General features: G+C 33.6%; 7 protein-coding genes across 7 annotated transcripts in view; 1 reads left to right on the forward strand and 6 right to left on the reverse strand.

Moving 5' to 3' along the window:
* LOC132548478 (RING finger and transmembrane domain-containing protein 2-like) overlaps nt 1-3289 on the reverse strand; it is a 6136-nt gene extending 2847 nt beyond the window's left edge. Inside the window, exons 1-4 of the mRNA XM_060212345.1 lie at nt 2595-3289; nt 2078-2163; nt 1348-1457; nt 440-584 (exon numbers count right to left, since the gene is read on the reverse strand). Coding sequence (XP_060068328.1) covers nt 440-584; nt 1348-1457; nt 2078-2163; nt 2595-3171 — 918 coding nt within the window. The 5' untranslated portion in view covers nt 3172-3289. The remainder of the gene's footprint in view (nt 1-439; nt 585-1347; nt 1458-2077; nt 2164-2594) is intronic.
* A 6700-nt stretch (nt 3290-9989) lies between these two features.
* On the reverse strand, nt 9990-12588 carry LOC132548479 (acanthoscurrin-2-like). Its single transcript, XM_060212346.1, has 5 exons — nt 12528-12588; nt 12050-12142; nt 11347-11358; nt 10384-10941; nt 9990-10003 (listed from the first exon to the last, which is right to left on the reverse strand). The coding sequence occupies exons 1-5, from the start codon at nt 12586-12588 to the stop codon at nt 9990-9992; spliced, it is 738 nt and encodes a 245-aa protein (XP_060068329.1).
* Nucleotides 12589-21230: 8642 nt separating this feature from the next.
* Nucleotides 21231-28241, reverse strand: LOC132548481 (uncharacterized). The gene is made up of 3 exons (XM_060212347.1): nt 28140-28241; nt 22643-22706; nt 21231-21604 (listed from the first exon to the last, which is right to left on the reverse strand). The coding sequence occupies exons 1-3, from the start codon at nt 28239-28241 to the stop codon at nt 21231-21233; spliced, it is 540 nt and encodes a 179-aa protein (XP_060068330.1).
* Nucleotides 28242-29554: 1313 nt separating this feature from the next.
* Nucleotides 29555-31311, forward strand: LOC132548482 (uncharacterized). Its single transcript, XM_060212348.1, has 4 exons — nt 29555-29615; nt 30100-30213; nt 30571-31155; nt 31304-31311. Exons 1-4 carry the CDS (start codon nt 29555-29557, stop codon nt 31309-31311), a joined length of 768 nt encoding a protein of 255 aa, XP_060068331.1.
* Nucleotides 31312-33943: 2632 nt separating this feature from the next.
* Nucleotides 33944-38446, reverse strand: LOC132548483 (uncharacterized). The gene is made up of 3 exons (XM_060212349.1): nt 38392-38446; nt 37088-37894; nt 33944-34278 (listed from the first exon to the last, which is right to left on the reverse strand). The coding sequence occupies exons 1-3, from the start codon at nt 38444-38446 to the stop codon at nt 33944-33946; spliced, it is 1197 nt and encodes a 398-aa protein (XP_060068332.1).
* Nucleotides 38447-45213: 6767 nt separating this feature from the next.
* On the reverse strand, nt 45214-52282 carry LOC132548484 (uncharacterized). The gene is made up of 5 exons (XM_060212351.1): nt 52277-52282; nt 47227-47276; nt 46755-46819; nt 45423-46079; nt 45214-45227 (listed from the first exon to the last, which is right to left on the reverse strand). The coding sequence occupies exons 1-5, from the start codon at nt 52280-52282 to the stop codon at nt 45214-45216; spliced, it is 792 nt and encodes a 263-aa protein (XP_060068334.1).
* A 439-nt stretch (nt 52283-52721) lies between these two features.
* LOC132548485 (uncharacterized) lies at nt 52722-56183 on the reverse strand. The gene is made up of 4 exons (XM_060212352.1): nt 56127-56183; nt 55286-55349; nt 53025-53840; nt 52722-52735 (listed from the first exon to the last, which is right to left on the reverse strand). The coding sequence occupies exons 1-4, from the start codon at nt 56181-56183 to the stop codon at nt 52722-52724; spliced, it is 951 nt and encodes a 316-aa protein (XP_060068335.1).
* Nucleotides 56184-72089: the final 15906 nt, after the last annotated feature.

Consider the following 72089-nt stretch of genomic DNA (forward strand, 5'->3'; position numbering starts at 1 on the left):
CGAGCACCAATGATTTTTAAACAAATCGTATACAAATCAAGTGGCTTGTATACAAGTACACACAAAAAAAAATTGCATTATGTATACAATTGTAGATTTATCTGCATATTTATACATTTTCCATGATCTGTAACTGAATCTGCCCTTTGGTTCATACATTTGATCTATAACTCAACTTCTTTGGTTTAGTGGCTTTCAATATTTGTTGTATTGTAACATAACTTGTTCTTCGGTTTGATTGGTTCTATAATTAACTCAGTCATGTTCATGTTAGGTTTATCTAATAGTTCTTCTTAGGTTTGGTTGATTTGTTCAATAATTCATCATTTTCTTCAGTTCTTCAGTGTGATAAGATTTTTCAACAATTTACCTTGTCCTTTCGTTTGGTAATTTAACATTTAAACACTTGAGGGTAATTTATCCTATTAACAAAACTTACCCTGTTCTTTGGTTTGATAGGTGCCATGGAGAAAAAGGCTTTGATTATCACAGTCACATATTTCAGCACAAAGTCATTAACACACACTGCCCAGAAAAACATCCAGATATCGCCTTCCCATTTCACAGGCAATTGAAATATCAGTCTGGAGTGCAAAAATAGACATCAAAATATTATACACTGAAAGTCTGGTTGGGTTAAATATCAGAAAAAAATCATTTTTGGTTGGTTAACACCATTTGATATCACATTTCAACAAATTATGTAAAGTCTGTTACATGAATCGCATCAAACAGAGAATAACCTCATTAGTTTAGATAAGAACATACGTTTCTCAACAGAAAACAGCACTGTAGTTTCAGAATTGAAAAGGTATAAACCCCGGTATAAAAAGATGTAAGGAAATTATTGGTTTATCCCTTTATTTAAGAAAACAGTTATAATCAAAACTGGTTTTGTTCCGTCAACTGACCCTTTCTTATTGAAACTCAACTGAGGACTCAATAAAAAAGACGCCATAATTTCACATCTATTTCAGTGGCAATTTTTCATTTATTTAAGCCTTAACCTTGAAGGATTCACGCTGCTTAAATTCAATGTTAAATATCACTTTAATACAATTTTCTCATATCCTAATTGATATTATCAAGAGAACTCCAATACTAGACCTCCCATCTTCAGGAACCGCCTACTTTCTCAAAACAAATACCCATAAATATTTTACAATACCTATGCTAGACTAACTAACTTGATTTAAGATACCACCATGCTAAATCTTTTCATGCCCTGATACAGATTAGACAGTGTGTACAGTACACATAGTTATATTTCACGATAGAGCCCGAGAAAACCTATTATCATGATAATAAAGAATGTTTCTTTCCATATAAGGGCCAGAAATGACTTACACATTCCATAGCTGTTGTTCCTGGAACACGTAGTACACACAACCAATGTTGGCAGTCAGGAACATAACAATCCAAAAATAGGACAGCAATACATTATGTAGCATGGCATCCTATTAAACAAAATTAAAAATTCATTGCAAATATTTATTCCTTTCTTAGTCAATATCTTGACAGCAGCCAGACATTCCAGTTATTGACAAAATTGAATAGAAACTCTGATGTGTGTTAAACATGTGCCTGATAAAAAAAACAGTTTTAAAACATTTCTCAGCCACAAAAACTGTCATACATTGTAAAATAAAAATACATATCTTTCAAACTCAGGAAATACATGTAGCGTCTATCATTTTCTGAAGACTGTGATGTTTCCAGATAAAGGAATTTATTGCTTGTTGCAATTACCTGAACCTCACTTCTTTTATTTTCATCACTTCAGCCATTGATGGAACACATGAAAATTGTGTGAAGCATGAAAGGTAAGTCTTCATTCTAATAAAAACTTATGTTTACTTATATCGAGATATCAAAAGGTGCTGAGCCATCTCCCATTTTCATGTCTTTACTCTCACCTCAATCAAACTCGAGTAGAAAAATTAAGTTGAAATGTGACAGCACTCAACACATTTTCACCCTAGAATGGTTTCATTCTTTAACCATTTGCATGGATCTGGTTTAATCACTGAATAGAGCTTTGTTTTCAACTTTCCTCTTTTCATGTATATCAACTTACCCGTAATGATGACTCGTGCACAATCTTCTTGAAAAACATGTTTGCGTAGAAAAAAGTTCCTCCGAGTCCAATAAAAACCAACATCCCTAGAATTATTTACAAAAGTTTATCACTTATAACGAATAAAATGGCTGTAATTTCCTTCTTCAATTAATTTCAAAATAATTTTAAAACATATTTTTGTTTTCCATAAATGCAATTGATTTTTTAAATTACCTGTATAGGAATCCAAAACATACACAATGCAACATAACAGATATTGTATCTGATAAATACAATTCATAATATGTAAATTGCACATTTTACTATGCTTACAGGGCTCTCATACCCCATTTTGGGACTGGGGCCTGGGGCCCTTAGAATCGGGAAAAATAATGGTGTTTTCCTTAGAATTGGGAAAACTTCGGGTCTAAATTGGGAAAAAAGATACTTTTTTGCATTGGGAATTCGGCCCCAAATCTAGCAGATTGAGAGCCCTGGCTTTATTTCCATTTAATCATCTTAATTCAAGTATTACCTAATAAATGATCAGTGACAACTCTGATGACCAGTATGACGATGAAGAGTAAAGAGTTGAGAAGAAATATGCTCCAATCCATACTATCCATACCCTGCACAACATGTGGGTGGCCGTTCTGTCCATTATTCTGAGGGCCTGTGTTTTGATTTTCGTCATGACTACCTAGTGTTGGCAACTGAAAATGTTCTGGAGCCATGTGTTGTAAACTCTGAAGGTTTATGCTTCCAACATTAGCTGAGGTAGGATCAAACACAGAACCAAAGTCAATCACAAATGATTGGTCTGTGGGCCTCTGACCATTGTTGTCATTTCCATTCCCTTGCACCACATTTGGTGCAGTGGCTGGTGTAAGGGGAGCGTGATGTCGTAGTGGGGTCTCCCTTGGTTGCACTACTCCATGAGGTAAAGCTCGCGTAAAAGGACTAGCATGCCGTAAATGCTGGGCCAGTGTGGGGCCATTTTGTTGTGTGTTGCCTCCGATTCTAGTCTCTCGGTTCTGAGAAGGAATCTGCCAAACGACTGTTTGGTTACCATTGTTTCCTCCTTGTGGAATCTGTGGCATTTCTTCAGACATTTTGATATCTATATGCTGGCAATCTCAGGTTTAGTCTTTACATAATATCATTTTTGGTGTGGATAGTACTAAGAAATACACACATTCCACATCAACTCCAGTTCACATATCGGCTGTAGTCATATCTGAAAAATGGAGGAAAACAAGTAAATATAAATGTTCCAACAAATGAAAACACCAGGTCAACAATACTGGAACAAAGTAAACAGGATTTGATCATTTATAAAATGTACAGGAACTTCAAAACCTTTGTTAGTTACTGTACAGTGTAGGCATTCATCAAAACCATCTTTCATATCCGAAATTGTTGTGAAAGTGTTTTCACTAGCTCACTGGGAGAGATAATATCCAAATACAGGAACATGTGAAATAAGCATGGTAATAATCTTCTACTTCTTCATGACCTCCTTCAGCAAGATGAAGATCATGTCATTTTGATGGTACAAGTACATACAAATAGCCATGGGATATGATAGTCTTGAAAAAAAGACGAATGAGTTTGATTAAGGTTATTTCATTGTTGTTATCTTGAACATTTCTTGCTTCTAAATATTACAAATTTCTTATGGTAGGTGGTTCCAATCTGTTATTGTTCATGGAACAAATTATTGTTTTGCATGTAAGGACCTGGAAAGAGTGGATGTCAGCAAGCCCAGTGAGACGCAAGGGAGATATCAATGGATATGGCAACACAATTATGCACCATCTTTAAGAAAGCGCAAAGGCCTATATCCCTGTGTCACTTTTGTAAAGTAGAAAACCCAGACTACCCAGCATTTAACTGATACTGAATATGTTCCAGTGTCTATTAGTAACAAAGCAGACTGCTCTTTGTTAAACCATTTCTATACAATGTATGTTAGTCTTTGAATAGGGGTCCCATTCACTGCATATATATTCCAGGGAGTGGTCTAACTTCAGAGTCTTGTTGGCATTTTCTTTTGTGGGTGTTTAGATCTTAAATCAAATTTCAATCAAATCTGAAATTTAAGATCTAAATATTTAGCTTCGTCGACACATCAAAGTGACAGTCCATGTAGTATGTTTACTTAATGGGGGATTTATTTTAGTTGTATTGAAATGACATTGCACGTGTCTGGTTGAAATGACATTTTCCACTTAGCTTCCCGCTGAGCTAGGAGGTTAAGCCTCTTCTGTAACTTTGAGGTATCACCATTAGCTGAGTAGCTGTTACTGTCAAATAACTACATAGGCGGTAGTGTCATCCGCCAAAAAGGTGAGCATCAGACCTACTGGCATATCATTGATATTGGGATTGCGTAAGTTATGACACATGTACGCCTATTTGTTGTTCACGTAACTACTGAAAACATGAGAGAATGATGGACACCAGCAGGAGTTAATGAGACACTTCATCAATCATTCGTGATTTGCTTCAGCCCGTTTTTAAGGTATATGATATCAGGATATGACAATATGACAAATGTACTGATGCACGTAGTAATCACCTGGGAGGTGTTATATACTGCGTGTAACATGTTCAATACAATAAGTTAACACCTTATCATTTAGAAAGTAAAGATACAACAGAAAACATACCTGCAAATGCTAAAGAAACAAAATGGATTTAACATATTTGGCATTTTCTCACCTTCACAACATTTTGTGACGGGTCCAAAACAAATCTCAACACCGGAAACAGACGACGCATTTCATTCGCGATCCTAATGTAACAGGAACCAATCAACAGCGCTATTACATATATTCTTATGTACGCGTCCATGTTTTCGTATTAGCTGTTTTTGTGTACATATATGTTTAGTTATCAACATATTTTACATTCTGTCGCTTAATTGATATGACGTTGAAATAGATTTCCATGGAATAGCATGTATTTTCCAATAATACAAAGATTCGAAACTAACAGATCTGTCGTTACACTCTTGTTCGATGCTGTCCAAACGGTTTGGTTGGCGATTGAGTTCTTTTTTTTTTTTAAATTAAAATGAAAAAGACACAACGTAAAAACATTGACTTAGAATATTCTAAGTCCGAGATAAAAGAAAACGTTCCTGTTTGCTTAATCAGCTATAACTTTTGTTAGCTTTTTCATTGAATTTTAACAGAGACGTATATATCACATTTTCGTCTCTGATTTTAATTAGCTTTTCCGGAGACATATATTACACATACGTCTCTGACTTTCCTATCAATTAAAACACCAATATTTCTTTAACATTTTATCTGAGTAATAGAATGTTTAACACCTAGACATCTGGAGTGTCATTTTGAACTATGTCGAAGCTATGTCGAAATGAATTATTTGCAGATTAGAAAATATAGCAACTTATAAATGAGAGAGAGAGAGAGAGAGTAGGGGTGGAGCCATCTAGCGGCAACTGGTTCTCCCAGACTAGAACCTATTGTCGAAGGAAAATGGCTATATGAAGAATAAAAAATCTTCTCTGAAATTCTATTTTTAGACTAGTGGGTTGTTTTATGGATGGCTTTCATCAAATGAAGTTGTGTAATGCTTTTCTGTGAAATTATGAAAAAATTCCTTGAAATAAGGAAGAGTAATGAAACCGGACCCTGGTAAAAAATGGATTTTGTGACTTTGGACTTTCAAATGTCTGCTATATTGTACATGTATACAGTCACGTAATGTGTTACTAAACATTACCCATTCATCAAAACATAATGTATCTATACTACGTCATTATGCTTGTAGTCTAGATAGAACTCAAAGCTGATTTTACAGTCTCATTATAATAAAATAAAATAAATTGTTAATGAGACTATTACGAACTAACGTGCTCTATAATCTGATACTTTGTATGTACACACGTGTATACAACGTATAAATATACTGTCTATTATGTAATCGTGTATATATGTTGTGAATATTTTGTATTGCATGTTCCATTTCTTTCGAACTCTTCATTTTGGAGGTAATAAAGAGAATAATATTAATCAAAATGTCTGTTATATTGGACAAGTATACAGCCACTTATTATGTTAACATTAGCCGTGTTTGACAGTTGTCAGCTGGTTTTCGACAGGTGAAAACACGGGGATTTGGCACTAACTTCCAATTCACGGTTCATATATATGTATAATAGTGACTGTAATATGTATATATGGACCGTGGATCTGGAATTCGTGACAAATCCCTATGTGTGATAAGCGATAACAAATAAAAATATCTTTACGACGAACGAGTCTGAACATTTTCGTTTACACAGGAAAAGTTGCGTCAGCAAAATAGGCCGGGTATAAATAGAAATATTGATCTGTCCCAACAGGTATTTCACAACGGCCCTGTAATCGACCGCATGACGTCAGCTATGTGTATTAAAGCACAAGTTCGGCCATAGTTACTCAGTTCACCACTACCACTCGGACGACACACAAGCTCTCTATTTCGTTGAGCTTGTTGTAAGATGAGGGCGTGTTCTCAGCCGCTTACTTCGTCAAACCATGCTGACTGAAGTAAGAAAATGACCCAGGCGGGTCCGCCCTGTGTTTCTACATGGCCGCGGGCCCGGGACTCATCTCGCATACACCACCCGACTGGGTGGAGCAGACACGATACAAGTAAACAGTCCGGATCCTGGAACACATTTGGGTTGAAAGGGGGCGGTGGCTGTTTCGAAAGCGGCAACGCAATCACACATACAGTGTGCTAGTATTCGAGACACCACCCTCCCGGACGACCCCCCAGGGGTGCTATATCTGGGGCGTGGTCATGTTTAGTTCACGTTCCATAATGGTATACCTGGGGTAGATTTCACTACAAAGACTGGATGTGTTGATATAACATGAGGTCAATCAGGTACGTAAATATCGGTGAATGCGTATATGTGGAGGCAGGCTTGTTTCTTATCCAAAACACGTAGCGTTATTTGTCATTAATCGGGGAAAAAAAATCGCCCGTTTAATATATTTGTCTTTTTTAACACCTAATGTATTGCTCAGGACGTCATTCGATAGTGTCGTTACAGTTTGTCATGGACAACGATTTTACACGTAGCGACACCCTCATATTCCTAGGAGATATCACTCCGAAGGCCCTACTGCCTGAATGCCCAGTAGTCCGAAATTTAATAACCATTTTCGGACTATTGAACTTTCGGTCTATAGGGCCTTCGGCGTAATGGGCCTGCGGACTATTAGGCATTCGGAATATAAGTGTGTCACCATACATTAGTGTCTGGAGTTATAGACGGTGAACGTACTAAAATACTACGTAGATTAAGGGGAGATCACCTCTATTTCACTTGTTGATACATGTTGATACACAGCTGATTTTTAACAACTCGTATACTTTTCAATATTTTATGTGTTTATTTGAAGACAATCTCTTGTTCAAACATAACAACACTAGGATATAAAGATTTGCTATCACTAGGTGTGAATATGGCCAAAGGATATTTGGTACGAGAATGAATCAATGTGTAAATAGTTATATTGAAGATGAATTCCTTCTATAGAAGATCATGATGACAGAACCACGAACTTTTGACGGATATGAAGTACGTAATTAAACTAAAATTCTTTATTTTCAGGTGAAGTTTGTGTTCAAATGCAAGGTCGAACACAAAGATAAATAAAAAGTTTACATTATTTCAATCATCCCAACCTCGATGTAAAAGACGATGAAATATACAGTACGTAACTAATTAATTCTTAAATGTCCATCCGCAAATAAAATTTACACAATAAGTATAAGTAAGTCTTTTACGTCGAGGATAGGACGGAAGTGAATTGAAATGGTTATGACTTCAACAGATTTATTCGATATAAATCATATACATTTTGAACAATGAAAAAACTATGTAGCTTTATTTTGTCAATTGCTAAAAGAAAAAAAAATATTATCCTCCTAATAGCAAATAATGTTTATTTCCTGGTGATAACATACATATAATATCGTCAAAAAATATTTCTTAACATTACAACATCTACTATCATAATACTAGTGAGAAATTCCGTCCTCTTTCTTGGCACTCAACCCTGTACATGAAATACTTTTTTACTTTCTGCAATTTATCTCCGGAATTGTTTGCAAAAAACAAAAAACAAAAAAAAACAGTGATCCATGAATAACTAAAATTTAAAAAATCCACCTTATCATTATTGCGGAAGTAGAATCGGTCAGATTCACTATACAAGATTAAGGATGGGGTACAGTTCATAAAGATTTCATCTATTTCACAGAAGTCTTATAAATAGTCCACCATACTCGTGTAATCAAGATGAGACCAACAAAACACTATTTATTACGTTGTCGATTTTTCTCCGAACCTCGTATGTGGCATTGTTTTATTACTCTGAATAATCCTATCTCGACCAATATACTGCTGTTCGGCGACAATGAGCACAATTTCTTTTCTATTCATTTTTTTCAAAAACTTCATTGTCAGCTCTAAGAGATTTGAGTGATCTGTGTTTTCTGTGCCCAATGCGCTGCCGTCACAGCTTGCTACATTCGCCTTTTTTCAAAATGGCTAAGTCAGCCTCCCTCTTATATTCACTCTGTCACCTTTCTTTTCTCATTTTCTGTTTCATATTTTCTTAGATATACACGAATTAATATCTTCTTACAAATGGTATTTCTGGAGGTTTACACTATCCGTATCGTCAATTTTATTTTCCGGTCAATTTTGATGTCATAACATATAAACTTGATTTAACTCTTCCCGCCAAAATGTAAAAATAATGGTGAGAATAAACAAAAAGAATATTACAAAGAGATACTTATTTGTGATATCAGATGTTTTGTATTCCGGGTCTGTGCCATTCACCGTTTTTCGTTCCTTTGTTTGAAGACGTAGTTATCAAGAATACTGTTGTGAAAGTTATTACATAAACCCCTTACATGGAACAGTGTTAGACATTGATTATGAATTAGAATGAAACATTGCAAGTGTCATGACATCTTTCAGCAAGTTGACATTCCAAAGATAAAGTTTGTTATGATTGTGTCTGTGGTACTTTGGTGACTATTAATATCACAGTGCCTACTAATATTGCCGGAGTTTCCCTCCGTACATGCTTTTAATACCATTCTACATGTTTTAAAATAACTTTTGCAGTATCCTACTGCAGGAAACTGGAAATAAAAAGCAGGACATGTGTTGAACACTCAGTTTCAGGATTTTATCAATGTAGAAAGTGCAGGTTTTGTATACTGTCAATGTCGTGTATGTTTTCGTTAGTTCTGTTAGGTAGATACATTGGAAACGCGAGCTGCTAGGTAGATACATTGGAAACGCGAGCTGCTATGTAGATACATTGGAAACGCGAGCTGCTAGATAGATACATTGGAAACGCGAGCTGCTAGATAGATAAATTGGAAATGCGAGCTGCTATGTAGACACATTGGAAATGCGAGCTGCTAGGTAGACACATTGGAAATGCGGGCTGATAGATAGATAAATTGGAAATGCGAGCGGTCAATTTCAATTTAGAAGATACAACATATCCATGAATTGACACTACATCGTACAGGTGTTTGGTCCTTACAGTACTTGTCACTGATGTCATGGGCATAAATTTTGAAACCAAAAAGACGACTGGGTAAATTCAAACTTGGAACAAAAATGTCAAAATCTAAATGTGGAGGTGCATTAACTCTATAATTCAATATTTTTTTTCATATTTTTTCGTATATCTGATTATTTCTATAGAAACACATGTGTCACTATTCGAAGGCATACCAAATGAAGGAAAAACACCAGGAATCACTAAAATAATGAGCCAGACAATGTTTTAAATGCAGCACTATCTATTTTATTTCTCCATTTGATTGTATTCTATTCCTGTAATCAATCTTGTGGGTTCGACGAAATCGGCTAGTAACGGCCACCTGTAAAAATGGTTATATATCAACTTTAACTTTTACTCAAATAACATATTCATATGTAAACAGGTCATGATATTAAGCAAGCTTGATTTCTTTTTCATATAATACTTCCGTTTACATATTTTTTATCCGATGTATTTATAATAGATATTATAGAGGTTTAAATATCCAAAGTATATTGATCTCAGTAATAAGCTGCATATAGTGAAAAGTACATTTTGTGAAATTGGCAAATTAAGTCAATATTCGAAATATGCAATACATATGGTACAACTAATTTTGAAAATTCTTATCACGCTGCCTTTAATTACAAACAAGATATACCACTGTTATCGATCATCTATGATAAGTATGTAATACAGCCAAAAAGATAAATTGCTTACCCATTCCGCCCATTCCTCCGCCCATTCCTCCGCCCATGCCTCCTTTGCCGCCCATCATACCTGGCATACCGCCCATTCCCATACCGCCCATTCCCATACCTGGCATACCGCCCATTCCTCCCATTCCGTGACCCATTCCTCCGCCCATGCCTCCTTTGCCGCCCATCATACCGCCCATACCGCCCATTCCCATACCTGGCATACCGCCCATACCTCCGCCCATTCCTCCTTTTCCGCCCATCATACCGCCCATTCCGCCCATTCCATGGCCCATACCTCCGCCCATTCCTCCTTTTCCGCCCATCATACCGCCCATACCGCCCATTCCCATACCTGGCATACCGCCCATCATACCGCCCATTCCTCCTTTACCGCCCATCATACCGCCCATTCCTCCTTTACCGCCCATCATACCGCCCATGCCGCCCATTCCCATACCTGGCATACCGCCCATCATACCACCCATTCCTCCTTTTCCGCCCATCATACCGCCCATTCCCATACCTGGCATACCGCCCATTCCCATACCACTCATTCCTCCGCCCATACCATAGGCAGCTGGAAATAAAGGAGAAAGATTTAATTCGTTTTCTTCTCAAATGAGTAAAAAGTGTCTTTAACTCGCGCAACTTTCCAAGGATTCATCATGAACATTTGGACATTGTAAATCTATTTACATATCAATATACACATATAGATAATTTTATGATTTTCAATGCTTTCAGGAAAGTATGAGGAAGATGCACAACGTAACACACATTATAGATGTAGTTAATTAATCGCATTATACGCTCATACTTATATAAATTTACGTTTCCTTTTTGCAATTGCTTCGCCTACAATCATTAACTAATATTTAATTACAACAGAATTTATCAACAAGTTGAATTATGTCTGTATCATTTTCTATTTTTGATAGGGAGTAATGTTTCAATTTTTTTTTTATTATTTGTGTCTACTTACCACGCTTGTAACCTACAACATCAAAAGCAAAGTACAAATCAACACATCATAACGCAGGTAAAATGGACTCAAAAATATGCACACAACATTTGACTCAGGCCGACCGCTTTTGTGGTTGTCAACATCGATTTTACGTGAAACCTCTGAAAAAATCGTTTGCTCAGATGTATATGGGCCGTCATACCTAACATTGAAATCTGTCTTCATTTGCCACTCTAAGTCACACTGGACTTCATAGAATGAATTTCAGGTGTTCATCAACATCACTTTACTGTGTATTTTGGCCTATTCTTATATTCCGTACACTCCATATTAATTTCCGTACTTGTGACCCCTAGCATTACCAAAAGATCTCGGGACGAAAAAATATTGTAATGTTGTATTACGTCATTACACAATTTTCACAGTGTGATATAGTTGAATAAGAAAATTAACAATGTCATGTAAGACTGGAGTGCTTATTTGTACCTTTGCCTTATTTGTGCCCAATAAGGTATCAATAATGAAATATTTCTATCATGAAACGGCCCTTTCGTAATGTTGGATATTATCTTGAAGTAGAATTATTACATTTTACAGGTGTAAGTACGCATTATTTTTTATATTACGAATTTACTATATTTGTATAAATATTAACATTTTGATGATGTCGACACGTGCTTTCATTAACCAAAGAGAAAAATAATGTATATATTGTACTTACGTCCAGCATTGCTCATTCCGTAACCGTTATTCATTCCATAACCGTTATTCATTCCGTTCATACCATTCATGCCACTGTACATATTGTTGTATCCTGATACAAATTGACAAGACATTTCACAATTTCATAATTTTTCAAACAACATGCAATAATAATAATAAACAGCAATGATATTTATATACGTCTGTCATTATTTGAAATTTATACCTTACCAAATCTTGGCTATTATCCAGGTTGTTCACGTTTTGATATAACTCTTGCCAAATTTTTTTTTTCCAGTTTCAATATATTATGCAACAGATTGTAAGACTTTAAAAATGATTTAAGTGTTAGTAGGTATAAACAGAATCTGAACTCGATCGATATTATATCGTTAAAAACATGGTCTGAAGAAATGCCTAAACCTAAAGGCAGACAATTTTTAAACGAACAAGGGACAAATTTTCCTGCATTAAGCTGATATATCCATCCCACTTACCAGCAGCGTTGGCAGAGATAACTACGGCGGATGCCATACAGACGAATAGGAAAGTGTTCATCTTGAAGATCTGTTATATATATAAAAGTTTAATATCAGAAATTTATAATATATATATATATGAAGAATTTCATTCTTAGGAATAAGGATTGATAGTTAATATTTTTGCCTCCTTGCATGACCGTGGAGTGAAATAATCATGTACAAGATTATGGCACTGAAGTGAAGGTAAACACACTTCAATATCTGATGTAAAACTAATTTTCAAACGGTTTTATTTTTCATTATATTCGACGATAGAGTGAAATGACAGAAAACAGATATCATGAAAAGTAGGACGTTTAAAGAAAGTGGAAGGCTGTTTAAGGATTTCCAAGGGGGAAAAAACATCATTTTTGTTGCAAAGGTCTTGTTACATTGAGAGAATTTTTAACCTTCTATAGAAAAATACACTTATACCTAGATTTCATTCATATCAATTTTAAAAGTGAATTTAAGCCCCGATAGACAAACTGAGCCTATACAGATATAATCACAAATTAATAATAATGCTTTGGGGACATTTGAAGAGTTCCCTATTTTTACGTGATATTTAGCTTGAGGTGTGATATGTATAACAAAGGATTAAGATTTTACGTTATTAGCCCTAACGTAGAGTGTCTACCAGCCTTTAGTTTTTTTGTAAATAATTGTCTTTCTAAATTCTGATAGAAGCTTATCTCTCCCTAATTTGAAACATAGGAATATATATCCGAGAGACTAAATTTATATAGCTTAATATTATTTATTTTTTTATTTGATATTCCAGATAAAGGGGCGTCACAGATTTGAGATGAAACCGTTAATGCCCAGGGAATGGTCTTTATCATGAATATTAAAAGTTATCTGTCATATACATCACGAAATATTATAGTATTTAAACGCTTAATGAAGTTCTGATATCACAACTAGTTTAACATGTAAGAATCTGTCAATTTAAACGAAACCTATCACCTAAGATATCAATTATAACAAGGAAAAAAATACATTTTGACGTTTTCGTTTTTCTTCGCATTTTACAGAAATCTTACTGCAGTAATCGAGAATCAGTCGTTCTACATATTTAATTTCAATTAATTATAACATGAATGCCGATTGATTTCTCTCTTCCAACAAAATTGGAAATAATAACATATATGATGTTCATTGTTATTAATTTTTATCTTGTTAACTGAGATGCTATTATAGATCATAATTTTACCCTGGACAAAGGTTTCGAAAATACCCAAACCACAACATTTTAATGTTGCGAATAGGCTATGTATATCATGAAGCTAAATAAAAAAAACTTACCTTTTTGTGATGAGCTCAAGGGCTGCTGGTGGGCTGTTGGTCGGCTGTGGGGGGCAGTGTGGTACACTTTGGAGAGGAACACCCGGGTCTTATATACATATCGTACGGAAATCTCGGCACCATCCAAACAGACCGCAACCATGTAAGGACGAAACAGATACACAGGTCACTGACGTGATCCCTTTGAAGAAAAGGTAATAATATTTTAATTAGTCGCAACAAACATTTTTTATGCCATGCTTTAACTATTAAGGAAATGTCAAGTCAAGGTGTTGACCATGGTGAGGGGCGAGAGTTACTGCTGAGGTGTTTACGTGATGAGGTCACGGGCGGTTATTACGATGTTAACGATCGACCGGTCATTTAAAAATTCACATGACATGATCTTTAGTGGTGTAATAATTATATTTTTCAAGTTTATAATTTTACCCCGTTTTGATTTTAAACTTTAATCCAAACGTGTTAATTTAATTCAGATTGAATATGTCATTTCATATATAAAATCTACAACTAATGACTTTTCAAGAATTTTTTATAGCTTTTGATATAGTTACCACTGTCTATTAAAAGCATTAGTGAGGCTTCCTAACAAAAATATACACAATGCATTGACGAATAATTTTTATTTTGTAATGTAGATAGTAATGTGTTCAAACAAGTATATATTTGAAAAAGAATTCGGACCAATCGATTAATTTGTTTCCCGCCATATATGTCCATCTTTGTTTAACTCATTAATGATAGCACGTGTCAAAAGAAAGAAAATATATACTATTATATATACTATATATACTATATATACACTATATATATATACTAATAGAATTTTATTGTAAGCGTCAAGTTCATAGACACTTTTGTCGAAAGATACATATATATGTATTATGGAAAAATCGTCAAAGGAATTTTACTTTCTTGTATAAAACGCCAAGGACAACAATAATTGAAAACAAGCAATGCAACTTAAAATAACAATAGAATGTTTCCTAACGTACATTGGAATCCTTTGATTTTATCTATTTAAATATCTGTACTTTATTTTTTTCAGTGTCGTGAACTTGGACCTGACCGTATTGATGCAGCTTTCTGACATTATTTCCAAAATTAATGTTAATGTTGTTGTGACCCGAAATTTATACATGTCAAATGAAAGATTTTCTTCACAATGCTTGACGTATGCTTGTACAGAGTTGAGGAAAGATACACCTGTCTTAATATCAAGGAAAGACTTTTGATTACCGCGGCTAATAATACAGTCTTCGTCCTTCCGAACCGTATGGTATCCTCAACGTCAGAGAACTATCATTCCTAATGATAATGTGCTATTTTATTTCACTCACAACTGGTTGATCTATACAATTTTTTCTTATTTGAAGAGAACTATCATTCATAATGATAATGTGCTATCTTATTTCACTCACAACTGGTTGATCTATACAATTTTTTCTTATTTGAAGAGAACTATCATTCCTAATGATAATGTGCTATTTTATTTCACTCACATCTGGTTAAAATGTACAATTTTTTCTTATTTGAAGAGAACTTTCATTTATAATGCTAATGTGCTATTTTATTTCACTCACAACTGGTTAATCTGTACAATTTTCCTTATTTGAAGAGAACTTTCATTTATAATGATAATGTGCTATTTTATTTCAATCACATCTGGTTGAACTATACAATTTTTTCTTATTTGAAGAGAACTTTCATTTATAATGCTAATGTGCTATTTTATTTCACTCACAACTGGTTAATCTGTATAATTTTCCTTATTTGAAGAGAACTTTCATTTATAATGATAATGTGCTATTTTATTTCACTCACAACTGGTTGATCTGTACATTTTTTCTTATTTGAAGAGAACTTTCATTTATAATGCTAATGTGCTATTTTATTTCACTCACAACTGGTTAATCTGTACAATTTTCCTTATTTGAAGAGAACTTTCATTTATAATGATAATGTGCTATTTTATTTCACTCACAACTGGTTGATCTGTACATTTTTTCTTATTTGAAGAGAACTTTCATTTATAATGCTAATGTGCTATTTTATTTCACTCACAACTGGTTAATCTGTACAATTTTCCTTATTTGAAGAGAACTTTCATTTATAATGATAATGTGCTATTTTATTTCACTCACAACTGGTTAATCTGTACAATTTTCCTTATTTGAAGAGAACTTTCATTTATAATGATAATGTGCTATTTTATTTCACTCACAACTGGTTGATCTGTACATTTTTTCTTATTTGAAGAGAACTTTCATTTATAATGCTAATGTGCTATTTTATTTCACTCACAACTGGTTAATCTGTACAATTTTCCTTATTTGAAGAGAACTATCATTCATAATGATAATGTGCTATCTTATTTCACTCACAACTGGTTGATCTATACAATTTTTTCTTATTTGAAGAGAACTATCATTCATAATGATAATGTGCTATTTTATTTCACTCACAACTGGTTGAACTATACATGTTTTTCTTATTTGAAGATAACTATCATTTATAATGATAATGTGCTATTTTATTTCACTCACAACTGGTTAATCTGTACAATTTTCCTTATTTGAAGAGAACTTTCATTTATAATGATAATGTGCTATTTTATTTCACTCACAACTGGTTGATCTGTACACTTTTTCTTATTTGAAGAGAACTATCATTTATAACACAATTTCATTTCACTTCATTTGTATTATTTCTTTTTTATTGTCAGGTAATAAGAAAATAAAAGAATTAAGTTCGCAACATATTCCGGTGCTTCCCAATAGGAAATTGCAGGAAATGTTCATTATTACACAAAGCAACAAGCTATGAAAATAGTTTTTTGTTACTGGTTCTAAAAGAAAAAAACTAATTGTACATATTTATCATAGTAACAGCCATACATGGAGGTGATGTCCGTTAAGCTTGAATGAAGCATGGTTGTAATTCACACACTATCTTTGCACAGCAATGAAACGTGTTTTCACTATAAAGATATATAGAGTTAACAGTCATCTTAAGATGAGAAGATTATGAAACGCAATCATTGTTTTTCTAATTCGAAGTATAAAGATTAAAACATATATATATAATTTTGTTTCAGGTTAAAATGTTGTGTTTGTTTTTGTAAATCTATATGTAAGATGAATAGACTTTCATGACATCGTCACTCAGCTGTATTACTATTTTGACACAGTATGTGACATGTTCTGATTATGTCTGGGGATGTTCTTCATGACAAGTAACATTGTACGAGATGAAAGCAGAAACTCATCTCGTCGTCACTTAAAAATGCAAAATCAGCAGAAAATATTCTACTATACTTATATTGTATTCGGCAGAACTGATATTCAAACATGTAATCTTTTAAGATTGTTTTTTAATTCACAAATTCCCTTCAAAAGTTTTGTAATACACTGGATGCACACCCACGTGTGTATGTTACAAATATATATATATATATATATATATATATATATATGTATGTATGTGTGTAAGTGTGTGTGTGTGTGTGTGTATTGTAAAAGGATATTGAAATAAAGATTGCATCTATGTCACAAGAGAATAACACGTTTCAAATCCTAAGGGCCTAAACCTAGGATGGGTTTGTTACAAGAAGAATAAGAAAAAGAAATGTTGGGGAGGTGCACTAACCCAGAATTTAAAAAACACATAATTTCCAATATTGAATAATTTTAATAGTCGTTTACTGAAGTGTGGCCTAACCAACTTCTTCATGTGTTTGTTATATCGGACTTTTGCGCATAACCTCTTCTGGTAAGTTGTTTGATAAAAGTAACAAGCAAACATTGTATGAACTTTTAGCCAGTAAAATACAAGAACTTATCAATTTGTTAAACATTTATATCATCACCACAGTGATGATGAAAGAGGTCTTATCACTAGTGGTATATAACTTTTAATGTGATGTTATAGCATTCGTAGTTTTGACCAATCAGGCCGGCGCTTTCTAATCATTGCATTGAAATTCGCCGATCTAGTTGTTTTTCTATCAAATAATTCCCGTATACATTTCTGGTTTACTCTGTCTCTAATTGTGGATTTAAAACTGCTTTATAATCGCTCTTTATCGGAAATCAGCATAAAATGGTAGTATACCGCACCATGGAGTCCATTAAAAATGGCGTCGTGTTTACATATCGCATTTGATTCGATATCTAAGGGCCCCTTCCGATTATTACGATTTTCGTAAAAGAAGTCGTTAACTGATTGGCAAATTCGTGTTGATTAAAATTATGGGGACGTATTACGGTTGTCAAAGTGATATCATTGAAAAATATTCTGTTTCTGTGTGCAATATGAACAAAAGAAAGATCTACACAGAGACTTCCAAACACGTATAAGGAGAACAAAACCGGGTGTTTCAGAAGAGTAAACGCCTTCTGCTTCATCAACAATACCCGCCATGTAATTCTTGGTCTTTCCAAGTAAGTAATGTCACGTTCGTAAATGAGAACAAGATATACAACAACGAAACCAATAGGCAAATTAACGAGCCTCAAACACGTCCAGAAACAGATCACTAAACAAAAAGTACCTGTTACATGATGTAACAATGGACGATGAATACCTCTTGCTGGTCTGTCCCAATATTTTGTCATAACTGACCTCGTTTTAACGTTCATCAAAAACCTTGTTATATTATTACCTAACATAAATTCAAATTCGCTAAGTAATTTCTCTATAATATTACATCCAAATCATGCGAATCCCTTTGTAATACATATTTTTTATATTCAATTGGTGGGCCATAATTGTCTCCATTTATTGTGGGGTTTATTTCTGCTTAACCCCTCAATTATCGCGTCCATTGGTATTTTGGTTTATTTTATCCGTATTTCCGTAAGAAGTGCAATTTAGAAATTCGATCATTATGAGACTGGAATTATATAACAACAGTAACCTTTAAATGAATAATTTAGTGTCTTTTTACCATATTACAAACTCTTCATGAAATTATTGTTCGGCACATATTATTGGCAATTAGAATTAAATTTAAGTTCTAATCATCCAATATGTAAACTTTCATTAGGAGTGATGAATTACTATACTTGGCCGATTTTCAATTAGTGAGCTGAGTAAGTTAAATCTCCATTAGTTGATTAAGTGTATGTTGAAAGCTCAGCTACAGTTATACCGGAAATTTGTCGATAAGATAATTTCGAATGAACTGAAATAAAGAGACTATACTATTGCTTATTTCATGTCCTCAAAACACTAAGAAACCTGTAGGTAAAGTTAAAACTGAATCGGTGTCAAAATATGAAATGTCTGCACAAGACAATATTATATGTAAATGGATCAGTTTTTGAGAAATAAGGATGCTATAAAAGTATAAAATCCATATTTAGTCATATTTATACGGTACAATTTTTGCTAAAACATTTGTTTTGCAATTTTGCTTTCAATGGCTTTATATGCTTTGTCCAAATCCTAACTGTTTTCCAGAATAGCTTGTGAATAGTGAAATTGCGACTCTATCGTAATTTCAAACCATTATGTCGATTGTTTATCGATATTTGGCAATCAGTCGTGTACTGATCACGTGCATGTCACATCATTGAATATTTTTAAAGTGATACCACAATATGTAATAATGCGAAACGACACATCCGATTACGTGTTGCCGATTTGCATCTTTTGAAGAATGCATGTCATTACTCTTTAAGTAAAATCTGTCTGAGTTGTCATTTATTCAAATATTTCTTTTCTGTCAGCACTTAATTATTAAACCAGCACGGCTCACGTTTACAGGATTACATTATGGCTGACTTATTATTCCTTTTAATCGGATCAGAACCCTGTACACACACTAAAAACTGACCCCCCGGGCCCAAGCAGTAAATATTGAATTGAATTTAAACTGTATGGGGTTTGGGTTTTTTTTTGTTTTGTTTTGTTTTTTGTTTTGTTTTGTTTTTTGTTTTTTTTTGTTTTGTTTTTGTTTTTTGTTTTTGTTTCAGGTTTTTATTTTTATTTTTTTAATCGTTGAATCTTCACATACCTAGAATTAAAGTTATAAATGATATCCATATAACATTAGTTAAGCGTTATAAAGGAATAAAACGTATCTTATAACAACTTAGCAACTTCCGTCATAATACAAATTTTTCGAAGCAATTTTTATATGGTGATAGTGTTCCTATTGATCCGAAAGCTGATTTATTTTAGATTTATATTTTCTAAACCTTCCAATCCTTATCCATCCAGCTGAATGTCATTTAAAGGTGTAAATAAGAAGACGTTAAGCTAGAGAAAGGGATGGACGGAAAGAACGAAACAAAAAAAGTGTGAAACGATCCGTTGATAAAAATTAGTACTAAACTTAAGGATTAAAGTTGTATAGTGTGTAAGGATTTCCTGGCAGAGAAGCAAATGGATTGTGTCTGGTAGGACAAGTAGGATGTACACGGATATATTTAATCTATTGATTTTGTTATAGGTTATCATATCGTATTTATATAATATAGTTTGTCATACGCGTTTCTTTCAGCTTGTCACAAAGTCAATATATTATCTTTAGAATGACCATGCATGTACCAACAAATCAACAGGGAAGACGATCGAAATAGATTTACTGGGATTATGGCTTTTGTGTTGGCTACTACGATAGACAATGTCTGTTTCAAACAGTAGTATGTTTAAAGTCATTCTTTCGAAACACATCACAGAAAAATCAACTTATTTTCAAAATAAATTTGTTACTTTTACAGGAAACACGATCAACTGACGAAATGTATAACTATAATTTACTGTTGCAATTTATCAACTGGTAAATACCTATTATACGATATGAATAGTTCTTACTTAAACCCCAGAAAAGACAATAATGATTCGGCGCGTTACCTTTTTCAAAGATTTATAGGTTTCTTTGAAAATTATCATAATTTTTGGTTATGTGTCAGATTTAACATATATTCTTACAAACTAATCATCGATTTACTAGGAGTTACTTCCCTTACATCAGAGATCAACGTGTAATCTTTTTGTGTTAGGAGAAATCTTTTCCATGATTTTGGATGGAAACGACCACAACAATATCTTATCCTGTCACTTGAATTTATAACAAACAACAATTACAACAGATTGCAATATTCACTTTTTAATCATTTGGAGACATTTACATACTAATAGGAGAAATTGAGAGCGGCTGGAGATCTAATACCCTGAAAAAGAATAATTACTTCATTAGTGATATAACGATGTAAAATAAATAAATAAATGAATAAATAAAAAATAAAAAAATAAAATAAAAAGCGTTTTCTTTTTTGAAGCAAAGAAATAATTATTAGAATTTTGTAAATCATACAAACTGCATACAAGCTTTATCAACTACATATATATTATTTAATTTTCTTATCTACCTTTTCCTCCGAATCCGCCTTGTCCTCCCATTCCGCCGCCCATTCCTCCGAAGCCACCATTTCCGCCTCCCATGCCTCCGAAGCCACCATTTCCGCCTCCCATGCCTCCGAAGCCACCCTTTCCGCCGCCCATGCCTCCGAAGCCGCCATTTCCTCCGCCCATGCCTCCGAAGCCACCATTTCCTCCGCCCATGCCTCCGAAGCCACCCTTTCCGCTGCCCATTCCTCCGAATCCACCTTGACCGCCGAATCCACTTGAACCACCCATACCTCCGAATCCACCTTTACTTCCGCCCATACCACCAAATCCGTTCATGCCGCCTCCCATTCCAGTGCCGCCCATACTTCCGGCACCACCTCCATATCCTGTGAAAAACATGCAAAATTTCTTTTAATTAACATTACTATCTTTATAATTTCCTTCAGTGAGATGTAACATATCTGGAATTTGATAAATATACAATGCTTTATATCAGAGCAGTATCTGTCCCGAAAATAATATCTCGTGATTGTTTTCCTTATTGATACACATTATTGAAAGTGTGACAATTCAAATTCTAAGCCGACAACTTTAAAATCAACGAAGGGATTCTTTTATGAAACGGACTAATATAAAGTTATATTGAATTGCACCGTTTCGTAAATTAATAGGATTGCAAGACGCATACTCTACGGGTATAATTTGTTCACCCTGGTTGTGTGGTAATCTGCATGTCATGTTTTAGTTGATTTGAATATTGAAACTGTCCAGAATATGATAAAAGACATGTACTTCATACGTTCTTTCGAAATAATTCTGCCATTTAGTCATTTATGCAGACATCCTGTATTCCTGATATATATTCATATAAGTATATCTTTCTATACATTATGTATGACTAAATGGCTATTATTCGCTTAGTATAAAGCCCAGTGAGTAATCTAGCGTATTAAACAATGCTATGCATTAACCATGAACTTTATTTTGAATTTTGGGCGCGTGCATCTTTCCTTCAGGATCTTAATTTCAACTAATTTATATTTTTCTCTGTCACCTCTTAGGTTCATACAGTATCACTGACAAGAACGAAATAACTGTAAGCTGCAGGCTAAAAACGATGTTATTTCTTCGTGTGCCTCGTGTAACTCTGAAGTACTCTCAGGTTGTCAAAGTTTAATGTCCACCTATAACTGTTTTTCATTTACTTCATATATTTTTATTTCATATGTTTAGATACAATGATTTCCAGCAATTTTCTTTTCTGGACAGAAGTGGCTGGATATGCTAATCCAGTATAAGTTAAACTTTCTCACGTTTGATATGAAGATAACATAACATTGATATAATTCATCAGATAAATTAACATTTCATTAGCGAAAGATCGACGAATGCTGTACATCATCGCTTCTCTTTACAGGACCTACCTGCAGCACTGACGGCAGCAACAAGACAAGCAGCGAGACAGATGTAAGTGTTCATCTTGAGGATCTAGAAGCAGAAATCAGATTAATATTATCTGTCAACAGAAGTGATATTGTGTACTCCATTGCTTCAGCCAGGTATTCGCAAATTGTTAATATCATATATCAAATTTTAATTCAAAGCCAAATTGGTAAAAATTTTCAAAATCTTATTAGATTAATATCTATTGTTTTATATAACATGACTTATCAATTATTCTTTAATTGGTGATTTCCAATTTACAGTTAAGAAAAGGATAATTTTAATGCAGGTTCTTTATCATTATCATACAGGCGTTTGATTCATTGTTAAGTAACATGATTTAGTCTACGACAAGAACAGATGATATCTACAAAGAATATTTACTCCAAATTATTGACTTCTGAATGGATAGAGCGTTTTGCAAAGTAACATAAGTAATTAGTAATTACTATTATTAGTGCCAAGCGATGATTTCCTTTTCTTTTTTCTTTTTTTGTTTTGTTTTGTTTTGTTTTGTTTTTGTTTTTTTTTTAATTTTTTTTCAAAATTTTTATACATATAGATAACAGAGAGAATGACACAACATAAACGTACAAAACTGAAAACATAAAGACACTATGATCAGCTTACATAAACAAACATTACATACTAGCAGCATTCACTCACCATGCACACCAAGTATAGGAGATGAGGGGAAACATGGGTATTTGTATGAAAATAACTAAATTAGAAGATATATCTATAAATGTGGCTGGCTAAGTAAAAGGCAAAAGAGATAGTGTTAGTAATATTAATATAGGGTTTTATATCAGAGATCAAGCAGAATCAAATTTTCCCATTTTTTTCAAATTTTTGAAATTCGCTTTTTGAGAGTCACTTATATTTGCGATATAATTTTGGATGTTATAATATTCTTTTACGTTTTTTACCAGAGCAGCTACATTTAAAATTTTACAAAGACATCTGGATCTGTAAATGTATTGTTTTATTATTAGAATAATAATATTGTCAGTGATATAGTAGACATTTCTATCGTTAATAAGGCCAAATGAAAATGATTGTTTATTGACTGCAAATGGTATGTATAGTGCAATTAGAAGTGTCTCAGAATTTTGTAAAAAGTCTTGTACCTCATGGCATTCCCACATCAGATGAACAATGGTTTCTCTATCAGAGTTACAAAAAGTACACATTGGACTAATAACTAGACCTGATTGAAACAATTTTGAATAAGTGGTTAGAATGTGGTGTGATACACGATATTGGAGCCATTGAAGCTTTGTGTTTTAGTTAGATTAAATAGAATTTAAAGGATATTGCACCAGTCAACTTCAGTGAAGTTAAATTGCTCATTGCATTTGATCTTCCCAGTGGCTATGGTGTCTGTATGATTGATTATGTTGTAGAATATTTTAGAGCCTCTATTATTTTGCAAAAAGAGATGTATAATCAAAGGTATGAAAGGACGATAAACAGGAGAGATTTCAAAGGACAGAGGGACTGACATGTACCTGTAACTGCAGTAATTAATCCTTGTATTTGAAGAAAATTTGTGTTTATCTGATATTCTTCTGCAAGTTCTTCGGATGTATAAAAACAAAAGTTATCAACACTTTTAAGAAGATCTGCAATTGATATGTATTCCTGATCTATACCAAGATTTATAGAAGTCTGGCTTACAATCAACAGTCATATTCTTATTATGCCACAAATTTGTTGTCAAAAATGTTTATCTTGTTGTTATTTCAATTCTTTGCAATAAAATAATTTGTACTAAATTTTAAAAACATCCTTCCAAAAATTATTTGTATTCACCACCAATGTTCATCAGAATATCAATACCAACATACTCTTTTAGAATAAACTTCCATCACCCATCAGTATAATATAATCTTTTAACCCAACTTAATTTTAGAGAGTTAATAAAACTATTCAAATTAATCATTTTATGCCTTAATCAGTATAATCTTGAACCACAATGTTTCTTTTAATTTTATCTGTTATACTATCCCATAAAAAATCAAATAACAAACTATTGATTTCTTTTATTATTTATCAGATGGATTCGGGAGTGAAATAAATAAATGGTTGAATTTGGATATCATAAGCGGCTTGATAATGTGAACTTTACTGATAGGAGTTAATTTTCGTTATTTCCACATATTGATCAAACTTTTTAATTTTATAATTTTCTCATCAAAGTTAAGCTTTGGAATACTATCAAGGTTTACATCAAAATCAATACCTAGTAATGTAAATTTAGTTTTTCCCCATTGAAGATAAAAATTCTAGGAGCATGGTATCTTCACTATATTTTTTACTTCCAATCCAAATTATATGAGTTTTGTCTATGTTCATTTTTAAACCGGAAATATCTGCAAAATTATTTAATTCTATAATAGATTTGTGGAGTGACATTTCTGACCCATAAAGCGCAAGAAATGTGTCATCTGCATATTGATAAGTAAGAATTTCAAAATTATTTGTCTTAATTCCTCTAATTTGCTTATTTTCTCTTAAATGAATAGCTAAAACTTCAGCACAAAGGATAAAAATATACGGGTCGATTGGTTCGCCTTGACGACAAGATCTTTTAGTTTCAAAACAGGGGATAAATTACCTCCCTTGTTAATTGCTGATGAAACACTGTTGTGTAATGTATTAAACCATCTTAGAATATCATTGTCAAAACCTAAAAAAGTCAAAACTTTCCTTATAAAACTCCAAGAGACGGAATCGATGACTTTTCAAAATCAATCATCAAAATTATGCCAGGTATAATATTTTCCTCGGTGAATTTCATAATATCATTAAGTAAACGTGTATTATCTCCTATGTACCTTCCTGATAAAAACCCAGTTTGATCATGATGTTTTCCTTTCTTTTTTTAAAAAATATGTTTATGGAAGATGCAATAACGTTACAATTTTATCGAAATCGTATACCGCAATATTTTAACACACAAACTGATTCTGTACTGAAAGTAGGTTCGAAAATTTAAAGGTTTATACAGATTTAAAGCAAAAAACAGAATACCGAAAGTCTACGCTTACCTTGTAGTTCAAGCGAAGATATCAGCTGATGGTGGAAGGTGCAAGGAAGATGTGGTGAGTTGCTACCTCGAGACAACCTCAATTTATACAGTAGCAAACGGAAGTCTGCATACGTCGGGTCACCACATTCATGTAACAGAAGCACATGATCGACTAAAAACAGAAATTACACCCCTTTGAAATGAAGGTTTATTGTTTAACTTTGTTTTATTTGTTTGAGAGCCCCATTCAATCTGTATGCTACATGTAAATTGCATGCTCAGGTACAGATGAAGCACTCGGCACGTACTTGAGAATGTGCATCTCGCTTTGATGGGATGACTGCATGGCCTTGTATCTTGTACGTGTTATTGTTATGGTATAGTGTGATTGTAAATAGATACAATGTAAAATTTGATCAAAGGATGAACTCTAGATGCATCACGGGAAAGAAAATGGTTATTTACTAGTATGAACATGATATATACAGCCACGCGTAGATTTTCATGAAATTTTATCTATCAATTTTGTTATTTCAATGTTACTTCAGATTATGAGAGATTATGTTCTTGTTAAATTTGAAAAATGAAATCAATATGGCAAAGCATACGTTATATGCCAGACGTTTACAAATATATATATGATGAGTATGCAAAATTATTGTTAAACATCTGAGACGGATGAAATACACAGACAGTGATTTAACAGCAAGGCTGAATGCTTTTTCTTCTTTGTTGTAAATCTAACTGTTGTGTATTTAAATTCGTCTTGACATTTTTTGAAGATCATCCAGGTGCCGATTTTTTTCCAGCGCCTTTCAAAATATTGGTATGTCTACAAAAATTAAAATAAGAAAAAATCAGCGACGGAAATATCACGGAATTCCGACATTCAAATGACAAAGATCATGTTTGATCAAATTAAAAATGATAAATTTAATCCAACATCATGTTCGAAATTAAAAAAAAAAAGAAAATCATTGTGAGGTATACTTAACATAACACCAATATACTTTTTACATGTAATACAAAGCACCACAGGGAATGAATCAAATGAACACATTTTGCATTTGAAGGTAACGATATTTTGACCAAGATAGTGTTATAATATAAAAGGAATATAATTGAATTTTCGAGTGCAGCATCTCCTGAAAGTACATATAAATGCTTTGCATTTAATACTTCGACACATGTGCTTGACGCTGTTCTAAAATTATCTGATATATGAAAATCAGGAAATTTACTTAATTAATGCTGCACCTCCCGTTCTGAATTTTTATTTATTTATTTATTTATTTATTTTTCGATTACTTCGCATTTTCCTTAGTCGCCTCCTGGGCTTCACAACTTAGGCCCTTAACACCACGAGTCCTGATGCGCTTTAATTCATTGTTTAACTCTATTCTAACTATCTCTAAATTGCTAAAATGCGCTATTCTCTTTTGTGTGTTTGGTGCAGTTATTAAATGTACACCATACACTTATCATCTAACCCATTTTGTTTCGACTTTTAGTAAATTTGCAAAAATAATTTAATATTTGATAAATCTTGCTAGGAATTACTTATAACAATTTAATTGTGAATCTTGTAAGAAATGATTTGAAAAGATAATGCATTACTGGTAATTCAAAATTTCTACATTTCAAGAAATTGAAAATAGAAATATCAAATCTGTTGAATATATCCTTCGCCGAGTTTATTAATTCAATTGTTAGAGGTTTCTATTTTAATTTGCAGTACTGTTCACAACAATGTTCATGTTACTGACGTCATATAGTTTTGAAAAAAAGATGACATATTTGGTTCAAACAAATATAGATATGTTTCAAGATAATATGTAATGAATTGCCTCGAATTAGGGTTTCCTCCAATTAAACACGAAAAACCATGCCTTTCCTGTCATTTTGTTTACATAAAACACTAGCATATTACCACAGTATATTAACGTCGTCCTTTTATAACTTTTAATACATGTAACTTGCATATAAAAGGCTGCCTGTTGGGATATATATATGTGTGTGTTGATAGGATATAAATAATATTTGCTGTTTTTCTTTTTAACCAAATGAAACCTTAACATGAATACAGCGTGATGAATGGCGTGAACATATTTATAATCTTTTCAAGGTGAAATATGTAATCAACAATACTGAAATCAGATTTAATAACAACATTACTTATTGTCTCAATAATATCACGTGATCAACGGTGTATAATTGCATTGATTCATTAATTAATTTATATAATAAGACGTATTAAACAGATCTAAGTAGATAAAACAAACATTATAAATTAATAGCCATGATAGTTGTCTAGTACATGAGAACCGCCCACACCTAACAGCGTGTCGAAATAATGGCAGATTAAAATTTGACCAATCATAGAAAAACTGTAAAGTAATCAATACAAATGATTGTGGATGTTAATCAGTACTGCACGATCTAACCTTGACCTTTACATAACCCTGCACGTTCAGACTTCCGTCTTGAGTGATATAAATAGCGACTGTAGCCTTCCTTTCATCGCACCATTTTTCCTGCTCTTCCATCATCGTCAAGTTGTCCAATCCGGTAAGTATTTATAGAGACCGTGGCTGATGTGAAATTCTAGATATAATTTTATATAATCATATTAATCGAAAAACAGTTAATTTAAAAACAAGTTATGGAAATATTGATTTCTAAATTTTATGATATTTCCAACCCTGTGGTTGTAAATGTAAATTATTGTGTAAATTAAATTTGAGATTCGTCGAGTAGCTTAGTGAAAAAACAAGAGAATACTGAAATGAAATCATTCATTCTCTAAATCGGTAGAAAAGGTAAAACTATTGAAAATATTGGCTTTGGAAAGAAAACGAGGATAATAAGATAAGTTATCCTAGAGGGTTATTTACATGACCGCCATGTAAAAGCTAGGTCGAATACATCAATGAGAAAGCTTCATGATAACGAAGATAAATAAAAATCATCCCACATAGCACACAGGTTGTTGGTAGGCTGTCGCTAATTGATTGTGTTGTATGTAAAGATCCAGCATTTTATGTGAAGGAGTCTCACTGCTACAAATTAATACGTTGGTCCTAGTCATTGTCTATATAACTTTACATGCAATATTTATATATCGTTAATTTTGATATCTTTTTCTTTAGTTGCTTGGCTAAGATGAAGATTAAACATCTACAGAACATGAAATAATCTTAGATGTATTCTGTCTTGTTGTTAGCCTATTATTTATTGAATAATACATATATAACAAAATCGACGAAATGATCACCTGATTTCTACTCTGTTCTATCTAAGTTAAGATGACATTGTGTTATCCAAAATACCGAGAATATTTCTTATTATTTGCTTTCGCCGTTTAGATAGTGATCTAATTCTATTTCCTTGTGTCCTATGTAGTTAAATGTGTTTGGTGCTCCTAAGTATACCTGTTGATTCCGTGGTTGTTTACCTTGTTCTCAAATGGTAACGTAAAATTGCTATTTGGATTGACCAACACGGCGGTTGTCGGTGAAACAGAAGACGCTTAAATCTTCTGCAACACCTGGTCATATTCTCCTTCTACTTTTTCTTGAGTTGCCGAATAAATCATGTTAATATTTTGCCCTATCGAATTTGAGTTTGGATTATGCTTATGTTAACATATTGGTATTTTCCTGGTTGATTTGATAAACAATATAAATTGGAAGACTGCACCTATAGTATTTATACAACCAGCTATATTTATACTGGACACTGGACAATATTCTTCTATTTTTCTATCAGGCGGAGAAATCAACTGAACAATTTTTTTCTGTATTTTGTTTTAAACAACTGAATTCAAATTGTATGATGTATTTTCTTCAGACAAACGAAAATGAACACCTACATCTGTGTGTGTCTGGCATCATGCCTGTTCGTAGCGGCGAGTGCTGCAGGTAAAATCCAGAGAAATAACGATGTTATTACATATATATATAATAAAGAAGAAGCGCTATTGTATCATTGTTATTATCATAAAGATAAGTCTCTAATGAGTCAAAACTCCCACTGCTGAACATGGCGCCGAACATTCGTTTAACGTTAACTTAAAAAAAAAAAAAAAAAAAAATGAAAAAAAAAAATCTTATTTAATTTAATGAATTTTTACAAAGTAATGGTTTTCGAGTTTCTGTTTGTTTGTTTTATTGTTCTATTATTTAAAATTTGATTAAGATTTGCCCTGTTTAAGTAATATGTCCATGAATTGGTACATAACAATTTCCGATACTCCGATATCTCAAAGATTGCAGCAAGGGACTTAATTCTTGTGGATAAAAAAAATCATATATTGCTATCCGAAATATATTTCGGTATTTTGTTAACAATTTGTAATGAATAATTAATTGTCAGTGTGTCACTCAAAACATGGCTAATTGACAGGATATGCACCTGGGGCTGTTAATGGATATGGAACTAATGGCGGAAACGGATACGGAAATGGAAATGGCGCCGGAAATGGAAATGGCGCCGGAAATGGCGGATTTGGATTTGGACGTAAGCTTGATTGTATTCAAATAATGATCCAATAAAACACATGTAATGTGAAAAAAATCTATGAAAAATGTTTAGTCTAAAATGAAAATATATCGAAGCATTTTTGTCTAAAAGAATCAGTCTGCAGGTGTCGTTTGTAAATCATGCTACAATCTAGCAGATAAATCAGCTGTAAACAGTGTGTGTTTGGTCAAAATGGTAATCATCACACTCCTGAATGTTGTTTACGTTTCGTTTCAGGGTATAGGAGAGCAGGTGAGCTATTTCATTTTTTCGTTGTATTTCCATAGAAAACATTTCCATATTTATATGCATAAAGATAAATCTATTATTCATATATGAAACATAATCAATCAGCACACGGACGTGTACGGTACGAATTATCACAAGATTCGAATAATTTGGATAACATGTTTCAAAAAGGATATGGAGGTGGTGCTGGAACTATGGGCGGTGGCTCTGGAATGGGAGGCAAAGGTGGATTCGGAGGTATGAACGGAGGCGGATTTGGAGGAAATGGCGGTGGAATGGGAGGTAAAGGTGGATTCGGAGGTATGAACGGAGGTGGATTCGGTGGAATGAACGGAGGCGGATTTGGAGGAAATGGCGGTGGAATGGGAGGTAAAGGTGGATTCGGAGGTATGAACGGTGGTGGATTCGGTGGAATGAACGGAGGCGGATTTGGAGGAAATGGCGGTGGAATGGGAGGCAAAGGTGGATTCGGAGGTATGAACGGAGGCGGATTTGGAGGAAATGGCGGTGGAATGGGAGGTAAAGGTGGATTCGGAGGTATGAACGGTGGTGGATTCGGTGGAATGAACGGAGGCGGATTTGGAGGAAATGGCGGTGGAATGGGAGGCAAAGGTGGATTCGGAGGTATGAACGGAGGCGGATTTGGCGGAATGAACGGAGGCGGATTTGGAGGCATGGGAGGTGGTAAAGGTAAATGTCTCTATATCCATCGGTCTACAGGGACTTTTGTTAATATCCTGTCTTGTTCGGAAGATTTCGGAAATATAAAGGTTTGTTGAAATTCTTTATATCGATTTTAATTCCTTATCAAACATCTGTTATTTGTTATATTTTTCAGGTTACTAGATGTCTTTCCTGTCCTCTTGAAACTTCAATTCATTGATACATTAAAACAATAAAGTATAATGAGCAGAAAATTCGTTATTGTTTTCATTCCAACAACGTTTGATTATCATTTTTAGGTTAATTTAATTCTTAAAGATGGAAATCTGTCAGAATTTTCAAAAGAGTTAAAAATGAAAAATGGCAATAATGTGTTCACGGTTAACATGTGATGTCTGATAACGTGCCTTCCGTGAACTACGTGTCTAGTGTCGTACAATAAACATTGTTATCAGCAGCGGAATATCAATATTCACAAACATCAACATAGATAAGTTGTACTAATGTACGACACTCTCTTGTTACTATCTTAAAGAGGAATTGTCATGAATGGCAACAGAACAGCTGTTATTCCTTCACCTATCGAAGACTCGACAGTGATATTAAGGTCTAAAGACCTGATACCTATCTAAGACTCGGCAGTAATATTAAGTTCTAAAGTCCTGATATCTATTAGGACTTGGCAGTGATATCAAGGTCTAAAGTCCTGATACCTATTAAGACTCGGCAGTGATATTAATGTCTAAAGACCTGATACCTATCTAAGACTCGGCAGTGATATTAATGTATAAATTTCTGATACCTATCGAAGACTCGACAGTGATATTAAGGTCTAAAATCCTGATACCTATCTAAGACTCGGCAGTAATATTAAGGTCAAAAGTCCTGGTACCTATTAGGACTTGACAGTGATATTAAGGTCTAAAGTCCTGATATCTATTAGGACTTGGCAGTGACATCAAGGTCTACTGTCCTGATACCTATTAGGACTCGGCAATGATATCAACGTCTAAAGTCCTGATACCTATTAGAACTCGGAAGTGATATCAAGGTCTAAAGTCCTGATACCTATTAGGACTTGGCAGTGATATTAAGGTCTAAAGTCCTGCGACCTATTAGAACTATCAAAGTTCAAAGAGATTGTGGTCTAGGCTTACGCCTTAGTTTTCCAACGCTGTTATCATTATTTCTGTTGACGTAAAAGTCACATACAAAGTCATTATTTGGTGTCCAATGTCATAATCTGAAAGGTTGATGGAGATATTTCCTATTTGATTGAATTATAATTGCAAAATTACGAGGCGACACATCACATATGACTATAATGTAGAGCATTTTATCTTCTCCTTCTGATCACCATTCTATTAATTGTAAATGGTCAGTCATGAAAGCTAGTTATAATCATCATTGTGCCATAGAAATGTCTTTAACATAGCTAATGTTTTAGATATCTAAGCTAAAATGAAGTAAGATAATCGGGTTTTACACGTCATGTGAACTAAACACACCCGAGTTTAAGTACTCATGTCTCGTCGTAAGCAGAAATTGTACCTCTGAACGAGTAGAGAAGAATGTAGCCTTTCTTACATTGTCTCGTGTTCCTAATTTACGTCTAATCCAATGAATGTTTATAGAGACCAGTGTGATTTGACATTTAGGATTTGATGTTTAATGATTATCATCTATACGAAAAAGATATTTTATACCATCAAACGATATTTATTATAGAATTAATGTGATAGAATAAAAGGATTATTTTGTAAACACTTTATTTGCGGATTTAACGATCAACATGATTCAAGGACACGATACATGAATAATCAGCACAAACTTCCGTAAAAATCTAATCTGACTTAATTACGTTAACCTTTTCCTTAATACGTAATAATTAGTACGTTCAATGTTACCATTTGAATATTTTTGACCAGTCTGACAAACGCTTTACTTAATGTACACTGTCTATGTTCCCCTCACAAATCTACAGTAAACACCTATTTCAGGGTGTCTTAAAGTATGGCTGGTGGTGAAAAACACAAAAACACCAACAAACTAGAAAAATCTTAATTCAAATTTGAAATAGATCAAATGAGGACAAAACAAGCCAAGAAGAAATATTCACATGGACACATATTAAGCTAAGAAATTAAGATCAAATGCTTGGGAAAGGAAAGTGTCTTCAGCTTCATCAACGACATGGGCTTTATAAATCTGAGTCTGTAATTTGATTATATCAAATCAAATGGAAACACAAGCATGATTAGCCACAAAAGAGCCCAGCAGTTATTATAATAAGTATCTAACACATCTTATTTCACACGGGGTGTTATTATTTAGAAATAGAAAATTTACAATACGGAAAACGAAATCATCATTTTTATCCTACAGCTTGGAATATAGTTCATGTTGATTGAGTTGGAAAAGAAAAAGAAATAGGACAAATGTGGAAGAGTCTGTTGTATCCTTGAATTCCAATTCTTGTGGGTATACATGTAGACACGGCCAATGAATCTATTGGAAAAAAATGCTTTTTACTTAATCGAATGTTTACATGAGATTGAAGTTAAATGATGCTGGTATGATCATGGCTAAACCCAGAAAAAGGGGAGATAGTAGATTTTATTTATTACAATGTCATTTTTTCGGTTTTGGTGATAATCCGAAAATTGTACAATATGTGTGAGAGAACAGATCGAGGCACTGACAAGCCCTTGATCTGTCCTCTGTCACACATATTGGCCTTGATCTGTCCTCTCTCACACATATTGGCCTTGATCTGTCCTGTCTCACAAATATTGACCTTGATATGTCCTCTGTCTCACATATTGGCCTTGATCTGTCCTCTGTCACACATATTGGCCTCGATCTGTCCTCTTTCACACATATTGGCCTTGATCTGTCCTGTCTCACAAATATTGACCTTGATATGTCCTCTGTCACACATATTGGCCTCGATCTGTCCTCTCTCACACATATTGGCCTTGATCTGTCCTCTCTCACACATATTGGCCTTGATCTGTCCTGTCTCACAAATATTGACCTTGATATGTCCTCTGTCACACATATTGGCCTCGATCTGTCCTCTCTCACACATATTGGCCTTGATCTGTCCTCTCTCACACATATTGATTTTGATACCAATATACCAATAGTCTGTTTTAGACGTAAGTATTACGAAATACGCTTCAGTATAGTTCACAACCATACATTTATACCATAGTTCACATTTCTTTGAAAAGAAAGCTCTTATAACAAGGGAACGAAGGCGTTTTTTTGTTCCAATCAGGGTATGGTAGTGAACATGGTGGTGAACATGGTGGAAAAATCAAATGTTCTTATAGAAGAAACGTGTTTTAGAAGAGGGTGTTGTATATTGGCCAAAAGCTAATTCAAGTGCTTCAAAATCCACATACTATTAATTCCACTTCCTGAGTAAACGATATGATAGAAAGACTGTAACCCGAATTTGATAGTACTTAGAATGGTAGTTAGTAATTTAGACAAAGCTTTGTTGACGATTAAGTAATAAAACGTTGTGTATATGGATTCTTTTGAAGTTAAGGGATCCAGTATAAATGGGAGAGGTCCGTATCCCTATCACTAATAAGTAATCTAAATGATTGTAATATGAAAGCATGATAAGCTAGTATTTCGTCTTTTGAGAGCTTGCATAATGTGTAGATGGGGTTTCATTCGTTATTAAACAACCCGGTTATTTTTTAATACAGGTAATGCAATACCGTTTGCAGACAAGGATCAAGTTACTGGACACCCTATCTTCAGCAGTCACAATAACAAACCTGCCATGTAAGTCTTGACGTGTGTATTTAACATCAGGATCGAGGAAAGCTGACTTGTGTTTTGTTTTCATTTTCGATTTCAAGCTGCAAAGTCTTTTACCAATGATGGACCGAATGGGTTTAACCCACTCAGAAAATTAATCCAACATGTTCTCCTGTCGTCCATTCTCTGGCATAGTTTTCAACAGAATTCATAAGTATCTGGAAATTCACATTGTAATTAACGGACGGGATTTCACGATATTTGGGATTCTTCATGAAAAGATCTCGTAGCTTAACATTTTGAATAATGCTTAAATCACTAGTTGTTATATGCCTAGTTGTAACATAGTTATCAGTAGAGATAGAATAAGTTGACGGAGTACTAGTTCTGAGGTCAACTACATTCACTTGCTGCAGCATTTGTTTGGTTGAAAGGTTTGTATGCATTGGTCTTGGAGAAATTGTTGGAAATTACAGGGGTGTTTCTACATTAATAGTATGGTGGAATGTCAGCCTGAACAGACTTCTGGTGCAAAATATTGCTGATGTTCATAGCATCAACTCCCTTATTTACAAACTAAGTTGTTGGAGGATCGCGGCCATCTGTACTTTTAACCTTTTTAGGTCTAAAGAGCCTGATTTGTGTCACATCATCAATAATTTTGTGAAGTCTCCAAGCTAGTTTCCTTAGGTCACGAACAGAAGTTTTAGCTGAATCCACTTGAAGCTTTTGTAGCACGTGGAGATGAAGCGAATATAACGTAGTTCGAACATGATGGACACCTAATGCTTGCTGTAAAGTATCCAGAAGACAAAATGTGAAGTGAAATGTATTCATTCTCTCCAGTATACCTGTTTACTTGCTGGTCTCGTTGACATAATCTGTCTTATAGTTTTCAGAAGGTGCATGATTAACATTGCAGGTGTAGTCCGTGATAGAGAAAACGCTCAAGAATCTGGTCATTCTCGTAGATTTTTCAGTAAACTAAAAATTCCTTTCTTGATATTTGAACCTATTTTTATTGAAAATTAGTCTGATTTACGATTTTGCTCACATTTTTTAGATCAGATTATGTAACAGCTTTAAAAAAATTTAAATGTTTTATAATCATAAAAAGACGCCTATAACAGTTACATTGGTTTCATTAATAAAGCCATATGCTATTAAAATAATGTAGATTATCTAATTATCTTAAAGTTTTTGAAATTTTTCAAGCTCCTCCATAAAAGTATGTATTCTATCAATATTTGTAAGCAGAACATCAATTTTGAATTTGAATAAAAAATCTGTTGATATATCGAAATCTGTTTTGCAAATCGACGAAATCTCAATGTCGAAAATGATTTTTGCAACTGTGTGTTGCTAACATAGCATGTACGTTTTCTTTGGTTGAAAACTAAGTATAGCTACGGTATTAAACCAATTAACCAATACAATTTCCGGAATACTTTTTACATTTTAATTTGATTCTAATTGCGGTTTCCATCTTTAATGTAGTCACAGTATTACAGGTTGTTTGGTAAAAAGTCTAGGTAGCTCTGATTTCCTTATATTTATATAATTATAATGACTGTGTATGACATCATGTCCCCGATGATACAAAAAGGATACTTTACTGAGGGTTACTGTTGCTTTCAATGCAGTGTTTGGTACTCTGTCGTTAAGTATGGGAGTAAGATATATATATTTGAAAAAAAGGCTTCCGAGTAAGCGAACAACATATCATTTCCATAAATGTATTCAAATAATGTTCTGTTGTATCTTACGATTAGATAGGCTGCCATGTCAACATTGGTAAAAACACAATGTTTTTTTTTATTCCAGTTATCAATGAAGATGTCCATTTTTGGATAAAGGTAAGGAAATAAAAAAGAAAGAAAAATATTTGTGGTTTCATTTCAATTTATTGGAATGTTTAAATCAACAATACATAACCGTTTGTTCCCGTTGTCCCTCCTTAGTATTTGGCACCTAAAAAGGATACATATCTATTAATAATTGACGTCAGCATAGTAACTGTTAGTTACTGTGTTTTCAGTATTGTGCTTCTTATCGCGAACAAAGCAATGGTTTTCTGACCTGTTTGAGAAATTTTTATTTGATTATTTTATAAATTTTGGTTTATAGATGCATTTTTAGTTGAAATTACTTCGCATACTCAGTGTGCTAAATAACCTACCTTCTTGTCCACCGAATCCTCCACTTCCACCAAAGCCTCCACTACCTCCGAATCCGCCACCATTGCTTCCTCCAAATCCACCGCTTCCTCCGCCGCTCATTCCTCCGAATCCACCTTTTCCTCCAAATCCACCATTACCTCCAAATCCACTGCTACCACCAAATCCACCACTTCCTCCAAGGCCGCCACCGTTCATTCCTCCGAATCCACCTTTTCCTCCAAATCCACCATTACCTCCAAATCCACCATTACCTCCAAATCCACTGCTACCACCAAGTCCACCACTTCCTCCAAGGCCGCCACCGTTCATTCCTCCGAATCCACCTTTTCCACCCAATCCTCCAAATCCGCTGCTACCCATACCTCCGAATCCTCCACTACCACTTCCTCCAAATCCACCACTTCCACCGCTGCTCATTCCTTCGAATCCACCTTTGCCTCCAAATCCACCACTACCTCCAAATCCACCGCTACCTCCAAATCCACCGCTACCTCCAAATCCACCGCTTCCTCCCAATCCGCCATCGCTCATTCCTCCGAATCCACCACTTCCCCCAACGCTTCCTCCTTTGCCACCAAAACCACCTGCATTTCCACCGAATCCTCCACTACCTCCGAGACCAGCAGCTCCTCCAAGTCGTCCACTACCTGCTCCGCTCATACCACCAAATCCTCCTTTTCCTCCAAGTCCACCACTACCACCGAGTCCACCACTTCCTCCAAACCCTCCACTGCTTCCGAAACCTCCACTTCCTGCGCTTCCCCCGCTGCCTCCTCCAAAACCACCACTTCCTCCGCCATATTTCCCTAAATCGATACATAACTTTCATTTAATGTATGGACGTAGAAACGCTTATTATTTATCGCTCAATTCTACAGGCTTCAGTGCTGAAATAATATTAGTTTTTATTCACCAAAAGTGAATGTATTGTATGTGAAAGGTAAAGGTAATTTCATGATCGATAGCTTATTTATGCAGGTTTGTACTGTTTCATTTACCGTCTCTTCCTAATTAAACATCCATGTTTACTTATAATCCTTTTAACTAATACTCGTATATGTAGCACATTCCATCTTACAATGATGGCAATTGTGTTGATTTAGAGTGTTGTTTGTTTTTTAATATTATTAATTTCATACTCTATCTTTGATAAACAGCGATCATAACATACCTTGCAAGTTTATATTTGGTAATTTATCTTGTTTAGATGTATGTTGATATTAAGATTAATGATAAATGACAGAAACAAGTGTGGTCATTCAGGATCATGTTGATGTTTTACGTCAATGTAATGTAAACCTACCTGCAGCGTTGACGCTGACCAGTAAGAGAGCGGTTAAACAGATGTAGGTATTCATGTCGCTGAATCTGAATGAAAGAGTAAGTAATGTATTAGGAATATACCACTAAAGACACACGTTTTGTTTAAAACATACATAAAATATTTGAAGAAAAATGAAGCAAAAGAATGGAAAACTGAAGTAAGAAAAAACTTTACAGATTATGAAAACGAAAAATTTCTTTTATCAGACTTGATATAAACATTTTGTATCAGTGTTTAAAAGCAATGTCAAAAATACACATGGTTTTACCTTGATTTACAGCTAAATATACATGTTAATTCTGTATATTTGAAAATGTAGTCTTTTCCTCGGAAAATCAATACACTTCAACGGAAATGTGATAAACGATAAAGTGGTTGCCTCAGCTTAAAGATATGGATATAAAAACGGTATAAGGTATTTACCTGTATTCACTTGCGTGCGTCTGTCCTTGGAAATGCAGAGGAGATTTGGCCTGCACACCATTGAACACGCAGACTATTTATGCTGGAGAAATGGAAATGACGTCACATGGTCACAAAGAAAAGCCTACGTAATCAAGATTTTTTTTGTGGTCAGAGATTTTCTGTACAGGAAACCACAGCATTAAACTGCCATTGCGTAACATCGCGTCGTTTGTAACTTTCCTTTCTATCAACTATTGTATAAGTAATCATTGTCCTTTAATTCTACTGATTGCTTTGTTGATTACAAGACAAACGTATGTACCCTTTACTGCAGTCTTATGTTAATTGCTCTGTTGCAATGAAAGGTGAATGTTAGGTTGAGGTTCCAAGGCAGGAAATGTACACGACAACGATGGGTTTATTTTCAAAGTAACGTAAGTCGCTCCTGTCTCCTATCTTAAAATTGTTGCATCACGCGATTGAAGTCTGAAGGAAAGCAAACGCATAGCACACAAGAAAAACATAAATTGATAAATTCAAGGAAGTCATTTGATATAATATACATGCATATGTAATATTTCATTTTGAAGTTTGGATTGCATTTCTATCCGTAGCAATTTGATTAATATTTGCTAAAGTAAAACGAAATATGCTAATTTTGCTGTCAACGATAAATAAAAACACATTTGTTAAAACATATTGAATTTATAAAAGGATTGAACAACAAGCCTAAAGTCTATCAAAGTTATCTTTGTTGCTTTCGGATATATAATATAAAATATACCTACAAAAATAACACAAAGGTTCATCTTTAGGCTTTAAACTCATCTCTCGACACATAAGGTATATGGATAGAACATAAATAAATCAATCAATAAAGAGTAAAAAAATACACGAATAAAAGAATATATCGATAAGTTTATGCAAAACTCATATGAGTCGAATGTCGGATAATCTCTCTCTCTCTCTCTCTCTCTCTCTCTCTCTCTCTCTCTCTCTCTCTCTCTCTCTCTCTCTCTCTCTCTCTCTCTCTCTCTCTCTCTCTCTCTCACACACACACACACACACACACACACACACCCTCACACACCACACACACACAATCACTCACACATAAATAATAATGATAAAATAACCTATAAAAGACATTATAGATTTATAACTTATCACAAAAACAGGTATACGGTATCCACAGAGAAGAGCTGGACATAGACAATATCCGTATTATTGATAGGGGTATAAATTGGCATGTCATTACTGGGCTGTGGAACAAGAGGGTTTCTTGGTATGACTATTTTATCTTAAATTTGACAGATAGTAGCTTGCATTTTTCTCTCTCTTCGACAGGTTTGAAGCAACAATAAATGCTAATCTTTAAACCTTCAGGCCTTATGGTTAAACCACGAAAGAAAATTTCTTGCATTTCGTGAAAAATAAGTCAAAAATCGAAATAAAACATACTAAGAAGGATGAGATTAACAAGATCAAGGGAATAATATAACGGATTCTTAGGATGGCAAGCAAGGTACTTAGATGAAGTGAATGCAGAAGGAACGAATTGCTATACCAATATGTGATATTTTTCGTGAAAAAAAAATCTACACAAAGTGTCCGGAGAGAAAGCATTTAAGTAAATATATTTAGAATGGTTACGTATATGGGTTCATTGGAAAGACCATTGCATGTTTTGAACGTGCAAAACAAGTGATATGTACAGATGTCTGTGTTCGCCAAGCCTTCGGTTAGACTTCTATAGCCATTTCCAGGCCGTCAACTTAAAGATAGTCATGTCCTGGATTGTGTTAGCTTGCGGAGATTTTGTACCTGTAGCGATTGTCATTCTATTAATGTGACATTTTCTGTGAGCTAGATTCAGAGTGAGCTTGTCGGTAAGTCCCTGAGGAAAATACAAATCTTAGGATCTTCTAAAACTTTATTTCCAATTGTACTAGCGGCTGTCCGTGAGACACTCAAAGGTACTGCAAGGTCACTACCAACGTTGTTGGTTTCATCGATCGTGAGGATTCTGGCGCGGGTAGGAGAGATATATTACGACACCTCTGACTCCTTAATTTGTGCTATATCAGCGCGACTATATGTGCAGAGTTGGTCATTGGAAAAATCTCAACTGTCCAAATTATAGCCACCCTAAAACTTGAAGTTAAGTATTTCTTTATATGTTTGATCGAAATCTATGTGATAAAAAAACTCTTAAGTTATAATACCATTAGTGTGTCAGGGTTCAAAAGCATTAACTTCAATTCGTTATTTCTATATTGCTATTGTTAGCCATCAAAATACAGCCACGTAAATGTACATGTTATTGTGTTAATCAAGTTGAACTGAATTGAATCAACCCAACAGTTTGGGCATAAGAAATTAACTGACTTATCATATTAAATTCGGTGATTGGAAGAATTGTCACGCAGGGTGACGCTACCATATATCAGTCAATTTAGGTTAGACTCGGAAGTTCATGTCGTTTTCAGGAGTGTTAATGTCGTTCATAAGCAGCTGCCACTTAAAATGTTTTCAACGGTCAGACCATTGTTTTAATTACCTAACACGTGGGTTTTGTTTTCTTGCCGTTTTGAAAGCGAAACGCCTTTATTTTCATTTTCGATTGCCATTGGTTTTATGCATCTTAAATGGGCAGGAAAATGTTCTACTAAGTTTTGTCAAGTTTTAGTTTTACGAATAGTCAATAGTATTCTCCGCATTGAAGTTGACACCAATGTTGTTCCACATCAAGCTTGATTCCCTTCCATATCTTCCATTTCCATTCAAGATTTTTCATAAAATTCCAAGATATCATTGTTTCACTCGCTTAATGTGTTCCTCAAGAGGTCGTATATATTCCTTTCAGATTTAGTTTGCAATACATACATGTTCTATTAGTATGCATAGATGTACGTAACAAATTGTGGGTGTGGAAAGATATATAATAGGCTTTCAATGAATTAGATAAACTGATTGAAATCTATCCTATCGTCCTGATATTTTTCACACATTTGATGCCCTCGTTGTTAAAGATGTTTTGTTTTGTTTAGTAATTTTATGTGAAATTCAGCTTGGTGACTAAGCAATATTTCTTTCTATGTGGAGTAAACAGATTGTCGTGAAAGTACGGCCATAAACAGACCAGCGTCCTGATTGGCATTTTATGAGTGTAGTGACTTGGAATGGAAGAGTCCAATAGATAGGTAGACTTCCTAACTTTCTGATTAGTATTGGGTTAAGATCTGCTTCTCGACATCAATGTGGCAGTCAGAGCTTGAGCTGGCGATCTAATAACTCAATATATTTGCACTTGGTCTGTACAAATCCGTTAAGGAATAATGATAAACTATTTGTAATATATAAATGTGTTATATTTGTTAAACATATTAAATAAAATATGTTAAAAATAAAAGAAATGAATCCTTAGAGATTTTTTCTTGCCTCTTAGCACTGGGCGTAATATACGCGCAAGCTCCTTGCTAACGTTTTGGTCTGATGGAACCTCACGCTCATATATATGTACATACGCACTACTCTGTAATTGCATAATTGTTCACAAATGTGTATAATCCCATGACACGTGTTACGGTTGTGTATTTCGTTGTAAATTAATATATATGCTCGGGTGCACTAGTCTTTCTGAAGATGTTCTTACTTATAACATATATAACGAGGTCATCTGGCCTTTCCAAGGCGACCTACATGTTATTCGATGGGTATTTAAGATGTTTACATAATCACGTGTAAGTGACCATTATTTGCTACTAAATCAAAATGAATAATATTAAATTAAATAAAGGAGTTAACTTGGTGAGTGAATAGAATTAATTTTGTTTTGTTATCGAAAGCAATACATTTACGATTGGTTAAAAAACAAGAAAACAGTTGAGGTATTCGATATGCAATACATAATTATATCACATACAGGAGATATGAAAATCTCATCTATTTCCATAGGCCACAAATATATATCGACAAATAAGTCTATACAAGGTGAACTCTGGTTATCATATTGTACTGTTAGTATTATATTGCTTTTGATGAGCTTGTTGGTGTAAAGTAACGGAGTTTCTGATAAGTTCATTGATATCAAATCAAGATCACTTTATATGTATAGTGTTACTGAGATTTTGATGAGGTTTGTTGATAGACCTTGTGAAATTAATGTCCGAAAGTGAATCCGATGCCTGCCGTCGTTTCACTCACTCCCTAATCAAACAGTTTTTATTTCCTTGCAATTATCCTGATTTACGTTATGATGAATTAGTTTAACGATATTTAGACCCATTCATGGAATGCTCTCTTGCGTTATATTTTAGAGATTTTGTAAATTCTAAGGCCAGTGATTCTATTTCAAGCTTGTCAATATTTGTAATGATTATCAGAACAAGAACATTTCCGAAAGAGAAGTTGTCAGAAGGTCTTAATTCTATAGTTGCAGTCTCTGACTGTTATTTTCTATCAGAACTGTTGACTGCAATATAGTTGAGCTAACTGAAAGGAATGACAGGGTATTACCGTTGTGAAAATATAATGAAATGTTAGCTTAGATGGACTTTTGGTGAACAATTCATGTATAATAGTTTTAAAATGTCATATGTTGCAACCAATTTTCCAAACATATCTTGATAGCATACTGAACATTAAATTGGAGGAAGACTTCTTAAACATACGTCAGATAATCCTACCTATTTTGAACTACTCTGAAATATTTTCCTTTCAATGTAACTTTTGCTTATATGTTCAGTGTGACGATTTCCTTGACATGTTAAACTTTATGAAGGCAATAAGTGATTGTTCTCACTTGCCTTTTATGAGTCAACACTTTATACCCGCTGCATAATCCAAAACCGGACAAAAAAGGTTGATAATGCAGTTAAATTAATCATTTGGCTATGCTGCATTTAATTATTAGTTCATATTGAAAAAAAATTGTTCATTTCTGCGTCTTTGGTAAATCAGTTACGGGCGCCATCATGATGCTGTTTTTTTATTGATAATATTGTATAATATGAAGTTACATGTGTTCGATGCTCATTAGTGTACATGCTTTCCTGTGGGTTAGTTATTGTAATCTGTCTTCTAGTTTTGAGATTGTGCCATTACTCTGACGTTTTAATATGTGCAGTTTTAACAATTGCCAGTATACGCCCAAAGTGTCGATGACACTGTATATTTTTTTTCTCGAAAACAATAAGTTAAAAAAATTCCTTACTGGTGTTGTCCATGAAAGAGAAAACACTCATGAATCTGCCATTGACATCTCATAGATTTTTTCAGTGTGACCTTAAATATTTCCTTTCTTGTTATTTTGTCCTGTTTTTGTTGATCATGACACCGACTTACTGTTTTTGTTTACTTCTTGCTATTCAGATACTTCGATTTTGTAATAGGTCAGTACATTCAGAAGGTTTCATGACCCATTTTGTTTTTTAAAAGACGACAAGAAATGTTACATCTTCTTGAACAAAGACACATGTCATGGTAATGATGTAGTTCATACACCAGTACACAAACGTTTCAAGCATATCATTCATATCAATATTCTTGCCGCCGTTACATCAATTTTGAATATAAATTAAAAATCTGTTGACATATGGGTATTTGTTTCCAAATTGAACGAAACGCCAATAAAAAAAAATGAAACTATTTTTGATTTTCTTTTTCAATTTCTCTCCTGTCCCTCTCTGTTTTACTAATTCTGTCACTGTTTGTAACCCACTTTTGATTTGCATTTTCTTCAGTTTTAATACACCCATGTTTAAGCAATAAATCACAACGATTTTCGAAATATGTCTTTAAGTGTAATTTGAATCTGACTTTATACAGATACACAAATAACTGACTCGGGTTGTCGTCTTGAAGATGTCATAGTGCTGCAGGTAGAGTGGTAACAGTTCGGGTGTCTTTGATTAACTTAATGATAATCATTGTAAATAAGATTATGCCCAAATAATTCCAATGGGATAATTTGCCTATGTTTACTTATGTTTTCAACGTGCTAGGCGTTTGAGACTTTGTCCTTTACCACCATAACAACACCATAACAACATAAGTGACTTTATACAAAAAAAAAAAAAAAAAAAAAAAAAAAAAAAAAAAAAAAAAAAAAAAGATTTTAAGGTTAGAAATCATCATATTCAAAACTATTTTTAGAAATAATGTTCTGTTGTGTCCTGCTATTAAGAAAGTCACCAGGGAAATATTGCTCAAAGCATAGCCTCCAAATGCTGTATACCGTCATCTTTGATTCTTGTAATCTCAGATACGAAGTTGATTTCACTTCTTTGATAAAGATAATTAAATAATAAAGAAAGAAACAAAATTTAGTTTTCTTTTCAATTTATTAAACTATTTATTCAAGAACCAATTATTAGTCGTTCCCGTTGTTTCTCTTTAGTATTTGGCACCTAAAATAGAAAACACACACATCAATAATTGATCTCAATGCGTTAAGTGTTACCTTCTCCGCTCTATTATTAGTGTATCTCTTATCTCGAAAGCAATAATAGTTACTAGCGATATTTGGAGAATATCGTTTTATATCAACTTTTATATATTGCATTTATAGATCTAATTTCAATTGAAACTTCTAAATATCTTACCTCCTTGTCCACCGAATCCTCCATTTCCACCAAAGCCTCCATTACCTCCGAATCCGCCACCATTGCTTCCTCCAAATCCACCGCTTCCTCCGCCGCTCATTCCTCCGAATCCACCTTTGCCTCCAAATCCACCATTACCTCCAAATCCACCATTACCTCCAAATCCACCATTACCTCCAAATCCACCATTACCTCCAAATCCACCACTTCCTCCAAGGCCGCCACCGCTCATTCCCCCGAATCCACCTTTTCCGCCCATTCCTCCAAATCCACCGCTACCCATTCCCCCGAATCCACCTTTTCCTGCCAAGCCACCACCACTCATTCCTCCGAATCCACTGCTTCCTCCAAATCCACCGCTTCCTCCCAATCCACCTCCGTTCATTCCACCGAATCCACCATTTCCTCCAAAGCTTCCACCTTTTCCACCAAAACCACCTGCATTTCCACCAAATCCTCCACTACCTCCGAGTCCAGCAGCTCCTCCAAATCCTCCATTACCTGCTCCGCTCATACCACCAAATCCTCCTTTCCCTCCAAATCCACTACCACCGAGTCCACCACTTCCTCCAAACCCTCCACTGCTTCCGAAACCTCCACTTCCAGCGCTTCCCCCGCTACCTCCACCAAATCCACCACTTCCTCCGCCATATTTCCCTGAATCGATAAATAACTTTACTTGAATATATGAATACAGAAATGCTAATAATTCATCAATTCACTTGAAGAACAATTCCAAAGTCTTTAATATTTAAACAATGTCAATTTTCAACCACAAAAGTGGAACGTTTGAAGCCATAGTCTCGATTTGTTCGAAGTTAAAGATATAGTTGACACAAAGGGTGTTTTCATGATCGATATATTATCAATTCTGTAGAATGAAGGTTTATTTAAAATCCTGATGAGTATCGCTCACATATATAACACATTTTGGCTGATAAGGATGCCGGTTACATTAAGTTTGCTTGTTTTTAAATATTATTAATTCGATAATTGATACTTGATAATTTAAAGACAGCGATCAAAACATGTTTTACTCTCTCATACTCGACACTCGCCATATAAATCTTAGTCAGTGCAAATAAGGAACATCAGGTTTTCAAATGAGAACAGAGTATACAGCAAGGAAACGAATAAGCAAACTAATGAGCATCAAACACACCCAGTTTCATATATGAAAAAAGAATATTTATCAAGGAGATCACTAGGACGACCGAAAAAACTTCCCTATGATTTGTAACAACCTGCATCTTTTGAAACCCCGTGTTACGAGTTTGACCGTTAGTTGACGACAAAAATCAGGATAATGGGAACATGACCTTGTAAACCTACCTGCAGCGTTGACGCTGACTAGTAAGAGAGCGGTTAAACAGATGTAGGTATTCATGTCGCTGAATCTGAATGAAAGAGTAAGTAATATATCACAATACATCTTATGGTGATTATCCGTGATATTACAGCAATAATCAAAAATTTAGATTTAATAACTACATATATAAATTTTGATTTAGTTTTGGTCTCTACTTTACACATCACAGAATATTTAGAAATTTAACTTAGTGCAGAAAAAAATCTTAAAGATTATGATAACGAAACAATTCTTTACTCATGCCTTCACAATAATTTACAGCTAAAAGTATTTTTGGATACTGTACATTTCAAAATGAAATCTTAACTTCTGAAAATAAATGCAACTAAAACAATTAGTTTCCTTAAACTGTAATATTATAAACGATAAAATTGTGACTTTAGCAAAAGGGAATTAATGTATTGATATTATATAAAAAGATCCTAAATTAATTACCTGTGTTCACTTGGGTGCTTCTGTCCTTCGAAATGCAGAGGAGATTTGGCCTGAAAACCATTGAACAGGCAGACTATTTATACTGGTCAAATGGAAATGACGTCACATGGGCAGAAAGATAAAGCCTAATAATGAATCTTTTTTGTGGTCAGAGATTTGCTGTACAGGAAACCACAACTTTAAAAGTGCCATTACGTAACATCGCGCCGTCTTGTATTTAGCCTTTCTGACAAAAATTGTATCAGTAATCATGGTCATTTAATTCCAGAGAAGGCTTTGTTGATTACAAGACAAACGTATGTACCCTTTACTGCAGTCTTATGTTAATTGCTCTGTTGCAATGAAAGGTGAATGTTAGGTTGAGGTTCCAAGGCAGGAAATGCACATGACAACAACTGATGTCTGGTTTATTTTGTTTTCCATGTCTCCTTTCTCCAGATTGTTGCATCATTTTATTGAAATCTGTATGAAAGCAAATACTCGGACCGCATTAACTCCCAGCACTACTATTAGTTATTTGGTAAGAGTATTGATAAACTTATTTAATTTCATATACATATATGTGTAATATTTTATAATGAAGTTTTTATTGTCTTGCTATCCGTAGTTACGTATTCACATTTGCAAAACAATGAACTGAACAGGTGGGTCAATGATGAAAATAAAGTACAGAAGGCAATATAAATTAATAATCAATTGCACAACTCAAAATAGACATATTTTTACTATATGGAAGATGTCGATATAGAATGTACTATTATTCCTTTGCACCTGATCTTATAATCCTTGTACGTACTAGGAGTCTCCGCGTAAATCATTCTTTTGTACATATTCTGCCCTAGTTTTATTTTAATTTCTTGTTGCTTCATAGAGGGAGTATGGATTGACATGTTAAAGATGTATCATGCGAGGTTTTCTTGCACAGGTTTTCTACTTATTGACAAGTATAAGCTAGACAGGTTTAACTTTTGATTTGACAAATGGTAGTTAGAAACTTTTTTCTCTTTGACAGGTTAGACTATCCATTGACAGGTACAAACGAAGATATTTACTTTCGAACTTGTTGGACTTCGTAATTACTACCTGAAGAGATATATTTTATCTGGCTAGTTTGACTACTTAATGAGATGGAAACTAATACTAGTTTATGCGGTTTTGTGCAGGGTTCTCTTGCGCAGGAAAACATAGAACAAAACTACATTTGGAGTGTTCTTAGACGCAGGAAAGCATCGGGCAAAACTATATTCCTTGATCTCGATATCAAAAGCAGACTTAATTTTAACAGAAAATATGTAATTGATTGAAGCATGTTATAACTGTATTCTTGTCACAATATAAAGAAGGTTTCATGCTCGTGCAGTTGTTCAACCAAACGCTTATTCAAGCTTCATGCTGCCATATAATATAAATATATAATTTAAAAATCTCGTTTTACGGCTGTAGGTAATGAAATAGAAGGGGAGGCTTTCAGATAATTTTTTGTTGGCTACGAATAATCAACGAAATGGTCCGGAGAGAAAGCAAAGGAAAGAAGTGGAAACAAATTGCCGGTAAGACTAATGCATTGCACAGGATAGTCTACACAATAGGTCGACGAATATCATATTTCCATCTTATTCAATCTAGATTTGCATTTAATGATTTTGATAAAAGTTTTCATGTTTTAATATTATATGGTATCGTCAGTGTCAACAAACAGTCGCGGGATTTAAACCTTCTGTGCATACTTGATGATATAAACTATAAGACTAATTTTCCATTGGAAAAGAGAATACATTTAACAAAGTCTTTTATGTCTATAATAACATAGATATATTAACGGTGAAATTATACATTGTTGCCTCAATCAAATTAAATTCTATTTCATAAATGTTTTCAACAATTAACTGTTTCAAAGTAGCGCTCGTTTATATACTCCGGATATTAGTCATCGCCGATGCGCATAATCAGTCATATTTGTACTGCGAACCCTTTGCGTTTTAACAGGAGTGGCCATGTTGTTTTGTCACGTGACATATTGTAAACATGTTAATTTTCCCTTAAAATTTTTCGTTACTCTTGTGTTTGATATTGAAGTGTCGTCATTGTCGTGGATCTGGTATATTGCGTATTAGTCAATTGAGAGAACAACATATCCATGCATTAGCTGTTATAAAATCAGCAATGCAGAAGACCATCCACATGTTCCAAGCCTTCGGACATTTTAATCGTAAGTACCTGCACTAATATAATAATTAATACATTATAACCATTTATTGATTAATGCTAATCAACATATCGATTACTATTTTGTGGGAATTTTTTTTCAAAATTAATGTTTATAAATGTATGATATAACGCCTTTGAATCCATATAATTTGCTTTAACTATACATTTGTTTGATGTGGTATAAACTTGATAGTCAAAGAAATTGATTTCTGAGGGAACGGTCTACTGTATGTAATGGAAAGATGCATTTAATCTGTGTGTCTTCTGTACAGTCTTCGAGATTGCAGACGGTAGACACTGTTGGTGGACTTTCAGTCCATGGTGAGCTTCGAAGAGGTTATCAAAACTGGTCACCAGCACATTTGGAAGTTTTTCAATTTCACTTTAACATCCGATTACTATATAGAAGAGGTTGATATAGAATGTACGTTTCTATGAAGATGGACGTTTTTCTGGCGGTTTGTATACCTGTCTGTTTCGTTGTTGTTTTCCGTTTACTCATTTGCGAACTTATTTTGACTTACCAAGATTAGAATGGCGGATGTCGTCCTAGTGCTTTTGCAGGAGTCTCCGAGTATTTTTGTCATATTTTGCCTTAGCGTTATTGCATTTTAATGTGGAATTACATTCTCTTGACAAATATACATTTTCTTCGTTGCTTTTTTTTATCAAAAGGTATCTACCATGTTTTAATTGATTTGACAATACCGACCTTTAAAATCACCGACGAGTCCCAGGAGGATTATGCATAATTATTTGGCTCCACTGTATCCGATTTTTAGATAAATATTGAAAGTTGCCATTTACTTGTGTTTGACATAAAATGGGTCAATTACTTATCAAGAATATTCATTACTAATTCTGAAAAGCAGTCAAGATGGTACAAATATCGATTTTCGGTATACTCAGAGATACAACTCGATAAAATCCTTTCACATTTATTAAACAAAACTGAAAGAAAATGTCAATAGCTTAAAAAACTTGAAGCTGTAAAAGACATGAACACATCAAATGAAAATTGGGATGGGAGTAATAAGTGTGAGTTTTAGATCTGCAGAGAAATCAGTTATTTCTGTAAATAGAGTTTTCATGAATGGTTTTCATTCGTTTAACATGGGGGCTCTTTAAAGACTTTGACAAAAACGCATTTGCCTTCCTTGGGGCCATTGATACAAAATGGTTCTGTCGTGTTAAACATATGGGATAAGGTTGATAGGTAATGAAATATAAACAAAAGAAATAAATCCCACAACTGTAGCTGCATGAATAGCAATATCTTTATTATCAACAATAAATAAAACTTAAGTTATCAAATATACCTGAGCACTTCACCACCAGATACATATTATAACAAAGGTAAGATCGACCACAAGAACAATTGCGTAGGCATACAGAGATATTAATTTCTTTACTTGTAGTAAAACATTGCAGAGACCATGAAGTTATATTTGCCTATTTCTTCAAAGGAAATATCACTACCGTCACCGCCACTACATCTGTAGCTAATAAATATGTTCTACATTGCTTTTTTTGTTAATTTTCTGTTTGATTAATTTCTTTCATAATATAGATAAGACAGATTATATATCTTTGTCTTCTATATATGGATATCATTTCGTATCACATTTCAAACTCATGTCCTTTATATCACTTGAAATAGACACGAGCATCCTTTAACAAGAGTTTCTACGGAGCCCGTTAACTGACATGCTCCATACTTATTTTATTTCGATAAAACGAACGAAATAATATTTCCAAAAAACGAATTAATATTTCGTTTAAACGAATTATTATTTCGAAAAAACGAAATTAAAATAAGTATGGAGCATGTCAGTAAACGGGCTCCGTAAGTTTCTCTATTCTTTTAGAAGTTCTAATTGTTTTTTCTTTTCTTTATATTCTGGTAAATATAATTGGAACATTTCCAAAATATATAATATTTTGCTTTTTTCAAAATTGTACAAAATCCTTCCAAGTGAAAGGACATTACAATGTGAATTTCGAATTAGATAGAGTCAAATAATGAATTAAATTGCATCATACAGCTACTCCTTTCTTCAATGACTCGTCATTAATGCTAAGAACCCAAACTGTAAAATCTATGACTAAGGAAAAGCAAAGTTGCACGAAAAAATATCAATACCTGGATTAGGAGTATCACTGGCCCTAAAATCTCATATTATTCCATGCCTCTTTATAATAGCATTGTCCGTTTTTGACTGACTGGTAAATTATCAAGAATTTGTTTTTTATGAACGTTTTGATATAGAGGTTTGCTGTAGAACACATAGCTTTAACTTTGTGGTAGTTTCGTACAATATATCCGGTAGAGTATACATATTTATATCATATATCGAAATAACGTGTGAGCAAAACAATGTTTTCAACGGTTTGGTGTATACCCCGTGCATTGAAATAAAATCAAATTTCAATCTGTGAAGGATTCGAGATAAGTTTTTTTCCCGACCGTAATATTTAGAACAGCGCATGCTAACAATTTCATTACCGAACATTTAAAGAGTCACTGATGCAGTATCTGAAGGGAAACGTGACATGCTTTGTTATGGACATTTCAGTTGAAACAGTTCTGGTTTATTCTATTGATTTACAATTTTATTTCTTATTCATTGATTTTAGTTCGATTAATTAACCTAAAAAATCTAAAATTATTTTTGCATCATATAGTTGTATCGTCTCGGACTCGTCGTTGATGTCAAGAGCTCAAAGCGGCTGAGAAGGAAGGCTATAGCTCGGAAGAGTAAGTGATGCCTTTCTTGAGAATTTGTTGTGCTGAATAGTGTTTGGTTTGCTAGTTTTCAATCTCAGGCCTGGTAAATATTACCTCCATGTTGAGCGATCGTATTAATAATTAATAACAAACCTACATTAAAATGAATTGTAACTTTTGGTAGGATGGATTTTTTGAAGTTCCATTACAACATTGCTTTGAATTATAACTTGAAGAAATATCTTTCCATCAACGACTACTGCGCTGAATTTGCTATTAGGTTAAGCTTTTCTGATGTTGCAGAAAGAGTGTTTTTGAAAGTGATTTCTTTGATAAGAGCACAAAAGGTGGGTACTACCAAGACATTGTATAAATCAGAATCAATACGACAAATAAAGGGAGTGCAGGTGTCTAAAATATCTATGTCACTGTGCTCTGACAGAAAAAAAGATGAAAATGAAACCAATGAAAACAAACAAATAAGCACACATTAATCTAACATTGCTCTTTTATTAGCTACATGTACCAAAAAAGTGGATGTAATCGAACTGCCGTCAAATTAATATCCTCCACCTGAAAAAATTAAATAGAGCATACAGGCATTTCAAACTTTATGGATTCTAAGTACATTATTTTTCATACCGAAGATGCAGTGTAATATTATGTAATCAATGAAAAATACAAAATCAAATACAAGATAAATACAACATGTTAATAAGATAAGGTATATACCTTATGGATCTGAAATATATACATCATCTTTCTTCTCCTTGACATATCAGTAAATGTATGTGACCTCTACAGCAAATCTAGTAATATAATCATTCTCGTATTTTATTAAATGGGAATTAAATAAACATACCGATTCTGCCGTTTCCACCTCCCATTCCTCCAAAAGGTCTATCGCCCATTCCTCCGGATGGTCCACCTCCCATTCCTCCGCCCATTCCTCCTTTTCCACCGCCCATTCCACCGAATGGTCCTCCTCCCATTCCTCCAAAAGGTCCACTGCCCATTCCTCCGAAGGGACCACCTCCCATTCCACTTCCCATTCCTCCTTTTCCACTTCCCGATCCACCGAAGGGTCCTCCTCCCATTCCACCGAAGGGTCCACCTCCCATTCCTCCGAAGGGACCACCTCCCATTCCACCTCCCATTCCTCCTTTTCCGCCGCCCATTCCACCGAAGGGTCCTCCTCCCATTCCTCCGAAGGGTCCACTTCCCATTCCACCTCCCATTCCTCCTTTTCCGCCGCCCATTCCTCCGAAGGGTCCACTTCCCATTCCTCCTTTTCCACCACCCATTCCACCGAAGGGTCCTCCTCCCATTCCTCCACCCATTCCTCCTTTTCCACCTCCCATTCCACCAAAGGGTCCTCCTCCCATTCCTCCGAAGGGGCTACCTCCCATTCCTCCACCCATTCCTCCTTTTCCACCTCCCATTCCACCGAAGGGTCCGCCTCCCATTCCACCGAAGGGTCCGCCTCCCATTCCTCCGAAGGGGCTACCTCCCATTTCTCCACCCATTCCTCCTTTTCCACCTCCCATTCCTCCGAAGGGACCACCGCCCATACCGCTCATTCCTCCTTTTCCACCGCCCATTCCACCGAAGGGTCCGCCTCCTGTTCCACCTCCACCCATACTTCCTCCCACACCACCGGACCCACCTCCATATGTACCTGTTCAAATAAATATTCACCCATAGTGATTTAGAATATACAATCTAGGTTTTCATCTTTCAATACCAATTGCTTACTAATTCACCAAAACGGATTTTCACCAAACGGATATCATCAAAGGTTTCCGTGAAAATTGAAATATTTTGCACTCTCTTGTTTCATCGATTTTGAGTTTGAACTAAGAAGCTGTTTCGGGTTTCCTTGTTGCTTTTATATAATTATAACCCAATTCTGATAATAGTAACATATTTGACCAATTATCCTTTAACTAACTCATTCGTCTCTTGTGAGCCTTTTAGCATATTTATTTTATATTACTGTTAATATCAATTATGATGAGGTAAGTATACAGATAATTAAGTAGTTATTAACATGTTTTTACTACATATTCGGTCAAATAACAAATTCAAGAAGCCAATGGTTTGAAAAAATGATCTTGATGATATGCAAGCGTTCCGCATTCGATACCAATAATTCAATCATATCAATCCTTAAAATTCTACTAATTTGGCATCAAGTGAGCAAAAAAATCATATCAAAGAAATATATCACTCACTGAAAAGTTTACTAAAATTTTAAGCATGTAGGGTTCTCACCAAAAAACAGTGATAAAGGTTAGTCAGAAAGTAGCTACATGTATGCAAAATAGGAAAGGATTCGGACCAACTTGCCGGATCTGTATCATTTTCTGAATATATATTTCACAGTAAACACGAAAACTCAAATATCATGGACCATTGGATCTAGATTAAAACATTTTGAATTTTATGAAATAATCTATTTCATTGATTTTTTCCCTTTTTCTTACATTTTAACGAAATGACAGCTTAAAATTTCATGATATATCTAATATTATTTCTGCCTTATTCCAATTAAACAATTTTTTCCAGAAGCATCGTATTTGGAAAAACATATCCTTGCTAACAACCAAACAGATAATCGTAAATGTTAATGTCTATTGTATTATGTGAGTTCAATTAATACTGAGAATTTAAATCAAAGAATTCAAACTTGATTCTTACTTGTGAAAAAGCAGATATTTTTTCATTGTTATAATATAGTAAAGTATGCACTTAATCAATTTATAGTTATCTGGAAGTATTGAAAAAATACACATTAATCAATGTTTCCTTTGTGACAAAGGTCGTCACGCCCAAGGTATGGGGGCTAGTCAACAATGTTGTTCACGCGCTTTGCTCCCCCGAATTGGCAGACATGATTACAGTTTTCATAGCTAAACTAGAAAAATGTAAAATAACAATTTTCATTCTGTTTGCATTTTATTCTCTATCCTCTACACAAAAATGTGCATTTATTCGACTTTCAGTAATGTTTTACCCGCAAGATTTCATATTCGATAATTTAAAGTGTGAAAGAATCGCCTTCATGCCCGTAAAATTAATAGTGTCCTGATATAAATCCTATTGGAATGAAATCAAACTTACCTGCTGAACTAACAGCCACAATAAGGCAGAAAGCTAGACAGATGAAGGCATTCATTTTAGTTAACTGAAATATAAGAAGGTTAATAAAAGTTAAAACTAATATTTAATTCAAAATTATAAGTTAAACTATATAATCGTACAGTAGTTTCTAATCCACATGGGTTTTTTTATGAAACAAATAAAAAAAAACAGAAAATTAAATTAAAAAATGAGTATTTTCGTGACGAGTATCATCACTCTCATATGAATACTTCATGTATAATTTTGTAAATCACATAACTTAATACTTCGCAATTGCAACATTGTTATACATCATAATAAAGTTATTATGTAATTAAAACAAACCTCCATCAATCCTTTTCTTAATGCTTTATATCAACAAATTAGAAATAGGCTTATCAATCTCTAATTGATTGTACTGTAAAAACGATTTTATTTATTTAAAATGATACATAGGGAACGGTTGTTAACCATTTTAATGACGAGTTAATGATAAATTTGTATTATATCAAATAAGTCGTAATGCTTAAAACATGAAACATGTCATTGAATGACTGCGGGAAATCATTTTTATATGAACTAAATAAATGTAACCTGAAGAGAATGCTCTCTGGGGATGTAATCGCTTCATGCTATCAAATTCTATTTCACCTACTTACTCTGATGGTAACGTTTATTACAAATTTAGGAAAGAGTAATTAAATTGTGTAGACCATTAACTTAAAATTATAGATGTTATGCATTAATATTCTTACAATTTGATCAAAAATCAAAACTGTTTACATTATGTAAAATATTGTATCATATCGTTGATATCTTATTACATGTTTAATTCTCTTACCAGTTCTCGTACTAGTGGAGACAAATCGGAGTCGATGTGGTGAGGAGAATGACACATTGGGAGGATACAATCAAGTATTATTTATACCGTGCATGACGTAAGTCTATACAATTGTTAAGGAAAAGATCAGCTTGTTAAGGTCAATTTACCATGTACTTGTTGTTATTTATTGACGCCGGTGTAAACAAGGACCACATTTCAGCGCAAAGGCTGTACCATTATTGTAAACAAAACACAGAATTTGCACTTTTTGTGTCAGACACATTCCGGGAAGCATTTCCCTAGTGACATTATCAGCGCGAGGCACGTAAGAGCCGTTAAGAGATATATTTTATCTCTGATAGATGAACAGGTTGTGTTCTACATAACATGCTGAAGTTGCATATTCATCCAATCATTACATGTAATTAAATCCAAGACCTTTTTATCATTGTAAATGTTCAACTTAAAACATCAGGGCGTACAAATTATATTGTCTTGTTTAGTCAAACCTGAAAGATGTTTTGTATTCAATAATAAATTATCAATGTTTTAAAGAAGTTTTCCTTTCTATAATAGCAAAACAAGGTTTAAACAAAACGTGCTATGTAGCTCAGGTTGACATGAAACTCCCACGTACATGTACATGCTCTGAAATTTTTAAAAAGATAATGAAAACGATCATTTGTGATGGGACAGAACATACGTAAGTATCTTATTTGTTTTGTTTATTAAACTGAATATCTAATGAGATGTTTATTTCATCTCAATATAAATAGATGAATACAGAAAATGTTTTCTTGACTGAAAACTTTCTTTAACAGTTCAAAGTGACATTATGATGCTATAATCTTGTGGCTTCAACAGTTTCAATTTTTTCGATCTTTTTACATTCTGGGATTGGGAAAAACAAGAAAATACCATCATGTCAACATAATTGTAATCCAAACACAAATTAATTGAGTCTTATGCAAAATATAAACAAAGAAAAGGTCTACTCAACGTCTCCTGAAAAGATAAAAGGATGAGATCAGGTGTTTCGGAAGAGTAGGTGTCTTTAGCTTCATCGACGACACCCTCCATGTAAACATTGGTCAATCCAAGTAAGTTGAATAAAACCCTAGTGTGCGTTCACATTATGTTTCTTCCTTGTTTTATACGCGATGCAACAGTGAACAAGTTCATATGTCGCATTCTACCCATTTTTATTAATATTTCCAAGAAACGGACATGTGATTCTTATCATTTGTCAGTTGGCTGTTGGCATTTTTTACAACAAATATAACAAAGAACAATGACACTTTTGAAAAGTAATTTTATTCAACGAGAAAACATCTAGAAATACAGAAAGTTGAAGCTTGAAAACATCGTGATAGATATAAGAACTTTTGATTACAATAAATTATATTCTAGGGGAGTTTAACCGCATCTTCAGAACCTTCGTCCATCTATGGCCCTTTGAAATATATAGAAATATGGTTTTCTTATTTGCAACCTAACGATTCAATAAGTGTTATCTTTAAAATCCTTAATGATACATTCCCCCCATCATTATACTGCCGAACGGAAAATAGCCTCGGCCCATTCCACTCATGCTGGTGTCGTCACCTTTGTAGTTAAACTGCCATTCTCCTAGAAAAGAATGAAACAAAACATAAGGTATGAAAAATCTAATCAAAGGAATACATTTTCGTCCAAAAACAAGAAGCGGAAATTTGTTACACTTATATAACTTTTCAATATAATCCTGAGATGGCAAGATGAAGATGAGACTAATAATTGGTGCGAAAACAACATGAGGTGAGAATATCCCGGTTTATGGTATCTGCTAAACAAATCAGTGTAAAATATTGAAAGTAGACTAGGTTATAGATTAGTGCAAATCCTCAAACATATATCGACACTTGTTCGGCCAAGTTCGCTTTTCCTGGTTTCCACACCTTAGGCACACAGCATCACACCCAAAGTATGAAGGAACGAAATGCAATTTATTTGTGTATTGATGTGTTACATGCATATATATCTGTTGTACATCACTCGTTACATTCTCCAATAATTAATGCCCTTAAATCAACATTATAAAGACTAATGAATAACGTTGGCCGCGATAGATACAACTGCAAGCACTGAAAACCACATACCTCCATCCCCTCTCCACATATCCTGTGACAATACTGTAGAAGCTGTCAGAGTGACAATAAAAACCACAGCAAAACAGAACAGTTTCATTACAATCTTCTGTAAACAAACAACAAAATAAAAATGAATAAATAAATATATATGTATAGAAACAGCCGATGATATAGACGTATTTGGTATGGTAACCACCGCCGTTATAGTTGTATGTATTTGGTTTAGTTTCAGCCTCTGCTATAATTGTATTTCTTCAAAGGATGGTAGTCTTAAATTAAATTCTAAATGCTGCTATAAGCAAACAAATTCATAACAGAACTCTGGTTATATTATGTCAATGTATGATTTTGAGAAAGATAAATTGTACAGGTGTATTAAATTAAAAACGTTGTTTTACTTACTAATAGAAGGACGTTAAAGCTAATCATGACATAGAAGTTCAGATATTCGTTTCTTAATTCCAATTAAACATGGAAACTTATCTAGGATCACCAATGAAGATGTTTTACAATAAATACAATAAATGTTTGTAAATCAATATACTATTCTACAAACTAAAAAGGAAAGACAATATATATATATATATTGGCGATATTTTGTTGGGAATATTTCTAAGAATGCTGGTTTGATAGTAGTATGCTATAGTTGATACTTGATAACAACAAGGCAAGCTAAATCATGTTTTTTAAACATATTTTGTATTAACAGAATTTTATATTCTAAACTTAACTCACTCCTTAAATACGGATTCTGTTTCCTACAAATTAACATTTATCAAATATTTCCTCGTCAATAGTGTTAGTTATAATTAAATACCCTTATTGCATTATCTTAGTTAATCATGAATAAACATATGAATAACCGTTTTGTAATATATAAATATATATATATGTGTGTGTTGTTAAATCATTCTTTCAAATATACCATACTTACCATGATAACGATGATTTTACGCCTTGACACAGATGTACGGGCCAGTATGGAGGGTTTCTTTAACTACTGGACAGTGGTCAAGGTTTTTATAGCCTGTGTAGCAGTATATTTATTGTCCTGTTTTCTTTTTAATGTGACAAAATCGTGATTTAAAATATTAAAAGGAATTTGTTTTTGCTGTGTATAATCAAATTTTCTTTTATGTATTTACAGTGGACACACTTCGGACATGTCCTGTAATTAACATGAGACCGGGTTATTCGTTTGTGCTGACCACAAATACATATGTTACGTTGTATAACAAGCAAGTAAAAGGAAAAACGGACAGGGGTGACTTAAAGGCTAACATCACACTTGGCAGTGTCCATTTGTATGTAGGTTCATACCGTCATTCCACTAAAGGAAACAATAAAAAAAAATACAGCAATTCTTAATATGAAGGTATTCGGTATATCAATCATCCTTGTAAATATCTGTACAAGATGAAATAAAGGTAAACAGAAGTCATGTTGATATATCTGAACATTTCTCGGATAGTAATTATATAAAAATATACAGGAGCAAAATGAATTCGCCATGATCTGAATAAGATGGTGCATTACTGCACTACTTTCACTGATCGAGTGTAATAACTTGTTAAAAATAAAAAGTAAATTACGATTACGTTGATAAGAGACCCTGGAAATTGTAATATTTATTATGGATGTAGCTAAGTGTTTTGAAAACAGATGTCTACTTAGACGGCTACAAACAACTGAACATGAAGGATACTGGTTCCCCTCGGTATTTGGATTTCCTCTTGCTTCTATTAACAGGATACCATTTGGAGTATATTAAAGTAATGAGATAAATCCTTCACATAATTTCTTTAGTAACCTTAAGCATTTAAAGATTAATCAAGTTCCCCTTTTCACGACAGTTCAGTCATAAACGGATTTTTTCCTCCTTTCAAGCAATATGAGCTTAATTTCATATACAAAACGCGTTTAATAAATCTAACTTTTATTTATGACATTTTCATTAATTTTTTGTTCAGTGATTCCTCGCAAAACATGTTTACATTAATATGTTTGCTCACTCGTGTTACTATTGGAATGAATTAAAACGTGACATGCAGGTTAAGTATGAAATTAATTGAATTATGAAACCAGTGCACTAACCAACACGGATTTTGTCATTATCTATCGATATTTTGTGTGAAATCGGAATAGTCTACGGCACCATCGACCCTACAATAAGGTACAAATAAAACCTAGTACCACATTATCTAAGGTAGGACTCGATTGTAGGAAAACGCGAGATTTAGCGGGTATGGGAATAGGCAACAAAAGGAATTCTTTAGACAATTCGTGTATGTTTATAAATATGAAAAAGAAAAATGATAAGGAGTATAAAAATGTACAAATGTTAGCGTAAAAGGGCATTAAAAGTTTATTTAAAAACTTATTTCACTGTGAATGTTGATTATGTGACGGATCGATTGTTTTGTTCTTTTCAATATCCTATCTTAATCTTCAATATCACATGTTATACACACTTCCGTTGGACCATTAGTCCTCGAGGTTTGCTGTTTCCTGTTCGCCACATTTTCGTGCAATAGTGGCACGGCTCAGAGTTACAAAAATATACTTAACATTGTTCTAATATTATCATATATATGAAAATCATGAAATTTATTGAATTGTAAATCTGGTGCACCTCTCGTCTAGATATTGACTTTTTTTTCGATCACATTAGGAATTCATAAGTCGGCTCCTTGGCTTCAAAATTTTGTCCCTGGGGAGTCTTTAAATGACGAAACAGCTGTATTATGCAGTTCAATTCATTGTCTGGATCTTCTCTATCTAGCTCTAAATTTGTATTAAAAATGCTATTCACTTTTCTTTTGCACAATTTTCTGACAATATGGAGAAGGACGTACCGCACTCAAGAAAATTTGATGCAAATTTCACATATCAAAACTAAATGAATTGTGTCGTGTAAACTTTAATCCATGATTTATGTTTATTGACGGACATAAGTGCAACGACGACAGATTTTGATGCCAAATAAATACGTAAACATGAAAATAAATATGGAATTAATTTGAATCACCTGGACGATTTCTGGAAAAGAAATTGATAATCATGTGTGAACTTCGCCATTATATTGGACAGAAACAATGAAGCATTTAATTATGAATAGTACATGTTGTAATTAATTCATTGAATTATCTAGTTGACAACATATTCGACAAGTTTGGTGCTTAGATCTTCTTAAAGACTTTTGGCATATTTATGGGAACAAACTCTGCCAACCCGTTGGCTGACTTATTTTTGTTTTCATACTAAATTGAATTTATTTCATTTCACTTTCAGATATATTGATGACGTCTTTGCGTTAAATATCAGGAGATTTATTGACCAGGTCCATCGTATACACCCATCAGAGTTAGAAACCAAGGACACGATTGACTCTTCTACGCCAGTCTCTTGATCTCGATCTTTTCCTACAACGAAACCAGCATAGACAGCTTTCCAACAAGTTGTATGATAAGCCTGATGAGTTCAATTCACTATTGTGAATTTTCCATTTTTCGATAGCAACATGACATGCATCTCCAACCTATGGTATTTACATGTCGCAGTTGATTCGATATGGTCCTGTTCCCAATACCACGATGTTCGTGCAACTGTTCTGCAACTGGACATACTCATAACACAGGGTTTCGAAAATTTCTGGAACATCTGGCCGTATTCTCCTTTTATTTTTTAATTAGTCTCTGTGTAAATCATTCGCTTTTTCATATTTTGCCCTAGTTTTATTGCGTCTTAGTTCGTATAATGATTATGATCATTTTGTGTTTTCTTGTTGTATATATATGTTTAATGAAATGAGTCGATGTTTTTGGCTTAATATTGTTTTTGATGTAATACTTTACCATGGTCCCAGACATCATGCTACACGAAATGTTGATATGAAACCTCACAGGAAACATGTTAGGTTAAAGTTATTTCAACTGTCACATTGGTTTAACCATAAAGAAATAGTATGTTTTGAATTAAAAATATATATAAGTGATTTGTCTTTTTCATATTTTAAGTGATGTTAGAGGCAAAACTTTTATAAATTCGAATAGCAAACTTCGGATTTAATAGGTATATAGTATATTGAAAAATGCTTAAATTTAATTTGTTTTCAAAGATTAAAAACAAAACAGGAAAATTGATATTATGTTATATTCGTTTTGAGACTAAGTAGTAAGTGATTTGTGTGTAGTGTATGTTTTAACTATCCCTTGCATATTTGTGTATTACATATATAATTTTATGTTAATTTTGACCTTTTGAATGATATATAAACATGCTTTGTATGATAATAAATATGGAGTATGTTGTTTAGTCGTTTTGTAACTTTATGAGGCAAATCGACATTGGCTATGTTTGACGACTACAGTAAAGTATTGTGGAGCGTGGTCAGTAATTTAATGAGTGACGTATCGGCGTATCTTCTCGAAAACGGGACTTGTGAAGGGTGTCAGTCTAAATATCACAGCGGACATCATGATTATTCATATGTCGCTCAGATTTTATTCATATCGACAATAAATGCAACCTGACAACCATTTAATAGTTGTATTCATCTATAGATATTATCGTCTCTATTTGATCAAGTTTGTTGTATGGATACTTGATAAAGAACATTCCGATAATCCTAATCATATAAGTGATTGATTGAAAAGTGTAATGTGTGTTATCTGAGGCGATTAGAATGCACTGACATAACACAGAAAACACAAAATGTCATATCATTGATGTGTTATCTATTTCTATATTCCTGTAAGTATAATCCAGATTAAAAGTTAATTTCAAGCTGCATTGTAAAGGATAAAGAGGTAATACCACTTAGGGATTGGTTGCAACCACGAAAAGGGGATTGCGATGTCAGGAAATTAAATTAAAAGATAAGGAGCTAGTGAAATTTCTGTTGAAAGGCTCTATTATCTCGTGTCTTTTGTACAATTCTGGCAAAACCATCGATGAATCGAATTTATGACCAGGAGGATAAAGTATGTGTTACTCTTATTCGATACCTTGATACACCTTAATAAATTACATGATTTCAATTCCATTTATGCCAAATACTACTCTAATGAGAATATAAAACACACCCTGATTCGTAAAGATAAGGAAAGTTTGATAATTTGTCTCATTATTAGTTTCTGTTTACCCATCTTTTATTATGCATATAAGGCATAAACATCACTCTGCTTTATAATCCCGTTACAACCAATGTATCAAGCTACAATATGTAGTGCTGCTGATACCCTCTTTAACGTGTTACTCTACTTCATTACCATGACTATACTTTCAACATTACGTCCATAATTATGAATCATGATATCAATGTGAAAGATAGAGTTTAGCCCTAACTTGTAAACAGGATAAAACCTCCAGTACCAAGCCCATTTCGGTAACCTCAAACCTAGAAAAATTCTTTTTTACCGAAAGTCTTGAAAATAATTCATTTCTTTGATTTTTCTCAGTCGCCTTCTAAAGTTTCAAACCTAAAACACTCAGCATCATTGTTGTGTCCTAGAAGGAGGAAATAATTGCATTATGCAATTTGATTAATCATTTAGCTCTACTGTATCCAATTCTAAAGTTGGATTGAAAGGTGCTATTCACTTGTGTATCTTTTACACAATTGTCATGTAATCTAAAAGCGTCACCAGAATAATCTGTCGATGAGTTAAGGATAAGAAAATGTTAATATCACGCATTCTGTTCTCGGTTTGTGTTTTATTTAAATCTGTGAGCAGCATATGTTATAAAGCTCGGACTCACGAAAACAAAACAATAATCAAAGTAGTACAAAATTTATTTCTGTGGGTACAATTTATACATAGGTATAACAGGTCACTAATATTACTTTAACCATTTTGCATTTTTTCATCTAAATATATTTATTGCTTTGAAAGAATATTTTGAAAATATTTACTATTCGATATTCAAGGACGCACATTTGTCAAAGGAGTTGACTTTCTGCTCTCATGTGTTCACTTCCTATCGTCAAATGGTGTGGCCCCCTTAGGACCTTTCCCCGCTGACGCTTCAGTGCTTGATTGAATTCCACCACGTCCGATAAACCCATTCCCAAATCCATGTCCTGTAACCATAGGAAACCGTTGCATGTTGATAGGATTCCAATGCATCATCATATTCTGTAACATTGCATTGTGTAACATACGTGGGGACTGCCAATGCATATTCGTGTTTGGAAAGCTATGGTCTGGTCTCCGAGGAAACATATAAAATGGCAATCGACCCAAATGAATGAAGGCTTGTTGGAAAGGTTGCCGTTGAGAGAATGACCTGCCGACGTTGTGCATTGAAGGTGTGTTAAACGGAACGGTATATATATGAGGAATCCAAGAACGAAGAGTCTGCATGGACTGCATGTTGTTATTATTACCACGGATGAATGCCGGTCGCCAGTGTCGAGCTGTTGAGTTAAACAATACAATTTCAGGTCACAATTTTTATTTTCACATATCTATGAATTTTTGTCAATCGCATATAATTCTGTTTAATTAAAATTGCGTTTTTTCCGGCACAGAATACTTTGAAGTTGTCTTTATTCAAATAAATAAAATAATATATGTAATTGTAAACCGCATCCTTTCAGTTTTTGAGTGAGTGATGTGTAATAGATTAATAAAAACTAATTGATAAAAATGACAAATTGATCAATAAGTGAACAAATAGAGCGAACACTCCCCAAAACAAACACGTTTTAGAGAATTAGGCATACTTTACATACAGTCAAATCTCATTATTTTGAACTCTTATAACTCGAAGTCCCAGAATAATTCGACGTATTTCCATCGGTTCTAGCCAAATTTTACACTTAACTCATAAATAATTTAAATCGCAAAATATGTTCGACTGTATTATATATCTTTAAGTAATTATTGTTGACTCTTTCTAATCGATGTTTTTATTCGAAGCATTTATGTAGTCACACTGAATAACACAGAACATACTAACCTCGAACGTTATTCATCATGTGGTTAATAGCCATTGGACTAGCCATCCCTGCATTAGGCCCCCATTGACTTACACTGCGTGTAATTCGATGAGAAAGCGTCTCTGGTTCCAACAAATAACCATCTGCAAACAGAAATTTATATCGATACCCACGTGCCTAGAAAGCTCTTTACAACATAATAATTGATAAAATTATGCATCATCATAATCACTGATGTGTTGTTTTTACGTATTTTAATGACATTTAAAAAAAATTGGTAATCAAAAACTTGTCTAACGCCTATAGATGTTGTATTATAAATGCTAAGCTTATATTTCTATTTTGTTGGTATTTCTTTACTCCAGTCAGTAAAATCAACAAATCCTACCTAATATAGCACGCAATTGTTTACTCACCTGCAATGTTGTAACGCAAAACCGTCGCCAGTCCAAGGATGAAGATAGATGGCAATAACATTGTCTCTCGTACTTTTTTTCCCTTGTATAAAAAACATGAGATATATTACAAATGAAAGAAATATAAATTATGATAATACATAAACAACCAACGTAAAGACAGATTTCAGAATTATCCACATTAGTGCTATGATGAATAATGTATGAATATAATTCAACTTAAAACTTTAAAGTATGTTAATGGTATAAAGTTGTATATTGCAGTTAGATATTGATATATCTTAATCAAGTATCACTTACCTCCTTAGCGGTCAGACACGTTGATTCGTCTACAAGCCTTTTATGAGTAAGTTAATCTTACATACCATTAAAACCTGCCCATTTCACCTTTGTCATTGTAACTGACCAATGCAGGCGTGGCGTATATCCTGTCAGTACAAAACAAACATAACCCTAACTTTTAACTTGATTTCCATTTACTTACAGTAGCTCTTTCGGACTTCAGCTGTGACAGGTAAGAATACCAATGATAAACATGCAGTAATGTATTTCAATGATTTATTGTTGTCCATATTCACATTGATAATTTTTCAGTTTTTGTTTTTTTTTTATTTAAACATTTTTTTTCTGATGATGAAACATAGTAAATTAACTGTCAAACATCGGTAAATAAGATTTATAGCCTACTGAATAATAATCCATATGAATGCAAAATTTCAGATTATGTAATACTCGAAAAACTCGTGCACCAAGGTAGATAACTCTTGTTAGTTCACTCTCATTAGTTTTTGAATTATTTTATGATATCTTTCTATAGATTCTTCTACATCGAGTGCTGAAAACAATGAAGTACACCATTAACTGTATACTAGAACTTTTCTACTTAAGCATCGTCTATTTTGACATGCTTCAATTTTTTTTCTATTTTCAAGTCATTCATTTTCAAATATATACATTTCTGTAAATGAAACCGAGGCTTTTCTGTTTTACTTGCTGATTGTCAGACTTATCAGAAAAGAACTTCAATTAAGAGTTTATCAAAATACTTATTGGGTATAATAAAAATATGATTAGACTAACAAAACACAATTTAATTTTTTGAAGTTACATGGTATCTTTTGTCGAATATTGGAGATTCTTGACTTCTGTTTCATTTCTTTTTGTTCTTCTGCAATATTGAAGCATATTACTCTATATTCGGTCTGATTTCGTCTAATTTTGCACTAAAATAATAATACAAATTATTTAAATTATGTCTCATTATATTCTGTTTAATAGTTGATTTTTTTACAATAAATATATCACAAATATTGATTACTGCAGTTCAGGAATGAACTGTACATTGCTATTACAGATACTATCATAGGCTAGGTCTAGAAGACACATGATTAAGATGATATAAACAAATATCTGAATTACCCATCAATTTTATAATATAATGGTAAGCCGAGACACACATGTGAACAAACGTGAAGTAAAAGTGATTATTCAAGGTATACTGATAAATGTTTACTTCATTGCATGATGTCAACATATTTTTCTTGAGCGATACAAACCTCGTATGATTTAAGAAAACAATCATCTCTGTAGCGGAGTCTTCGACATATTGAAGTTTAGTATCACTGACGGGCCCTAGAAGGGTGAAACAGTTGTATGATGAAACGCCACTGATGAGTCCTAGAAAGACGAAACGACTGTATGATGTAGCATCACTGACGAGCCCTAGAAGGGAAAATCAGCTGTATGATGCAACACCACTGATGAGTCCTAGAAGGACGAAACGACTGTATGATGTAGCATCACTGACGAGTCCTAGAAGGGCGAAACAGTTGTATGATGAAACACCACTGATGAGTCCTAGAAGGACGAAACGACTGTATGATGTATCATCACTGACGAGCCCTAGAAGGGCAAAACAGCTGTATGATGCAACACCACTGATGAGTCCTAGAAGGACGAAACGACTGTATGATATAGCATCACTGACGAGTCCTAGAAGGGCGAAACAGTTGTATGATGCAGATCAATTCATTGTTTGGCTCTACCTACTGTATCAAACATTATTTTCGTTTGAAAGGTGAAATCGTTTGTGCCTTTTGTACAATCTTATGAGAGCAATGAAGTAATAAGTAAAATTTCGTATAATTATCCTCAGCTCATATAACTGATATTTTCTATTTGATTGGGTTCCCACAGATGCCTCCGCCATTATCCAAGCAAATTGTACACGTCTTATTACCTGTTTCTATTGGGTTTATCATATTTTCTGTAGACTTTTTTATTCTATGATTTCAATTCAAGTGCCAACATTTTAATAGAATTAATGTGATTTTTTGCTTCAAATTTCTCCTCTGGACTTCTGCAGTCTGAACATTGCTGAAGAGTCCTAAAGATGGTAAACGAGTGAACAGTACCTTTTGATTTAAATAGAGAAAAGGATACAGAGATATATTATGAATTAAACTGCATCATAAACCGTAATTCAATAATTTTCATTATTTTCATTTGTCCGATAATTTCAAAAGAAATGTCAGGTATATGTGCATATTCTGACCCGTGTCACTATTTCAATGAGTTAGAACGTGGTATACAGGTTACGGCTAACCTAATGGACTAGAACTCCATCAGCAATACCTATCACCCACAATCTTAAAGATTATACAAAAGACACATATACTATATATATAGTATACGTTAGTTTATACAGTATCGATGAATGATTCGTTCATTATTTGTATATATGTTATACAATATCTTCAATAAATGTAATGTTTATGAATTAATCAGATGAAGTCTTTCCTCAAGGAAGCCGTTCCCCAATTTTTAAAGTGACTTCATCACAGATAGGAAGACCAATTAAACTATTTGAAATTGAATTTGATGAATAATAAGACAACCAAGCAAAAGATATAACACTCATTCTAAGCGTATTGTGAATTATTTTCAAACAAGATTTGTTTTATCTATTTTACTTTGATTTGAAGTTTGCCTCCTAGGTTTCGAGATGCGGGTCCTAAGTATCACTGACGACGAGTCCTAGTAGCACGAGACGGCTACATATAAATCTCAGAATATGTCGCCTTGTTAATTACACATTACCTGTGAAAAGATTAGCTTACTATTTGTTTTTCTTGTTAGTAATTGTTTTGAATGCCAGTATATGTAAATTTTAAACTTTCTTTTGTGATTTCGACTATAGTATATTAGTATACATTTTAGTACATCTATTCGGTATATATTTAGTACATTAGTATATGAGAATATATGGATGGCGTATCATAAGTTTAATTATAAAGATGAGCCAATATTATCCATCATTTACTAGAGCTTCTTTTAAATTGATGAAAATAAAAGTAATAGAAAAATTGTTATGTAGGCAGAGCAACTAACTTGAAACTGACGAGATGAGAGCTACACATAAATTAATACAAGAATAATATTTTATGTTTGATGTTTCATCGATGCAAAAATATCGCCATATCATGAAAGTGGTATCATTTTCTTAAAACGAGTACATATGTAATGATTAAGAACGAAGTTCATAATACTATAGCTTGATGAGTAACAAGGAGCAAATCTAGACACTACACATTTTGATGTAACAGTAACAATGTAAAATTAGTATTTTGAAAATATTTATTGCATTATCTATACAGATTCTATTGTTCTGTTACCGATATTACCTTTCATTCCTGTAGACAGTCTTAAGATTTAAGCTTCTTGACGTCTTGGATTTTGACTCTAGCATCCTTGAAATCAGTTCCGAGTTGTGGACGAAGATCAAACTAAAGATATTATGAGTTATCCATTTATACGAATCGATATTAAATGGATTCAGGTATACAGATGTAAGTACGAAGTATTTTAATATCAGTTATAATGAGGGATGAAACTGTTCCTGAATTAGCATAAAAATGTTTATAAATAGACATCAATATAGATCCAACGATAATTAAACTGCATAAAAAAGACCAGGCCCGCTCGTGCAAAGGTTGGTCAAAGTTAACCAGAAGTTAGTGAAAATTGAAATTGGTTCCACTGATGAAACAGGCATTTCAACGCAAAACTGATAATGCAAAATATCAATATGATCTTTTGCAACAAATATACATGTATGAAACGATAAAATATGTTAAACGTTTTGGTTAATTAATATTTGTAATTTACATTAATAATTACTTATTTCTAACCACGCTTTGAGCAACTGGGGCAAGGTTGTACAGATGACATAACTGAAAATAGAATGAGTTCAAAATAATAATCGTGTGTTCATGCATAAATCATGTCATGTTGATATCATGTTAACCCATCATTTATTCACTCTTGTGTGACCTCACCATCCGCTAACAGAACTAGAAACGTTTGTTGAGTGTATCTGACTCTTGCTTTTGACAAACCATTTTATCACGACATGTCAATTTCTGGCTTTGAACAAGGTGTACATAGCAGAGCTGAATATGAAATCTGTGATGCTGGGATGACCCCGTGCAGCTTACAACACTTGGTTCCAGGATGAGATATATGTCAATCCGATGACAAGTTCCTGTTGTTGGAGGGTATAAATGGAAGATAAGGACCTCTTTACGGTGCCAAGAGCCATTTCATATCAAGCCAGTAGCTGTTCAGGTAAGTTACGAATATGAATAACTATAACCCATTAGAGGCTAATTTTTAGATAGAGTAGAATTTTACCTTCAGATTGTTTCAGTTTCCATGTATTTTGTCAGTACTAGCGATGAATGACTCGTGAATACTAATCATTTCTTCTTTTTAAAAGAGCAATATTCATATGGTTGAAAAGTAAATACATCAAAAGTCAATATTTCGAAAGCTATGTATTACAGGGATTATAATGATGATAAAATAATAAATTTTCGAGATGTCAAAAGTGCCGAGATCATAAGATGATCGATACCTTATGCATTCATAGAGTAATGAATGTTGATAATTTCGATAGAGCTTTCGAAATAGTTGGAGTTTAGTAGATAAATTGGAATCCAGCATATATACAACCTTTTTTTTGGCCATATATTTTGTCTATCTTTTACTCTTCCGGAACACCTGGTCTTAATCTTCTTTTGCTTTTTCAGGAGTTTCCGTGTAAAACTTTCTTTTGTTCATATGTTGCTATAGTTTCATTGAATTTGAGTTTTGATCATGATTATGTGTACATGTTAGTATTTTGACGCTCAATATTGTGTATTTAAACGAAATAATATTTGAAAGAATACGATATAAAAGATAAAACAATATTCTGTATAAACAAATGACAATAGTTAAGTATTACTTTTAGGGTTTCACATATCTGGTCGATGACAATTATTATGAAATTTCAAGGTAAAGTGTTTTCATATCATTGTGTTGACAATGGCATATGAAACTTTCCCGATGAGCAACTGCATATTACGTAATTTAATGAAGAAAAGTTTCATATTTGTTTACAAAATGTATATTCTAGAAAAAAAAACATTCAAAAAATACTATATATCAAATATATTGGACATTAAAGATATTCCAAGGTTATTTGTTACCAGTTGTGTATTTGCTAACAATACTGAAATATATTACGATAAGGTGTTTCATAGTTCATATAAAAGAATCTCGCAAAAGTAAATTCGTATTGACCCCCTTTAGAAATATATATTCAAATGCTCTGTGGTATACATTTTGCATAAAAACTTGGATTTCGAAATTAAAAAATGATATTTGTTTTTACATGTTTGATTTGAAATTGTAACTGTGACGTTTCACAAGTTGATGCTCTGTTAAACTGTCATGGTTTTAGAGACAAAACCTCGATTTATATTCAAGAATTTGCTGAATATTTAATATGGTCTTTGTTAGCTTTCAGGAAAAACAGAAAAAAAAACTATAAAGCAAAACCAAATTTATCTACCTAAGAGACAACGGACTTAATTTCAAGCTAGACATAATTTTGAGGTCGGCTTGATTTTGAGTTTTAGGGTGACATCTTCATATCGTCTATAAGATACATTTGTAAAAGTATATTAACTATTTTTTAAACTTAGATAATTCATCATATCATATATCATATCTACATATAACATTAGTGATGTTAATACCATACCTGGTTATGATCGGGAAGAGTGCAATAAAGTTCAATATATAACTTGTCGGCATAACAATATGTCTTTTTAACATTAAGTATCATTAACTCCCGAGAAAAACATATTGCAGTTATATGATTCAATTTATTACCTTTTAATTATTTATTATGGATATAATAACCATAAATTTTCGCTACCAGACATTCTAACTTTATAAAAATGTGTCGCTATTGTTGGTATTTGTCTGGAAATATTTTAGCATGAATATGTCACAGAATGGAAATCGAGGTGATGTATAATGATGCATTATGCACAGCGCATAACAAAGCTGTATCAAAATGTATATACAAGGCACACAGACTGGACTAGAAAATGCAAGACGCAAATGTGATCATTCCTTCCATAGCCACCCAACCAACATGTTA

This window comes from Ylistrum balloti, unplaced genomic scaffold (assembly GCF_031769215.1).
Source record: "Ylistrum balloti isolate Yb309-2 unplaced genomic scaffold, AGI_CSIRO_Ybal_v1 Utg370012, whole genome shotgun sequence".
Taxonomy (NCBI): domain Eukaryota; kingdom Metazoa; phylum Mollusca; class Bivalvia; order Pectinida; family Pectinidae; genus Ylistrum; species Ylistrum balloti.

Excerpts from the sequence above, each read along its gene's own strand:
- LOC132548481 (XM_060212347.1), bottom strand. The coding sequence starts at position 28,241 with ATGGAAGAGCAGGAAAAATGGTGCGATGAAAGGAAGGCTACAGTCGCT. Across the intron at positions 22,707-28,139 it reads AGGGTTATGTAAAGGTCAAG|ATCCTCAAGATGAACACTTA; the intron begins GTTAGATCGTGC and ends TTCTGCTTCTAG. Across the intron at positions 21,605-22,642 it reads TGCTGCCGTCAGTGCTGCAG|GATATGGAGGTGGTGCCGGA; the intron begins GTAGGTCCTGTA and ends TGTTTTTCACAG.
- LOC132548482 (XM_060212348.1), top strand. The coding sequence starts at position 29,555 with ATGAACACCTACATCTGTGTGTGTCTGGCATCATGCCTGTTCGTAGCG. Across the intron at positions 29,616-30,099 it reads CGTAGCGGCGAGTGCTGCAG|GATATGCACCTGGGGCTGTT; the intron begins GTAAAATCCAGA and ends GCTAATTGACAG. Across the intron at positions 30,214-30,570 it reads TGGCGGATTTGGATTTGGAC|CACACGGACGTGTACGGTAC; the intron begins GTAAGCTTGATT and ends ATAATCAATCAG.
- LOC132548485 (XM_060212352.1), bottom strand. The coding sequence starts at position 56,183 with ATGTGTCATTCTCCTCACCACATCGACTCCGATTTGTCTCCACTAGTA. Across the intron at positions 55,350-56,126 it reads CTCCACTAGTACGAGAACTG|TTAACTAAAATGAATGCCTT; the intron begins GTAAGAGAATTA and ends CTTATATTTCAG. Across the intron at positions 53,841-55,285 it reads TGTGGCTGTTAGTTCAGCAG|GTACATATGGAGGTGGGTCC; the intron begins GTAAGTTTGATT and ends TTATTTGAACAG.
- LOC132548479 (XM_060212346.1), bottom strand. The coding sequence starts at position 12,588 with ATGAACACTTTCCTATTCGTCTGTATGGCATCCGCCGTAGTTATCTCT. Across the intron at positions 12,143-12,527 it reads TATCTCTGCCAACGCTGCTG|GATACAACAATATGTACAGT; the intron begins GTAAGTGGGATG and ends AATTTGTATCAG.
- LOC132548483 (XM_060212349.1), bottom strand. The coding sequence starts at position 38,446 with ATGAATACCTACATCTGTTTAACCGCTCTCTTACTGGTCAGCGTCAAC. Across the intron at positions 37,895-38,391 it reads GGTCAGCGTCAACGCTGCAG|GGAAATATGGCGGAGGAAGT; the intron begins GTAGGTTTACAT and ends GTATCGATTTAG. Across the intron at positions 34,279-37,087 it reads AGGATTCGGTGGACAAGAAG|ACTATTGGTATATTGGTATC; the intron begins GTAGGTTATTTA and ends CGTCTAAAACAG.
- LOC132548484 (XM_060212351.1), bottom strand. Across the intron at positions 46,820-47,226 it reads AAGCACCCAAGTGAACACAG|ATTCAGCGACATGAATACCT; the intron begins GTAATTAATTTA and ends TCTTTCATTCAG. Across the intron at positions 46,080-46,754 it reads AGTCAGCGTCAACGCTGCAG|GGAAATATGGCGGAGGAAGT; the intron begins GTAGGTTTACAA and ends TTATCGATTCAG.